We start from the raw sequence: 71,833 nt of genomic DNA, 5'->3' as shown, positions 1-71,833 counted from the left end.
TGGTCTGAGAACTGAGACCTCCCACATGAAGCTGTTACGCACTATGGCCAAAAAAATGGGGGGGCAAGGGGTGCTGGTCTGGTGGTGTCTTCCATAATAATAATAATTAGGTCTTTAATCATTAATCAGTTAGGTTGGTGTACAGCTTGCCCAGGGTGGGGGTAGGACTTATGTCAAATTGTCGACTGATCTTTAAAGATCTTTAGATAATAAGCATCATTAAAATAAAACCCTGAGGAATCTTGCCTAGAGAGCCATGGAAGGAAGCTGTGAGCCCAGAGTGCCTGCCACTCTGATGCTCAGTCTATGGTATTCACCTCAGATTGCTGGAGTGGATGCAATCGTGACTTTTTGTAGAGCCTTTTCCAGTTTTATTGAAAAAAAATCTTGCCTTTGAAAAAATAAAAAATAAAAAAATAAAACCCTGAGGTGTGAGAATCCTTAGCAGAGGAGCTTCAGCCTGTGATGGAGGCGGGCGGGGGGGAAAAGCTGCCCATCATGTGTAATCTAGGTTCCTAACTACCGTACCCTACTCTGGTTCTGATCCCTTACAACCCTCTGACTAATAGTCTCAGGTTCTGCTCACCCACCAATGCCCTTAGTACTCTCTCCAAGCCTTAACTCCTGATATTCCCTTTGCCAGGAATATTCTCCAGTTTCCCTTGTGCCCCACTGTTTCATGATCCATTTTTAAAAATGAGATGAATCTACCACATGGATTCTTTTTGTTTTCAGTAAGCTCTTGTGTGAGAAATAAGGATTAATAGTCCACCTCAAGTAATGGGAGTTTTTTTTTTTTTTTTTTAAGATAGCATGTGGAAATAAGGAGGATAGGTATACTACAGAAATCTAAGAACAGGAACTCTTCTGGGTGTAAGATGACTCCAAGAATCTCAGTGGCAGGAGTTGATGGATTTTCACTGTACTTTTCTGCCATTTATGTGACTCAGCTACTATGACTTTGCTTACTGGGGGAATTCCCACTTCTCCTGACTTCCTCAGCATCCATTCTGTATGTCTTCTTGACCTCACTGCTTTTGCATACTCATAGTTTTTTTCCTGATAACTTAGCCCTACTCTAAACTAGAACTTTCTTCTGGCACCACAACTTCCTCCCTACATCTTTTTAGCTTCATTTTCGGCCTCTAATCGCCTGATTCTCTCCTTATTTCCCATTTCAGATTCTAGAGAGCAAACTGCTGCTACATTACTTTTTTTAGACAGAACTTTCTCCACTAAACTGCATTATTAGTATCTGGTCAGCTTATGGATCTGGCTGTCTTTGGGGAATTGGATGCCCACATATAATCCAGTCAACTGTTGACCAACAAAGCTGCCCAAGTTCTCTCAGCACAGGTTGTGAAGGCACGCCAATAACCATGATTGCTAAGTCCAGGACTCTTACTTATATCGTCTCATTTTAATCCTTTTTTTTTTTTTTCTTTTTGGGGCCACACTTATGGCTTATGAAAGTTCCCAGGCTAGGGGCTGAATTGGACCTGCAGCTGTCAGCCTATGCCACAGCCATGGCAATGCCAGATCCACACTACATCTGCAGCCTACACCACAGCTTGTGTGTAATGTCAGATCCTTAACGCACTGAGCAAGGCCAGAGATCAAACCCACACCCTCATGGATACTAGTCAGGTTCTTAACCCACTGAGCTACAACAGAAATTCCTCATTTTAATCCTTATAATAGTCCTGACAGTAGATACCATCTTATTTTCTTTTCCTTTTTTCTTTTTTTGTCTTTTGTCTTTTTAGGGATGCACCCATGGCATATGAAGGTTCCCAGTCTAGGGGTCAAATCGGAACTGTAGCTCCTGGCCTACGCCACAGCAAGGTGGGATCTGAGCCATGTTTGAGACCTAAACCACAGCTCACAGCAACGCTGGATCCTTAACCCACTGACCAAGGCTAGGGATCGAACCCGCATCCTCATAGATACTAATCAGGTTTGTTAACCACTGATTAATCACATGCAGAAGCCTCAATGAAGCATGTTAAGTGAATTCTTTTGTAATAAAATTACAAAGCAGAGAGAAGTCAGCGGTAGGACAGTGTTACTGCTGCCCTTATTCCTCCACAACTGCATAAAGGACAGGTGTTTGTAGAAGAACTCACCCATGGTTGATGAGTCCGTGTGTGTGTGTGTGTGTGTGTGTGTGTGTGTGTGAGAGAGAGAGAGAGAGAGAGACTGTCCTGTGGGTTCAAACTAGAGATGTTAGTTAGAATAAAGCCTGATGGATAAAGTCTAAGACACATCCATCTTGTACCATAATCCACTTTAAAACAAATAGTAAAAATAGACTTATCATCTTAACCTAATTTAAAAATCCAGCACAATAAAAGAAACCAAACAAAAACAAAAACAAAAGATAACCCATGGAATGGGAGAAAACTGTTGCAAATGAAGCAACCTACAAAGGCGTAATTTCCAAAATATACAAACAACTCATATAACTCAACAGCAAAAAAAACCAACCCAGGCGTTCCCGTCGTGGTGCAGTGGTTAACTGCCAGAGGCCAGCTCCGGTGACCAGGGAGTATACATCCTGATAGGAGATGGACAGCGTCGGCCGGCGAAAGAATGGAGACAGCCTCTTTGTCCCTTCTTTCAGGGCGCTGGACTGCTCAAATTTTATTGGCATAAGTGGTTAATTATATAGACAGTTTTTCACTACAGATTACATCACAGTGTTAAAAGTACATTGGTTAATTATTAGACTTTGTTTTTTGATCACACGTTACAGTAGCAATACGTCATGTTTTAAAATCTTTAACTTAAGTAAATTTAGTGAGTACAATTCAAGGACAAACAGGCACAGCACATCATGTGGGAAAGAGGAGACCCAGCACAAACCATCTCATGGCCAGCTAATTCCCACAAGCTGAAGAAGTCACAAACACAAAAAATCCTGTCTTTAGACTAGTGTCTATCTTCAAAGTGTCCTTGGCAGGGAGACAGTGTGAGAAAATACAAATCAACTTAGCTAGCTACTGCTAAAAGTTTCTAAAATCAAGCACAAAACTCACAGCTGGGTTTCTTTTGATCAAGAATAATATATGTCTAACTTCTATAGACCTCATTAAAATCCTAACTCTAAAGTTTACTGTATAACTAGTTAGTAGATAAACACTATGTTTTTAATTAAGTTGGATTTAAATAGGGGAAAGTTCTTTAGAATGAAATTCTTACTATATTATTATTGTAATTTTGTTAAATCACAAATCACCACAAGAAAATAAGAATGGGAAATAAGAATAATAAGCAAATAATCAGGAAAGACTGAGGAAACCTGAATAACAAATAAAACAACAGGAAAGACTAGGTCACCCGAGAAACAATCCATGTTCTCCAGTGCAAACTGGAAATTGTTTTCCCAGGAAAGCCCCAATTCTTCTCCATAAACATTAAAATGAGAGCCGTGTAACCTGAGGCCTGCCCTCGGCTTGTACCGTACAGGCAGGCTTTCATCCTGACCAGAGGCCCAACTTCGGCATGTACCGTTCAGGTGAGCTCCCTTCCCTGGTTAGGAACCTGCCTTCAGGTTTTTCTGCCATCAGACAGGGTCCTTTTTTTGAGTCCTTGTATCCTCTCGGCTCCCCGCAGTTAACGAATCAGAATAGGAACCATGAGGTTGCGGGTTCCATCCCTGCCCTTGCTCAGTGGGTTAAGGATCCAGCACTGCCGAGAGCTGTGGTGTAGGTCACAGACCTGGCTCAGATCCCGCGTTGCTGTGGCTCTTGTGTAGGCTGGCGGCTACAAATCTGATTAGACCCCTAGTCTGGGAACCTCCATATGCCATGGGAGCGGCCCAAGAAAAGGCAAAAAGACAAAACAAACAAAAAAACCCAATTGAAAAATGGACAGAAGACTTAGATAGACATTACTCCAAAGATACATGGATGGCCAAGAAGCACATGAAAAAATGCTCAACATCACTAATTATTAGAGAAATGCAGTTCAAAACTAAAATGAGGTACCATCTAACACCAATCAGAATGACTATCATTGGAGTTACCGTCATAGCTCAGTGGTTAAGGAACCTGACTAGTAACCATGAAGTTGCAGGTTCGAGCCCTGGCCTTCCTCAGTGGGTTAAGGATCCGGCGTTGCTGTGAGCTGTGGCGTAGGTTGCAGACACGGCTCAGATACTGAGTTGCTGTGGCTGTGGTATAGGCCAGCAGCTGTAGCTCTGATTCAACCCCTAGCCTGGGAACCTCCATATGCCGCAGGTATAGCCCTATAAAGCAAAAAAAAAAAGAATGACTGTCATTAATAAGACTACAGATAACAAATGCTGGAGAGGGTATGGAGAAAAGGGAACCCTCCTACACTGTTGGTGGGAATGTAAATTGGTACAACCACTATGGAAAACAGTATGGAAGTTCCTCAGAGAACTAAATATAGAACTACCATATGATCCAGCAATGCCACTCCTGGGCATATATCTGGACAAAACTTCCATTGAAAAAGATACATGCACCCATATGTTCATTGGAGCATTATTCACAATAGCCAAGACATGGAAACGACCTAAATGTCCATCGACAAATGGATTAAGAAAATGTGGTACAAAAAGAATTTGTGTATATGTGTAACTGGGTCACTTGGCGGTACAGTAGCAACTGAGAGAACACTATAAACCAACTATAATGGAAAAAATTAAAATCATTAAAAAAAAAAGATGTGGTACATAGACACAATGGAATACTACTCAACCACAAAAAATGTCATTTGCAGCAACATGGATGGAACTAGAGATTCTCATACTAAGTGAAGTAAGAAAGAGAAAGGCAAATACCATAATGACATACGAAATCTAAAATATGGCATAGATGTACCTATCTACAAACAGAAACAGTCTCACAGACAAGGAGAGTAGACTTGTGGTTGCCAAAGGGAAGGGGGGAAGGAATGGGATGGACTGGTAGTTTGGGGTTAGTAGATGCAAACTATTACATTTAGAATGGATAAGCAATGAGGTCCTACTGTATAGCACAGGGAACTATATCTAATCACCTGTGATATAACATGATGGAAGATAATATGAGAAATAGTGTATACATATGTATGACTGGGTCACTTTGCTGTACAGCAGAAATTGACAGAACATTGTAAATCAACTATAATAAAAATAATTTTTAAGAAATTAAAAAATGAAAATCCAGATTTACAAAACAAGTCAATGAGGGGAATTCCCTCATGGTCTAATGGTTAGGATTCAGCTCTTTCACCACCGTGGCCCAGGTTCGATACCTTGTCTGAAACAGATCAAGCCCCTGCATGCCATGGCCAAAAATAAAAATCTCTTAAAACAAGTCAACAGAAATATAGTCATTTTTTTTTTTCCTGTTGCAACTTGTTTCCACCTTATTTGGACCCTGGGCTATGGGATTGGTATGGGATTTCTAGGCTTAGGGCTCTTCAGATTCTTCTCTGTCCCAGAGTAAAGCAGTCAAGGAAGATTCTGCACATGTTTGGTACAGGTGCATATGGTGGGATCAACTGAGGATGGTAAATTACTAATGCATCTCTCTCTGATTAATGAGGAGATGTGAAAAGGTGAGAGTTGGATGAAATAATATAATAAAAATTTTGGAGTTCCCATTGTGGCTCAGCGGTTAACGAATCCAACTAGGAACCATGAGGTTGTGGGTTTGATCCTTGGCCTCGCTCAGTGGGTTAAGGATCCAGCATTGCAGGTCGCAGACTCGGCTCAGATCTGGCGTTGCTGTGGCTCTGGCGTAGGCCAGCGGCTACAGCTCCAATTAGACCCCTAGCCTGAGAACCTCCATGTGCTGCAGGAGTGGCCCTAGAAAAGGCAAAAAGACAAAAGAAAAAGAAAAATCTTCAGAGTAACACCTGGCTATATTAGTTTACTATAGCTGCCTTAATAAATTACCACAAATTTAGTAGCTTAAAACCACATGAATTTGGGAGTGACATCACCCAGATGGCAGAGTAGAAGACTCCTACCTCCAATCCCCTACAAAGGTCCCCTACAAGTAAAAACAGTTCTGGAGAGCTCTGGAGTCCACTTAAGAAACTACAGCAACAAAACAAAAAACTTGGGACTAACTACACAGAAAGGGAAAGAAGACAGCTTCATTTTTGCCTCCATCAACCCATCCCTTAAGGCAGCATTGCTCAGCGCCGAAACAACTCACCAGGAAAGGAAGAGAGAGGTGAGTAACCAGCTTCCCCAGCCTTTTGGGGCACCATACTGAGGAGCTACTTCAGTTTCACCCTACCCAGAGACTGGTAAAGCTGAGATGTAAAAGATGGCTAGGAACAAGGAAGAAGAGTAGGGGCTACCAGTAGTCATGCAATCAGAGCAACCACAATTCCCTGTAGCCTACACTGCAGGTGACCCTAGCAGCTCTCAACACCAAAGAAACTTACAGCCTGCATAGCTTCTTTGGATCCCCTGCAGATTTCACTGACTTTTGTCCACAAGTAGTTGGATTTTCTAATGCCAGCTGTCTGATTCTCTCCTCTTGCCTAATGGAGCCCAGGAATTGCACTAGCAGCCAGGCTAGACCTCTGCAGGTAACCCCACTGCTGTGCATATACTTGGGTATAGCCCCACCAGCTGTCCACTGCCTGATGCCTGTCACCAGACTCCACTACTCTCTCCATACGGAGACTATGCAGCCAGGAAAAGCTTGGGATCCTGCAGTTGCTTGTTGGGCCTGAATCATGCCCTGTCTTCTGCCAGTGGTCTGCAGCACAACATTAATCTGCAGCTAGCCCCTCCAGCTGTGTACCTGTATGCCCTTTGCTCAGTCCCAGGTGGGCTCCACTGTCATGTGTCCATGGTGAGACCCAGTAGCAATGGTAGTGCACAAAGAAAGCCAGGACCCCTGCAGGTACCAGTGTATACACAGTTAACCCCAGCCCTTGCTGCCTGCCCTGGTCCCCACTACTACATATATGTTTGCAACTACTCCTTGCCACTCCAGGCACCAGCAGCTGACCCCTCCAGCCACCACTGCTGATTGCCTTGGTCCCTAGCTGCTGCATCTGGAGACACTGATGAGGACCCTAACAGCCCTTGGAGTCTCTGAAGACTCTCAATAGTACTAGCCAAGGGCCATGCAGTTGTCAAAGATGTGGCCCCAATGGCCTGAACCAGTGAGTCACCATGACCCCCATATTTGGTGTTGCCAAAAGGAGTTCAACACAATAAGATCTGCCTTATAAGAAATGCTGAAAAGAGTTCTTCAAGCTGAAATGAAAAGATGCTAACTAGTAAGATGAAAGCATATGAAAATAAATCTCATACTGGTAAAGGCAAGCATACAGTCAGATTCAGAATACTACTATTGTATGATAGTGTGTTGACCACCTAACTCTAATATTGCTTAAAGTTGAAGGACAAAAATATTAAAAATAGGTATAAGTACAATGATTTGTTAATGGATACAACCATATAAAATATGTAAAATGTGCTATTAAAACACATAAACCATAAAATGGGATTGAAAGGTAGAGTTTTTGTACGTAATCAAAGTTATCAGCTTAAAATAGACTGTAATATCTCTAAAATGTTTCAAATAAGCCTCAGGGTAACTACAAAATAAAAATCTATAGTAGATATACACAAGATGAAGAGAAAGGAATCAAAATATACAACTATGAAAAATCATCAATTCACAAAGGAAGACAGCAAGAGAGGGAAAAAGGAACTGCAAAACAGCCAGAAAACAATGAACAGATGGCAATAGTAAGTCCTTTCTTATCAATAAGTACTTTAAATGTAAATGGATCAAATGTTCCAGTACATTAAGGCATAGAGTGGCTGAATGGATAAAAAAACAAGATCCACCTATATGCTGCCTATAAGAGACTCACCTTAGCTTCAAGGACACACATAGGCTCAAAGTAAAGGGATGGAAAAAGATACGTCATGCAAGTGTAAATGAGGAGAGCAGGGGTAAATGAGGAGAGCAGGGGTAGCTATATTTCTATCAGACAAAATAGAATTTAGGTCAAAAACGGTAATAAGTGAAAAAGAAGGTCATTATATAATGATAAAGAGGTCAATTCTTAAGAAGATAAGACAGTTTTAAGTATATACATGCCCAGTATTGGAGCACCTAAATATGTTAAGCAAATACTAACAAGTCTGGAGGGAAGAATAGATAATAGTAATAATTAATAATAGTAAAGACTTCAGCACCCCACTTTCAACAATAGATGGATCATCCAGAAAGAAAGTCAATACGAAGCATTGAACTTGAGCTATATTTTAGACCAAGTGAACCTAGCAGACATATATAGGACAATCCATCCAACAGCAAAAGAATACACATTTCATCTCAAGCGCACATGGAACATTCTCCAGGATAGAACACGTGTTGGGTCACAGAAAAAAATGTCAATGTTAGGTAACAGAAAAAAAAAAAAAAGACATTCTCCAGGATAGAATACATGTTAGGTCACACACACACACACACACACACACACACACACAATTTAAAAAGACTAAAATTGTACCAAGTATCTTTTCCAACCACAATGGTATGAAACTAGAAATCAATAGCATTAGGAAGGAGTTCCCATCATGGGTCAGTGTTAATGAATCCAACTAGGAACCATGAGGTTGCAGGTTTGATCCTTGGCCTTGCTCAGTGGGTTAAGGATCCAGTGTTGCTGTGAGCTGTGCCATTGCTGTGGGTGTGGCGTAGGCTGATGGCTACAGCTCTGACTAGACCCCTAGCCTGGGAACCTCCATATGCTACTGGTGTGACCCTAGAAAAGCCAAAAAAAAAAAAAAAAAAACTGGAAAATTCACAAATAGGTGGAAATTAAGTAACACAGTCTTGAACAACCAATGGGTCAAAGATAAAATCAAAAGTGAAGTCAAAAAATAAATTGAAACAGGAGTTCCCATCGTGGCACAGTGGTTAACGAATCCGACTAGGAACCATGAGGTTGCGGGTTCGATCCCTGCCCTTGCTCAGTGGGTTAATGATCTGGTGTTGCCGTGAGCTGTGGTGTAGGTTGCAGATGAGGCTCGGATCCTGAGTTGCTGTGGCTCTGGCTTAGGCTTGGCAGCTACAGCTCTGATTTGACCCCTAGCCTGGGAACCTCCATATCCCATGGGAGCAGCCCAAGAAATAGCAAAAAGATAAATAAATAAATAAATTGAAACAAATGAAAATGGAAACACAACATGCTGAAACTTATGAGAGACAGCAAAAGCAGCGCTGAGAGGAAAGTTTACAAAAATAAATGTCCACATTAAGAAAAAAGATCAAAAAACAAAAGAAAAAGGAAAGATCTCAAATAATCTAAATTTATACCTCAAAGAATTATAAAAAGAAAAACAGGAGTTCCCTGGTGGTTCAGCAGGTTAAGAATCCAGCGTTGTCACTGTTGTGGCTCTGGGTACTCCTGTGGTGCAAGTTCGATCCCTGGTCTGGGAATTCCCCATGCCACGGGTGTGGACAAAAAAGAAAGAAAAACCAACTAAGCCCAAAGTTAGCAGAAGGAAGGAGATAACAGATCAGAGCAGAAGTAAGTGAAATAGAGAATAGAAAAACAATAGAAGAGATCAACAAAAATAAAAGTTTTTGTTTAATTTTTTTAAAGATAAAACTGACAAACCTTCAGCTAGATTTATCAAGACAAAAGACTTACATAAATAGAACTATAAAAGAAAAATGAGGGAGTTCCCGTCGTGGCGCAGTGGTTAACGAATCCGACTAGGAACCATGAGGTTGCGGGTTCGGTCCCTGCCCTTGCTCAGTGGGTTAACGATGCGGCGTTGCCGTGAGCTGTGGTGTAGTTTGCAGACGCGGCTTGGATCCCACATTGCTGTGGCTCTGGCGTAGGCTGGTGGCTACAGCTCCGATTCGACCCCTAGCCTGGGAACCTCCATATGCCGCGGGAGCGGCCCAAGAAATAGCAACAACAACAACAACAACAAAAGACAAAAAAAAAAAAAGAAAAATGAGACATTACAACTGACACCATAGATGCAAAGGATCATAAGAGACTACAGTGAATAATTATACACCACAGCAGAGGTCCCATGTATCTCAGCAGGTTAAGGATCTGGCTTTGTCATTGGTGTGCCTTGCTTCTGTGGTGTGGGTTTGATCCCTGGCCTGGGAACTTCCACACACTGTGGGCATGGCTAAAAAAACTAAACTAAAAATAAAAGAGGCTATTTAAAAAAATTATACACCAGGGAGTTCCCACTGTGGCTCAGTGGAAACAAACCCAACTAGTATCCATGTGGATGCAGTTTTAATCAGTGGGTCAGGGATCAGGCATTGCTGTGAGCTGTGGTGTAGGCAGGCAGCTGCAGTTCCTATCCTACCCCTAGCCTGGGAACTTCCATAAGCTACATGTGAGGCCATAAAAAGCCAAAGGAAAATAAAAAAGAAAGAAAAAATTATACACCAACAAATTGGACAACCTAGAAGAAATGGTTGTTCCTAGAAACATGCAACTAACCATATTTGAATTTTGGAGAAATAGAAAATCTGAAAAGCCCAATTAAGAAGAGATTGAATTAGGAGCCTAAAACCTCCCAACAAAGAAAAACCTGTGACCAGATGGCTTCACAGGTAAAATCTGCCAAACATTTAAAAAAGAATTAACACCGGAATTCCCATAATGGTGCAGTGGAAACGAATCCGACTAGGAACCATGAGGTTTCGGGTTCCATCCCTGGCATCGCTCAGTGGGTTAAGGATCCGGCATTGCCGTGAACTGTAGTGTAGGTCGCAGACATGGCTCAGATCCTGCACTGCTATGGCTGTGGTGTAGGCCGGCACCTATAGTTCCGATTTGACCCCTAGCCTGGGAATGGCCATATGCTACGAGTACGGCCCTTAAAAAAAAAAAAAAAAAAGAATTAACACCAATTCTTCTCAAACTCTTCTAAAAACTTGAAGAAGGAACACTCCCAAGCTCATTTTATGAGGCCTATATTACTCTGATGCCCAGGTCACAAAAAGACATTACAGGATATGAAAACTACAGACTGGGGAGTTCCTCTCATGGCTCAGTGGTAATGAACCTGACTGAGAATCATGAGGATTCTGGTTCGATCCCTGGCCTCCCTCAGTGGGTTAAGGATCCAGCTTTTGCCATTAGCTGTGGTGTAGGTTGCAGATACAGCTCAGATCTGGCACTGCTGTGGCTGTGGTGTAGGCTAGCAGCTGTAGCTCTGACTCAACCCCTAGCCTGGGAACTTCCATATGCCATGGGCACAGCCCTAAAAAGACCAAAAAAAAAAAAAAAAGGCTCATGGAAACAATATTTCTTGATTTCTTACGTGTTCAAATTGTCTCACATTTGACTCCTATATACCACATTAGCTGAGTATAAAATGTGTGGATGGCACTTATTTTTTGTGAGAACTTCCTAGGCATTGCTTTTAGCAATGAATGTTTTCATGGAAATGTCTCAGGTAAGCCTAAAACCCCCTACCCCTTACAAGTGAATTGATTATTTGCCTACATTGCCAAAAGGATTCTTTATCTATTTTTGAAATCAAGTAATTGCTTCTCTGTTGACCTTTCCATGTTAACTTTTCCTTGGATATAGTGAATCCTTGTAGATTCAAATAATCTTTTATTTTTGGAAAATGTTTTTGAATTACACATTGAAATGATTTTCTATTATTTGGTTTTCTTTATCAGGGAATCCATTATGCAACTAGTGGATCTCTTTTGCCTGCTTTTGTATCTGTCATTTAATCTCTAATCTTTTTAAATTTCTCATTTCCATTTCCATTTCAATCCTGTCCTCTATGTCCTTCACTGTGTTTTTGGCAGTGTCTTTTCTCCTTTGTGATGCTTCCCATTTTGTTTTCCTTTTTTTTTTTTTTGCCTTTTAGGGCCGCACACATGGCATATGGAAGTTCCCAGGCTAGGGGTCAAATAGGAGCTATAGCTGCTGGCCAACACCATGGTCACAGCAGTTCAGGATCAGCAACCTACACCACAGCTCACCTCAATGCTGGATTTCTGACCCGCTAAGTGAGGCCAGGGATTGAACCCACATCCCCAAGGATACTAGTCGGATTTGTTTCCACTGCGCCACAATGGGAACTCCCTTCCCTGAGCTTTTCATCTCTGCCTTATGCAATTTTCCCTTTTTAAAAATTTCATTGGGAATTGCAGCTTTGGCAATGCTGGTTCCTTTTAACCTACTGTGCTAGGCCGGGGATTGAACCCATGCCTCCACAGCAACCCAAGCTGGTGCAGTTAGAGTCTTAACCCACTGCACCACAGTGGGAACTCCTCTTTTCCATTGTGTTTTTATTACAGAATATTGACTATAGTTCCCTATGCTATACAATAGGACCTTGTTGTTTATCCATCCAATATGTAGTAGCCCTCCCCTCTCCCTACCTCCTCCCCCTTGACAACAAGTCTGTTCTCTATACCTGTGAGTCTTTTTTTGTTTTGTAGATATGTTGATTTGTGTCATATTTTAGATTCCACATATAAGTGATATTTGTCTTTCTCTTTCTGACTCCACTTAATATGATAAATCTATAGGTCCATCCACATGCTGCAAATGGCATTATTTTGTTATTTTTTATGACTGAGTAGTATTCCCTTGTGTATATGTACCACCTCTTTTTTTTTTAATTTTATTGGAGCATAGTTGACTTACAATGTTGTGCTCGTTTCAGGTGCATAGCAAATTATACACCCAGTTATACATAAATATACATTCTTTTTCTCACATTATCCTCCATCATGTTCCGTCACAAGTGATTAGATATAGCTCCCTGTGGTACACAGCAGGATACCATTGCTTATCCACTCCAAATGCAGTAGTTTTCATCTACTAACTTCAAATTCCCAGTTCATCCCACTCCCTCCCCTCCCCCTTGGTAACCAGAAGTTTGTTCTCCATGTCCATGAGTTGCTTTTTTTTTTTTTCTGTAGACAGGTTCATTTGTGCTGTATATTAGATTCCAGATAGAAGTGATATCATATGGTATTTGTCTTTCTTTTTCTGACTTACTTCACTTAGTATGAGAGTCTCTAGTTCCATCCATGTTGCTGCAAATGGCATTATTTTGTTCTTTTTTATGGCCATAGTATTCCATTGTGTGTATGTACCACATCGTCTTAATCCATTCATCTGTTGATGACATTTAGGTTGTTTCCATGTTTTGGCTATTATGAATAATGTTGAAATGAACACAGGGGGTGCATGTATCTTTTTCAATGAAAGTTTTGTCCAGATATATGCCCAGGAGTGGCATTGCTGGGTCATGTAGTAGTTCTATATTTAGTTTTCTGAGGTACCTCCATAATGTTTTCCATAGTGGTTGTACCAATTTACATTCCCGTCAACAATGTAGGAGGGTTCCCTTTTCTCCATACCCTCTCCAGCATTTGTTATCTGTAGTCTTATTAATGACAGTCATTCTTTTTTTTTTTTTTTTGCTTTTTAGGGCTGCACCTGCAAAAATAAACAATGAGACCTAATCAAACTTAAAAGCTTTTGCACAGCAAAGGAAACCATAAACAAAAACAAAAAGGCAACATACAGAATGGGAAAAATAGTTTCAAACAATGCAACTGACAAGGGCCTAATCTCTAAAATATACAAACAATTTATATAACTCAACAGCAAAAAAGCCAATAGCCCAGTTGAAAAATGGGCAAAAGACCTGAATAGACATTTCTCCAAAGAAGATATACAAATGACCAACAAGCACATGCAAAAATGCTCAACATCACTGATTATTAGAGAAATGCAAATCAAAACTGCTATGAGGTACCACCTAACATCAGTCAGAATGGCCATCATTAACAAGTCAACACAGCTCACAGCAATGCCAGATCCTTAACCAACTGAGTGAGGCCAGGGATCGAACCTGCATCCTCATGGATACTAGCCAGATTTGTTTTTGCTGAGCCACAATGGGAACTCCTCCCTGGATTTTTTTCTTCCCTTCCTCTTTTGTTCTTTTTTCTTAGGATTTGATGACTATCTTTAGTGTTATATTTGAATTGCCTTTTCTGTTTTATGAATGTGTCCACTGTTTTGTTTTGTTTTTTTCCAGCTGTGCCCATGCATGCAAAAGTTCCTGGGCTAGGATAGAACCTGCCCCACAGCAGTGACAATGCTGAATCTTTTACCTGCTGAGCCATCAGGGAAATCCTATTGTAGTATTTTGGTTTGTAGTTTGCATGAGGTTTTGATGTAATTTCCAATGTATTTGCAATATTCTACATTCATCCTCTCCTCAAGATTCCTGGTTTTGGTATCATATTTGTCTGTGGATGATTTCCTACTTTTATTTTATCTTTGCCTTTACTAATGAGCTTTCCTACTTGTAATTTTCTTGTTTCTGCTTGTGGCCTTTTCTTTTCAACCTAGAGAGTTCCTTTAGCATTTGTTGTAAAGCTGGTTTGGTGGTGCTGAATTCTTTTAGCTTGTGCTTGTCTGTAAAGCTTTTGATTTCTCTATCGAATCTGAATCAAAGCCTTGTAGTGTGTTCTTGGTTGTAGTTCCATTTCATCACTGTAAACATATCATGCCATGCCCTTCTGGCCTGCAGTTTCTGCTGAAAAATCAGCTGATAACCTTATGAGGGTTCCTTTGTGTGTTATTTGTTGCTTTTCTCTTGTTGCTTTTAATATTTTCCTTTGTATTTAATTTATCAGTTTGATTGATATGTGTCTCAGCATGTTCCTCTTTGGTTTTATACTGTGTTGATAAATATAAGGCCTAGGTCCATCCATGTTGCTGCAAATGGTGTTATTTCATTCTTTTTTATGGCTGAGTAGCATTCAATTGTGTATATATATATGTGTATATATATATACACACACACACCACATCTTTATCCATTCATCTGTCAATGGACATTTAGGTTGCTTCCAGGTCTTGGCTATTGTAAATAGTGCTGCTATGAACATTGGATTGTATCTTTTTGAATTATAGTTTTGTCTGGGTATATGCCCAGGAGTGGCATTGCTGGATCATATGGAAACTCTATGTTAAGTTTTTTGAGGAACCTCAATACTGTTTTCCATAGTGGCTGTACCATTTACATTCCCACAAATAGTGTAAGAGGGTTCCCTTTTCTCCACACCCATTCCATATGCTATTTTTTTGTAAAGACAAGTTCATTATTGAATTTTCCTCAAGTTTTATTTCTAGACAAGTTCCAAGTACAGTACAGAGAACTTTATTTCCTAAACCACTGAGTATAAATTGCCAACATGATGTCCCATCAAAGTAAGGATATTAATATTGATATGTAATACTAATCCTCAGACACCATTCACATTTCACTAATTGCCCCCAACAATGTTCTTTGTAGCAAAAGATCCAATTCAGAATCAGGTGTTGCACTTAGGTAATCATGTTTTTTTAGTTTCCTTCAGACTGAAACATTTCATCAGACTTTCTTTGACTTCCATAACATTCACATGTTTTAAAGATTACAGCCAGTTATTGTAGAATATTACTCAATTTGGGCTTATCTAATGCTTTCCCATGATTAGATTCAGCTTTTGCATTTTGGGGCATGATATCTCATTAGTTTTCCATTGAGAAAACTGTTTTTCTTCTGAGCTGTTTTCTTCTCATTGTATCCTAACAAGTGCATATGGTTACAGTTTTTCCCATTATTGATTGTATTAATTTTGATCACTTGAGTAAGGTGGAATATGCCAGTCTTCTCCATTATAAAATTACTCTTTTCCCTGTATACTTAATAAATATTTTGTGAGGAAGTTCTTTGGATTGTGTATTTTTTGTCCAACTTTCAAAGTATTAATTAACTTTTGTCAGTATGGAGTTATGGTTTCCTATATTACTCAATGAGCTATGAAATGTTCCTATTATTATTTACTTTTATGCTCAATTTGTCTTGATTTGGCCAGCAGAAGTTTCTTTAGGCTGGCTTTTGTAATCTTTAATACAGGTCTGTCATTCTTGAGATACTTCCTTACTTTCTGTCACAATCAGATGTTACAGATTCATCTTGTACTTTTCCTTCTTTGGCCCTAGATTAAGTCATTTCTTCAAGGAGCCCTAGTTCCGTTTACTGGGAATGGTATTTAGAAACCAAGATTTGGGAGTTGCCGTCGTGGCTCAGTGGTTAACGAATCTGACTAGGAACCATGACATTGTGTGTGCAATCCCTGGCCTCACTCATTGGGGTAAGGATCCAGCGCTGCCGTGACCTGTGGTGTAGGTTGCAGACGTGGCTTGGGTTCTGCGTTGCTGTGGCTCTGGCATAGGCCGGCGACCACAGCTCCCATTGGACCCCTAGCCTGGGAACCTCCATATGCTGCAGGTGCAGCCCTAGAATAGACAAAAAGACCAAAATAAATAAATAAATAAATAAAACCAAGATTTGGGTATTAGATGTTCTTTTTTGCTATTGGGTATCACTATTCCGAAGCTCTTTCAGTAGACAGAACTATGGACTATGTGTGTACAGAGACAAATAATTATATCTATATTTATTTCAGTCTATCTGTCTATATCGAAAATCATGAATTCTCACTGATCTCTTCATTTTTATCCAACATCACACAGGGTTCATTCTGTTTTTCTCTCTTTCCATATTTGTAACTTTCTTCTCCAACAATGAGAAACCTTGCTGCCATCATCTTTGATATATTACTTTATCAATTTTCCTGTATATATCAATCTCCTATTTGTGTGGCTGCCCCCAACTTTCCCAGGCTCCCACACCCTATGCTGGCCCCTCCCTATAGTCACCTTCTACATTATACCCTGTCTCCATCATCTCACACTGAGATGTGCTCCTCCTTACCTTTCTAGGGCTTTGACACTCCATGTTACCACCACTCCCCTGTGAGGATACCCATAGTATCCCATTCATGCTCCCACCCCTGAATTGATCCCGCCTCCTCATCCCTAGTGTGGATTGCCTCCACATTAGATGCCCTCTTTAGTTTTATGACAGCCTCTTCTATCACAAGTTTCATTTGTTCCTCAATAACATTTTTCTGGTGAACATTTTTTGCATTTTTTCATTCTCCCTTTTTTTTCCTGTATCACATTTACATAGTTCCTTTCTAATCCTTCATTGATAACTAATTTCTGAATGAAATAAATTTTTCCTGGCCAGATCTTTGTAGAGATGACATGAAGGTGGAGGACAAGAGTGAGTTCTAAGCTAACAGGAATTTCCCCTTTGACCCACATTGTCTATAAGAGCTCTTTTATTTTTTTATTTTTTATTTTATTTATTTATTTTTTATCTTTTCTAGGGCTGCACCCGAGGCATATGGAGGTTCCCAGGCTAGGGGTCTAATCGGAGCTGTAGCTGCCGGCCAACGCCAGGGCCACAACAACGTGGGATCCGAGCCGCGTCTTCGACCTACACCACAGCTCACAGCAATGCTGGATCCTTAACCCACTGAGTGAGGCCAGGGATCGAACCCACAACCTCATGGTTCCAAGTCAGATTCGTTAACTACTGAACCACTACGGGAACTCCTCTGAGCTCTTTTAGCTCCTACCTCTTCCAGCCACAAAGACAGGCTACTGCTGGGATGTTCATAACACAGCATACACCTTCTTCCCCATTCCCCTTGTCAACAGAATTTCTTATTCAACCCTGTCTATCTTCGTTGATTTTCAGAATCAAACCAATTCTGGAAGCTTCTACCACCAATCTATGTTCCCTGTTCGTGCTACAAAATGGACCTTGTACCTCAGAGTGAACTCCTCACCTTGGGGAAGTGCATTTTTCCAGCTTTTTCCCTAAGATATTCAGCCACAGGGATTTTCACTACATTTCTTCTTGTACTCCTGCATTTCCAACAATGTGAAACACTGAAAGATCTATATATAGCCCTGGTTTGGATCCCCTTGTTCACTGTGGCCCTTCTCTAGTGCTGACTCTTTTTTTTTCTTTTTTCTTTTTCTTTTTGGCTATGCCCACAGCGTGTGGAAAACCCATGCCACACCAGCAACCCCCAGGCTCTCCAGTGACAATGCCAGATCCTTAACCCACTGTGCTACAAGGGAACTCCACCACTGCTGACTTTTAATGATGGTCTCCTCCCCCTGGAGGACTTCATGTATGTGGTCTTTTTAAGCCGGAATATACATTCTCTCTTTTGCCTTACTGCTGTGATGACCCATATCTTTCAAGTACAGATCATATATTACTTTCTTGGGGCAACCTTTCCTTGCTCTCAAGCTAGGAAGAATTTTTTCCCTGTTATACACTTTTGTGGTATCTTTTTTTTTTTTTTTTTTGCTTCTGGATGCATTCACAGGACATGGAAGTTCCCAGTTCCCAGGACAGGGATTGAATCTGAGCTATAGTTGTGACCCATGCCACAGCTGAGACAACTTGAGATCCCCAACCCACCACGCTGGGCCGGGGATTGAACCCAAGCCATCCTAAAGACAATGCTGGATCCTTAACCCACTGCACTGCAGTAGGAATTATGATACATCATTACTTTTGTGATTATCTATTTAATGGCTTCTTCTCCCTGAAGTGGGATTGTGTTTATCTTGTTCATTTTCTCCCAAACACCTTGTACCTGTTGTGTCATATATGTTTATTATGTATTTGCTGAATGAGTAGATTAACCATCCCAACTGAATATGGCTCCTACTCCCATTTTTACACTAAAGCTTTTTTCCATGATCACAGATGACTTCCTTGTTGCTAAATCCCACTAAATGCTTTTTGGTTTCCACCTTGACTTTTTATCAGCATTCAACAGTTGGCCACTTCCTTCTTAAAACACTGCGTTTTCCTATTACGGCTTCACTTATTCTGAGGATCTTTTGCAGATTCCTTTTTCTTTTACCTCATCCCTTAAAGTTGGATGCTCAGAGCTTAGACCTATGCCATCTCTTTTTTCATCCTGTACCATCTCCCTAGGTTATCTCATTTCTCTTATTGCTATAAATATAGTCTATATACCAGTGATTTCCAAATTTAGTCTAGGTTTTTTAAGCGTAGACTTTCCCAGACCCTTATATCAAACATGCCCTTATATCACTTGGTCATTTCACCTGGATGTCTCATAGGCATTTCATACTTGGCCTATCCAAAATTACCTGACTGATCTTTCCACCAAATCTGCTCCTTCTCCCTCAATGCTGCCGTATCAGATAATAAAATCTCATCTATCCATCATTCATCAACTAATCATGTCAGAATCTGGGAGTCTACATTTCTACCACTTTCTCTTCAATTCCTATGAGCCAATCCCTTACTTACCAAGTCCCATGGAACCTACCTCAAACATAAATCTTGGATATATCCTCTTCAGTTTGTCTTTACTGCTACCATTTGTCTAAGTCCAAGTTAGCATCCTCAGCTGACATGTGACAGTAAATTTAACTGTTTATCTCCTTGCTTCTATTCTTCTGTGCCAGCAGCACTTCCACCACTACCACCAAGCACCTCTCCTGGATAGCTCTAGAATAAAATTCCTGCTCTCTTAGTTCCTTTTCCTAACCCTTCTTAATTCTTTCTTGAGATTTTCTAATAGCAGGTATATTACTAGTTCCTTAGAGAATCCCATTGACTATTTTTTTTTTTTTTTAGGACTGTACCCACAGCATGTGGAGGTTGCCAGGTAGGGATTGAATCAGAGCTGTACCCCACTGAGCCAGGCCAAGGATTGAATCTGCATCCTCATGGATAATAGTCAGATTCGTTTCTGCTGAGTCACAATGGGAACTCCTCCGTTGCTTGTTTTGCTAGTTTAACTCTCTCTATTTCCAATGCAGGACCTTTGTTTTTTGTTTTTGGGAGGTCTGTTTGTTTGTTTGTTTTGGCTGTACCCATAGCATGTATAAGTTCCCAGGCCAGGGACTGAACCTGCACCACAGCATCCACCCAACCCAAGCCATTGCAGTGATGCCACTGAAGTGATGCATCACAAAGGAACTCCTCTTTTTGTTTTTTGGGTATTTTTTGCCTTTTAGGGCCACACCCATGGCACATGGAGGTTACCAGGCTAGGGGTCAAATTGGAGCTGCAGCTCCAGGCCTACACCACAGTCCCCAGCAATGCAGGATCTGAGCCATCTCTGTGACCTACACCACAGCTCAAGGCAATGCCAGATCCTTAACCCACTGAGCAAGGCCAGGGATTGAACCCATGTCCTCATGGTTACTAGTCAGGTTCATTACTGCTCAGCCACAATGGGAACACCTTCTTTTTGTTTTTGTTTTTGTTGTTTCTTTCTTTTGTTGTAAATAACCAGATTTGAGTAATTGAAGAGTTGATGACCAAATGGAGAAATCTGGAAATCAGAATTTTATAACTGTTCTGACCTTTGGCACACTAAGGCCCCACGGCACACTGATTTTTCTTGTTAGTACACTATGTAAAATTCCAAACCTGAAGTAACCCAGTGATAAGACGTTCCCTGGGCTAAAATCTCTGTTTTTCTAGATACATGACCCCAGATTATATGCACCTGCATCTTGTGATTTAATATTTAAATTCCAAATAAGTTTTCACAGAAGAATTTTATCAACAACTTGTTGAAGTTGTATGTGGTAGAGAGACTGCTTAAAAGTGCTGTGCTATTTGGAAAATTAGGCAGAGGCCCAGAGAAGCTGTGCTAAGCAGACCAGCAGCAAAGGCAAGGCCACATTTTAGTCCTTTTTCAGTAAAATGCCTAAAAAGTCTGTTCCTCACCATGGTGGATGTTGGTCTCTGTTACGAAATTATGTAGAAATGTCACAAGTTGTTTAAACACTGTAATAACAACTTGCTTTTTTATTTTTAAAATATCAGTTTCTTAAGAATCCTTATCAACTCACCCTGTTAACTTTTCTATAAAGGGCCATAGTCATAGAATACATATGTATCTTTTTTTGCTTTCTTTTGTTTTTTTTGTTTTGTTTTGTTTTTTGGTTTTTTGTTTTTGTTTTTGTGGTTTTTGTTTTGTTTTGTTTTGTTTTTTGTTTTTTGTTTTTTTGCTTTGCTTTTAAGGGCCACAGGTACAGCATATGGTAATTCCAAGGTTGGTGTTGAATTGGAGCTGCAACTGCCGGCCTATGCCACAGCCATAAAAATGCGGGATCCAAGCTGCGTCTATGACCCTCACCACAGCTCACAGCAACACCAGATCCTTAAACCACTGAGCGATGCCAGGGATCGAACCTGTGTCCTCATAGGTAATAGGTTTATTACTGCTGAGCCACAACAGGAACTCCCATAGAATACACACACACACACACACACACACACACACAGTCTTTTTAGGGCCCAGCATATGGAGGTTCCCAAGCTAGGGGTTGATTTGGAGCTGTAGCTGCCAGCCTACACGTCTGCAACCTACACCACAGCTCACGGCAATGCCAGATCCTTAACCCACGGAGCAAGGCCAGGGATCAAACCTGTGTCCTCATGGATGCTAGTCAGATTCATTTCCACTGAGCCATGATGGAAACTCCAGGATATATTTTTAAATTTGTTTCCTAGCCTTCTAAATCTCTCATTCCCAGCCAACAACCTTCAAGATAGTTTCAAAGTTCTACTGCTCAGGAGAAAACAAATATTTTTTGCACTCCCAGTGTGGCAGTTTTGTCATTATTTCAGTGACTTTTGCTTTGGTTCTGGTGTTCTGTTTTCTTGATTTAAACCTCAAGAAGTGTCTACTTCAAGTAGCCCTTGAGCCAGTCATGGGGCTGTCTCCATCTTCAGCTTTACTCATTGAAAAGAAATGCTGGGAAACTGTGAGGAAACCCCATAAGGCAAAGAGGGGAAGCTGAGTTTTAAATTTAGGTGCATGAGTAAAGGCAGGCAACCCCTAGTTAGTCACCTCTCCAAAGCCTGCTCAGAAGCTGAGCGCAAGAGCAGCCTGGGGAACTAGCCAAGCACAGCCAGATCTTGTGGGAGGTATCTCAAAGCAAAGAACACTACTGACTCTGTGAGTCCACTGCAAAATCCATCCCATTGTTTTGTTATACCTTGTAATACCACCCCCTCCTTCTCCTTTTGTCATTATTGGCATTCCAGAGCTTGATTCATGTCATCATCAATTTTTTTTTCTTTTTTTTTGAATTTAAGAAATGAGGCCTTAGCCTCAGTGGGCTTCCAATGGTTTTGTGGAAGAGATAATCACTAGTGAAAGTACAGGCTGTGTCCCTTATGTGGGGCATACAATAAGTACCACACTGAGATATCTTCAGGGGGAGAGATGCTGGGAAAAGTCTCCTGGCAGAGGTAAGAGGATCTGGTGGAGTGTCTGGGGAAGGGGTAGAGGCTGTAGATAATGAAATCCCTACACTGTCTTCAAAGTCCTTAAAGAAGGGAGGGGCCTTTATAGACATGCTTTTCTAGAGGGCAGTTCTCTCCCCTTTAGAGTAAAACTTCAAAACTTTGCTGTTTCTTGAAGGGGAGAGAGTCTTGAAGGAAGAATTTGGACAGAAATCCTGATTCTAATATTAGAAGCAGAGCTGGTTAAGAGAAAGAGGCTCACATATTTCATTTCACAGCTTCTTTGCACTGATGCATCGGGCCCATGGAATGATGCACAAATTCATTCATTCACTTCTTCTGGTGCTAGGCACCTTGCTGGATGCTGGGGACACCAGGCTGGATGCTGGGGACGCTCTATCAGTGCAACACCTCTTCCCCACTTGTAGATGTGCCCTACCTGCAGCCTAAGCATTCTTAATGCTAATAATACAGACCCTCAGGCCTCAGCTTAGACTAGATTTACTATATCAAAATTTCAGTGCTTGTCTTGAGAAACTGCCCCATATTGCCTACCCCCCCCCCCCCTTCTGCAGCTGAAGTTTGAGAACACTCGTCTGTGGAGCTGTTACCTCCGCAGGTTACTTTCAGGGCAGATTTGTCTGCTTGGAGGTGAGGCAAACAGTGTGCTGCCAACGGAGCTAGATTAAGTCGGTCTTTGCTGCCCCTCCCTTCCCCTCCCTACCCCCTCCCCACCCCCTCCCCACCCCCTCCCCACCCCACAGGCTTGTCCTGGGAGGGAGCAGAGCAGCCCCGCCCCTCCACGCTAGCCCCGCCTCGGCTGTCGGGGACTAGGAAGCCCCGCCCCTGGCTGGCCGCGAGCTCTTAGTCAAATCCCGGCCTCTGGCCCCTCACCCCTAACCCGAGACCGGGCTGCCAACCGATTCACCTCGCGACCTGCGGACCGCAACCTCGACCTGAGAAAGAAAGAGCGACATGGCGGCGGCCAAGCCCGAGAACCTCTCCCTGGTGGTGCACGGACCTGGAGACCTGCGCCTGGTAAAACTGGAATGGGAGTGGAGAATCTAGCCTGCCCTTGTCTTATTCGCCTGCAAGCCAAAACGCGGTCTCAGGTCATCAGTTCCAGCGTGTTGCGGGCCCCATTCTGCACGCCCTGGACGACCAGATCCGAGCTGGTTACCATGTTGGGGGGAGGGGGAGGGTTGGCGGTGGCCGAGGGTTCCACGGTGCTAAGAGCAGGGTTTTTGTCGCGTGCTTCCTGGAAACTAGCCACGTGGCCAGAGCCCGGACAGTTGCAAAATGATTGAAGCCTCCTCTCTCTTTTGCCAGCTGCAGATTCATAGTACAAGCCTCTTGTCATTGCTCTTTGCAGGAGAGGCTGCCTGACTTAGGACATGCTGTGAATTTCTCCACTGGGTAGACAGTGCAGGAAAGAAAGGGAAGCCAGAGAGACACTTAAAAGCTGTGGAACTTGTATTTAATCTCTCTTGCTTGGGGCTGATAAAGCCTCCTTTGTAGGATTATCGTGATCAGCAGAGTACCCAGCACTTAATAGATACTCAGAAGTGCCAGCTCCTGGGAGTTTTTTTGTGTTAATGATCCAGACAGTGTCACTGCAGCGGCCGGTCTGGTTCAATCCCTGGCCCAGGGATTTAAACAAGTCCTGAGTATGGCCAGAAAAAAAAAAAAAAAGAAGGAGAAGAAGAAGTGCCAGCTCCTTCCTCTTTTCCTGCTAGCAAAGGCGTCCATCTCCAGGACTCTTGGTGTTCCCTATACCTGTGCCATCTCCACCACTCTACTACTTTATTCCTTACTTCCCTGAGTCCATGTCTAGTTCACCTTGCAGCCATTTTCCTTCCTGATCCTGCTCCCTTCTCCCTTTAAGAGCATTATGTATGTGTCTGCTCCACCCTGGACTCTACCTCTGCTCCCTGGCTCCTGAGGCCAAAGTTTGGGAGCTGAAGAATCAGCTCTGTGGTTGTGCCAGGGCTCTTTTGACAAAGTCCATCTCAGATGGGCCTGGGTAGTATGTGGGATGGGTGCCAGCCATATCTGCTATTCCCTAGCACTTCCTCCCCCTTCTAGATTGGAGAGACTCAGAAAATTAACCAGATTAACAGTTCTTAACTACTTGAGAATCTGTAGTCTCTCTCCCCATAGATGCAAACAGATTGAGTTAGGCAGTAATTTCAGAATTTATGAACTTCCTTTAAGCCCCTTCTCCAAAGACTCTTTAGAGGTCTGTGAATCCCAGGCGAAGAACTGCCCAGAGCCATTTCCTCAGTTGGAAAAAGTGCCATCCCCAAGGTGACAACTTAATTAACAGAGCCCAGAAAAGAACCCAGAGGTTCAGATTCCTGTTCATTGAAGTGCTCTTTCTACTCCCTTGGAGCCTCCACCCAAAGTCCTAAATTCAAGTGACACTGTTAGTGCTTCTTGCTACAAACTCTACATGGTATTAAGAAGGAAAAGGGGTACGGCTATATTCAGCTTACAGAGTGACTTCAAACTCAGTCCTGCATTCCACAAACATTTCCTAGATGCAAGGCTGGGTGCCTGCCATGTGCCAAGCACTGGGTTGGGGACCCAGAGAAGACACAGCCCCTACCCCCAGTCTGCTCTAGGAAGTCAGACAGATGAAGTAAACCATAAGACTGTGTGAGGACTTTGATAGATGCCACAGAGTAAAAGCCTCACAGGAGGAGCCTTTGGCCCAGGTAAGAGGCCCAAGAGGAGATGAATGCCTCTGAGCTGGAGGGAAACTAGGGGTCTTTCAGGAACATGGACGAGCAAGTGCAAAGAAAAGTGAAGTACAAGATTGCAGGTCCTGGTTACTGGCCCTGTAAATAGTGTATTAGTAGTGAATAGTGTTTTATTAGTGATTTTGTGACCACAGTAGGCTGTGGTCACTTGGGCCAACCAGGAACATGGTCTTCTGATAAAAAATTGTTGTTGTCTCAAGAACTCATGTGAAGGGAGTTGTCTGGAGAAAAGCCCATATCTTAAATCTGAAGCAGGATTCTGAAGGGTTCTGAAGCAGCAAATGAGGGCTCAGTTCTGCCCAGTGCTGCCATACTGTTTCAGACACCAACCAGTATCCAGAGCAGTGGTTCTGTGGGAAAATGTGACCTGGGCCACTTGAAACTTGTCCCCTACCTGCCAGGAAGGAAACCTGACAACCAGCCTTCCTTCTACCTGCCTTTGGAGAAGGCAGGATTCCCTTTTCTTCAAGCTATGGCTGCAGGGAAGAAAAAATTAAACTCCTTCACGGCTAGGTAGCTAGTGATCATCAGCAAGGGAGGAGCCTTGGCAAATCCAGTGCTCCTTGGCCTGAGGACTTGAGCCTGAACAGTGGTTTGGGCTCTGGGGCGTTTGTAAGTTGGGTGGTAAATAAGAGAGTGGGAGTGTGTGTACAAATATATATACTGAAGGACTGATGGTTTCCTTATATCATTCCTTACAAAGAAGACTTAAGGACTTCACTCTTACACCCCTCCCCACTCCCACCTTTTTTCTTCTTTTTTTTTTTCTTTTTTTAGAGCCGCATCCTTGGCATATGGAGGTTCCCAGGCTAGGGGTCTAATTGGAGCTACAGCTGCCGGCCTGTGCCACAGCCACAGCAAACACCAGATCCGAGCCGTGTCTGTGATCTACACCTCAGCTCATAGCAATGCCAGATCCTTAACCCACTTGAGTGAGGTCAAGGATCAAACCCATAACCTCATAGTTCGCAGTCGAATTCCCTCCGTGGCACAGCGGAAACTCCTCCCCACTCCCATCATTTTAAGTAGACAACGTGTAGACTTTACAGGAGCAGTGGGAGTGGTGACATCCTATCAGCAAAACAGTGTCAGCTTGTTGAGATCCTCTTCAAATGGAAACAGTAATGACGTCACAAGCCAGGTTGGGGCCAGAGTGGGATTTAGCCCCACTCTACTGCTTCTACAACTTGCCAATTTCCACTTCATTTTCCTTTCTGTATAATAGAAGATGATAGTAGTACTCACATCTGAGTTGTGTGAGGATTAGATGGTATGTTAGAGGAAGAAATTCTCCTCTGCTCTTTTAGGTTCTTCTGGCTGGTCTAAGATTTAAATTGACATGAGACAGATTAACAGGAGAAAATCAAACAAAACATTATTTTGTTTGTTTCTTTTCTTTCTTTTTTTTTTTTTTAAGCTGTACTTGGGGCATGTGGAAATCCCCTGGCCAGAGATCAGACACAGCACAGTAGTGACAACACTGAGTCTTTAACCACTAGGCCACCATGGAACTCCAAACAAAATTTTAATAACATGTGTTCATGGAAGAGACCCAGGAAAACTGGGAAACTTGACAATATGGTCAAAGCCCTCACTTTAAATTGCCGTCTTCAGCTAAAGAGAAAAGAGGATGTTGAGGATGGAGAGAGTCAGTTAATGGAAGTTGCCAGGAAAAGCACAGAAGACAAGAGTAAGGTTGATATACACATTTAAGTCATTACCTTCTAAGGTGATGAGTGTCTAAAGATTTGGTCATACTCTTCTTGGTACATTGAGGGAGACACCTTCATAAATGGATATTGTCCTTACAAATGTGTTACTTTAAAAAAAAAAGGATTTTCACATTTCCTGCTGTGGCAGAACAGGATCAGGATTGTCTCTGCAGCACCAGGATGCAAGTTCGGATCTGTCTCTGGCCTGGGAACTCCATATTGCTGCGGGGTGACCAAAAAAAAAGTTATAAAAAAGGTTTTCAGGAATTCCCTTTGTGACTCAGCAGGTTAAAAACCCTACCAGTATCCATGAGAATGTGGGTTTGGGAGTTACCTTCCTGGCTCAGTGGTAACGAACCTGACTAGTATCCATGAGGACTCAGGTTCAATCCCTGGCCTCCCTCAGTGGGTTAAGGATTCAGGGTTGCCGTGAGCTGTGATGTAGGTTGAAGCTGTGGCTTGGATTTGGTGTTGTTGTGGCTGTGGTGTAAGCTGGCAACTACAGCTCTCATTCTACCCCTTGTCTGGGAACCTCCATATGCCATGGGTTCGGCCCTAAAAAGACAAAAAAAAAAAGAGTGCGGGTTTGATCCTTGCTTGGCTGGCTCAGTGGGTTAAGGATTCTGTGTTGCCACAAGGTACTTCATACACATGAGGAACTTCTATATGCCAGAGGTGAAGACCCCCCCCCCCCCCACAGGCAACCGCTGCAAAAAGTGTTTTCAGAGTTTTTCCCAAGTCTTCTGTTTCTAAGAAAATAACCAGCTATGTGACGGGGTGGCGGGGGTGGGGGGCAGCTTTGGTTTTTTTTAATGCTCTAGGTTTCACTTGAATGGTAAGGGAAATGAAGGGAATGAATATGTTAAGTGCCTGCCCCATTGTAGGCATGTGCTCAGTGCTTTAATACTGGGCTTTACAAACTGAGATTAAGGACCAATTTTGTTTTTATTTCCAATCGGCCACAGACCTATATATTTGTATCCCTGTATTTAGATGTTAGAGCAATGTCAAAATGTGATAAACACTTATAAATGCCCCTTTCACAGATAGAATTTCTGTCATATTGTATTGTCTGTCAGCAACAGTCCATCAGCCATACTGAGTACACTTATTCTTCTTTTTTCTTTTTTTGGCTGCACCTGCGGCATATGGAGGTTCCCAGGCCAGGGACTGAACCTGTGCCACTGACAAAGTCAGATTCCTAACCTACTGCACCACAAGGGAACTCCTATCTGTCATTCTTTTTTTTTTTTCTTTTTTTTCTTTTTGCGTTTTAGGGCCGCACCCGCAGCATGTAGAGGTTCCCAGGCTAGGGGTTGAATCAGAGCTGTAGCTGCTGGCCTACACCACAGCACAGCAACACCAGATCCGAGCTGTGTCTGCAACCTACACCACAGCTCACGGCAATGCTGGATCCTTAACTCACTGAGCGAGGCCAGGGATCGAACCGGAAAACTCATGGTTCCTAGTTGGATTCGTTTCTGCTGTGCCATGAGGGGAACTCCCTCTCTCTTATTCTTGATATCCAGCTCAACCAAACTCGAGTTGTGAGTATCTGGACAGAGAGAACAGGAACAGCACAGCCTTTACATGGAGATGAACACCATGGAGGGTGTATAGTCAGATTTTTGTTTTATGATTAGCTGTATGAGGAAAGCACAAGTTAAAGGGAAAATAATCATTTCGGAATGTTGGGTTAGTGCTGTTTAATTATAGAGGGCAGAGGAAATAGTGCGTCAGAATCAAGTTTAAACATGAATTGGAGTACCATGAAGATATTTCTTGAGTTTTTACTCTGTGAGGAAATGTATTAGACCTGATGTCAAAAGAATTGCTTTGAATCTGTAATAACGTTTTTTAGAAGTAAAATAATTCTATATCTGTAATACAAAGCATCCCCTCCTTGCACATACACTTTGCTGTTAAGATTTTGGGTGAGGAGGAGGGTATTATAGAAAGAGGGGGTGTGAACACACAGCAGCCAAAATGGTCCTAAGTATCAGGTCTCTCTCCCTAATTAGTTTTGCTACCAGCAGAAAGAGCTGCCTGCTTCTATAGCATCAAATTAAAAGGCCATGAAAGGCTTTAAGAAGCAGCTAAGGAGTTCCTGTTGTGGCCAGTGGTTAATGAACCTGACTAGTATCCATAAGGTTTGATCCTTGCCCTCGCTCAGTGGGTTAAGGATCTGGTGTTGCCCTGAGCTGTGGTGTAGGTCACAGATGTGGCTCAGATCCCACATTGCTGGGGCTGTGGCTGTAGGCTGGCAGCTGTAGCTCTGATTTGACCCCTACTGTGAGTGAGGAAATGCAAGTTATTTAACCCTTTAATACCTAATCTAGACTTATCAGTCAGAGGCAGTTGAGGCTGAAAATAGAATCTAAAACTCCTTCAGAAAAAAAGGAAAGCCAGGTAGTAGCAAATAGCCCAAAAAAAATCTCCTTTCCCTTTTAGTTATGTTTCAACCAATAAAAACCCAAACCAGATAAACAATAGACAATAAAATCCAGCGAAATCTGCTATCCCTGCCAACTGCCTTGGTAGGGCAGTGCCTTTGTTTGCAAAAGGCCAAGAAGTACAAAGCTAACATTTTCCCCTAAAAGCAGGAGAAGCAGTAAATAATACATAAATAGGATTTTAACATTTTATGTAATAATCCTAGTATTACTAAGAGATCTGGTAAAAGTAACACACTTCTGGTGGGGGGTAACTAGAATTATGGTAGATGTGGGGAAATTTTCTTTTAAAACTTCATGACAGACAAATTCAGGAGGAGAAATACATACTCATATTAGCATCCACATGCTATGGCTGTTAAAGCTGGCAGTTTTTCCCAAACCAAATTTACATGAAAAACATTAATTATTGGCGAAAATATGGTCAGATTTTGTGAAGTGATATTCAATTCAATAATTTTTTAGAAATCTTCGGTTATACAAGTGAGCACTTAATCAATGATAATAATAGCCCAGAGCATCCAATTAAGCTCAGAGTCTTCATATTTTTGCTTTAAATAAAGAACCATCTAGTAGTTCATGTATAATTATTTATGTTCATACATTTTAAATTAGGAATTTTTTTTTTGTCTTTTGTTGTTGTTGTTATTGTTGTTGTTGTTGTTGTTTCTATTTCTTGGGCCTCTCCCACGGCATATGGAGGTTCCCAGGCTAGGGGTTGAATCGGAGCTGTAGCCACCGGCCTAAGCCACAGCCACAGCAACGCGGGATCCGAGCCGCGTCTGCGACCTACACCACAGCTCACGGCAACGCCGGATCGTTAACCCACTGAGCAAGGGCAGGAACCGAACCCGCAACCTCATGGTTCCTAGTCGGATTCGTTAACTACTGCGCCACGACGGGAACTCCGGGAGGAATTTTTTTAAATTTATTTATCACAGCTGATAATTAAATAATCTTTTAACCATCCTCTATGGATTCAACTGTTAAGGTGTGAAGGAAACTCAAAGGAGAGGAAAAGGTGGTGAGGATAGGGAAGGCTTTTGCGGGAGGTGACTATATCTCTCCATGTTCATGATTCATATCCCTGACCCATCCGTGGGCACCAGTCCCTGGAGTACATTTGCCTGTTGGACAGCCCCACCTGGATATCCCCACACATGGCAATCCCAACACGCCCAAATCTAAATTCCCAAAGGAATTAGGAAGTCATTCCATTAGGAAGTCATTCCAGATGTCTGCCTTCCTCTAACTTCCTGCCTCCTGCAGGATTGTGAAGAAGGCGGGGGTGGGGGTGGGGGTGGGGGTTGGGGGCTGTTGGCCATTGGAGAAATGGCCCCTCTGAGGTGAGCAAGTAAGTGCCAGGTGGTTTGGGAACTGCAGGAGACTTGAAAGGAGGCAGGTAGCCTGCTTTGTGAGGGGTTTAGGATTTGCTGGGTCACTGGCCACTTTAGGTGAATTTGCATTTTAAAAAGATTGCTATCAGCAGAAAGCTGGATGGAGCTCTCTGGAGCCCAGCTCAGTTAACTTTGAGAGAGTTCTGACCCTTCTACTTTGACCCTGAGTTTGTTAGGACCAATGCGGCTAGAACAAAGCCTGTTGGGATAAAATGACCAGAAGAGAAACTTTTGGACTTTATTCCCACCCTCAAAACACCTTTCAAGCCCTCAGAGGAGGGGGAATATTGAGAAGGGAGGGAAGCAAAAGTAAGAGATTGTCTGATCTACTCTCCTTAAGGGTTCAGGGCAGTCAGCAATAGGTTGACAGAGACCTGGCAGGCCGAGCATGTGGTGAAGGTGGGTTGCGAGGACCTGGGGTAAGGCTAGCTGCTTTCTCCCAGCCCTGCCTGTCGTCCCTCACTCTAAGGCAGGTGACATGGCTTTTACACTCAATGATAAAATTAAGCCTAAAAACACTCCTAGAATCCTACTTCACTTTCTTCTAAATTCCAGCTTTTTAAGGAACAGTCAAGTTCTCTTAATATTGATATGAAAATAAAAGAAATATAACTTTTCCACAAAAGTTTTTATTTTTAATTTTTTTTTTTTCCATTTTTGGCCTCCCTGAGGCATATGGAGTTCCTAGGCCAGGGGTCAGATTGCAGCCACAGTCGAGACCCAAGCCATAGCTGTGGCAACGCTAGATCCTTAACCCACTGTGCTGGGCCCAGGATTGAACCTGTTGTCTCCATGCTCCCAAGACACTGCCAATCCTATTGTACCACAGAAGGAACACTCAAAACAATTTTTAAAAAACTATTCTTTTCAAAAGAAGGACAAGGTTGTCCAGAGCTGGTTCAACCCTATTGTGAGCTAATTATACAGAAAGAACTTTGATGTTATGTCTTTTCTACTAAGAGCTAATTTATTTACTGTAATTTGGGCACTCTCTCTCTCCTTTTTTTTTTTTTTTTTTTAAATAATTATCTTCATTGTATAGAGGAGGAAATTGAAGACACAAAGAGGTATGTAACTGCCCCAAGGTCACACAGCTCCTGGAGGGAGGCCTGGGTTTCAACACAGATGATTACAGAGTCTGTCACCACTGCACCAGTCAGGTTGGCTAGAGGGGAGAAAGCGCATCTTCTCATTTCTCCTCATATTGAGGCCATTGCTGCAATCCAGGCAAGACATACTAAGGGTGTGAACTCAGATGTGTCGGTGGAAGTAGAGGAAAGGAGGCCAGTAGGATATATTCTGGAAATACATACTTAAGCTAATTTGAGAAAATATATTTAGGAAAGACAGGATAACATTTAGGAATGCAAGAGGCACCTGAGATGACTCTGTTCCAATAGAGCTCTTCCTGAAGTATTTCCATGATTTCTTTGGAATGGTGGTGGTGTGGAGAGACCTGAGGGGGCTAGAAGGGACAGTATGTAAGTATTTCTGACTAGAAGTGAAAAATGCTGCAAAACTTACATAACTACAGTAAAGAACAGTTACTCAACTACTCTTTATCCCCTTATTACTATCACAGATAAGAAATCCTGTTCAGGAAGCCTTGAATATGCCTTATTACAAAACCTTTGGGAATGAAGAAAGGAGCCAGAGGATAAAAGTGAAAGTTCAAGATCTCAGAGGAACTAAGAAATTTTGATACATGAGAAATAGGATAAATGAAAGTATCACCGCCGAAATCTGAGCCAGAAATGGAGATTAAGTAAACAGGATTGTAGCCAATATCATACCAAGGAACCACAAATGAAAAGCAAGGTTTTTTTCAGTAATCATGCTGTAATAACTTTCTAAAACATTGTGAGCCCTGAAGCTGCGCTTAGGATAACATTTACAAACTTAAGGACTGATCTTAACTGGTCTTGTGCTTAGGTGGCATGTCTCCTGCAGAGAAGGGAGACGGGAGCCAAGCTGAGCTGTAAGGGTGATTAGAACCAGCAAGAAAGAGAACAGAAAAAGCTTTCAGAGAGAACTGTTTAAGTTCTCCCTAACATGTATTCTGCTACCAAGGCAAAACCAGACTATCAGCACAGCTTCCTCTAGTGTCTTTGAGAGACACTGCAGCCTTGCCCACATGGTTAAGACCAAAGTTGGTCAGCTCTGTTAACTCCAGCAAACATTTACAGCAGTAATTTCTAGTGACTCAGGGGTAGCTTGGTATCCCCAACTGTTACTTTGAATTTGAATCTTACCACCTTTCCACCCCAAATGGGCTATTTAATCCTGGCCTGGCTGGAGCCAAGGATATGAAGAGTGTACTGGAACTCTCTCTCAGTGCCTGGGAAGTTGCCTATAAGTACCTTTAGGGAGCAGGTTGGGGGTAGGTTGGAAGAGTGCTGTTCCATGTTTGGAATAAAAGGCCTTATTTAGTCTTTAAAAGTTTCCATTTAACCTGCAATTTAAAATTTCACTCATGATAACAGAAGCATAACTTTACACAGCCGTCCCTAATACCGTATAATGTCAGATGTGGGGCCAGCAACTTTTAGAAATGTTTTGGTGACAGCCAGCTATCCTGAGTTGCCCATTTCTAGATAGATTCTCTCCCTCCCTTCTCTTTTTCCTTTCTTCCTCTCTGCTTTCCAAATGTAGCCAGTTTAAATTATTGAGAGATGAAAAACTACCTTGTCTCTTTTCCCCACATCATGCTGCTTTGGGTGCAGCTCCATCATCTACTACCTAGATTTAAACTGCTAAATCTCGCCTTTCCTCCACCTCATCATATAGAAAATGGGATAATAAAGTCACTTCATAGTCGTGCAGATGAACTGAAGTGACGCAGGTATGGCACTTAACACAGGACCTGACACAAAGAAGCTGGTCAGTGTTAGCTAATCAGCATTAGCATTATCACTTTGACTTTTGTTTCACTGGCAACAGGGAGTTCAAATTAGTGTTGAGTTGCTACAACAGAAAGGGCTGATAATCTCAAATGAGCGAGATCCTCAGACTTTGGGTGGAAATATTGTTATGGCGGGTGCTTATTTAACAATTTCCCGGGAGTTCCCGTCATGGCTCAGTGGTTAACGAATCCGACTAGGAACCATGAGGTTGAGGGTTCGATCCCTGCCCTTGTTCAGTGGGTTAAGGGTCCGGCATTGCCGTGAGCTGTGGTGTAAGTTGCAGAGGCAGCTCGGATCCTGCGTTGCTGTGGCTCTGGCGTAGGCCAGCAGCTACAGCTCCAATTAGACCCCTGGCCTGGGAACCTCCATATGCTGCAGGAGCGGCCCTAGAAAAAGCAAAAAGACAAAAATAAAACAAAACAAAAACAAGTACAATCCCTCTGGGTTTTGGGCAGGGTACCTGGTGCCAAAGAGATTGAAAGCATGGTTTTGGTTTTTGGCCAAAATATTATCTTGTTAGCAAAATCACTCTCTTTTGTTTGTTTTTTGTTTTTTAATGGCCGCACCTGTGGCACATGGGAGTTCCCAGGCTAGGGGTCAGTTTGAAATTGCAGCTGCCAGCCTACACCACAGCCATAGCAATGCTGGATCCCTAACCCACTGATCAAGGCCAGGGATCAAACCTGCATCCTCAAGCTACATTGGGTCCTTAACCTGCTGAGCCACAGTGGGAGCACCTGCCCTAGGATTGTTTATTGCTACCCTTAAAAGCATGTGGAGGAGGCTTTTTTCCCCCCATTTTTAAAAGTTTTATTGAAGTATAGTTGATTTACAATGTTGTGGTAGTTTCTGCTGTACAGCAAAGTGATTCAGTTATGTATATACACATATCCATTCTTTTTCAGATTCTTTTCCCACACGGATTATCACAAAATAATGAGTAGACTTCCCTGTGCTATACAGCAAGTCTGCATTAACCATCCATTCCATATACTAATAGTGTACATATGCCAGTCCCAAACTAAGGGAGGCTTTCTGAAGGAGGCAAAGTTTGAGCAGTGCTTCCCCCCGGAGTGCTCTGAATTGGGCCCAGCTCCAACATTCTCATCATCTAATTGACTTCTCCTTACATCACCCCTGAAGGAGAAAAGGCAAATTCCACCTAGAGGGTGTGATGGGATGCAGTGACTCAGGCTTGGGAGTCAGACATACCTGGGATTAGCCCTGGTTTAAAATCCACTCTGGGTCCATATGAACTTGACCAAGTTATTTAATTTCCCATCTTCAGGTTTCTAATCTGCAAATAGTGGGCTGTGGTACCATCATATATGTAAAGCCCAGTAAACAATATAACACACAATAGGTGAGGTGAACAATTTACATCCTTTCTCCCTCGTCTTGGCTGCCTTCAAAGAATTAATAAAATGAACACTTGGATTTGGCCATTCACTATCCTTACACCTTGTCACCAAGAATTTTCTAGCCAGTTGGCAAACGTGGGGGGAAAAAAAAAAAAGCAAAAAAGCTAAATCACCATCATAAATAACTATGTATACCACCAGGTTGCTTTTTAACCCAATGAGAGTGGCCAGAATTCAGGCCCTTTGTATTCCCAGGAGGCTTCTAAAACTCCACACTGGAAGTTTTGGAAGAGAATTGGTCTGTGCACTAATGTGAGTGATCAGAAAACACACACTTTCTCTATCTCTTCCCCATCTAGAGACAAAAGCCCTTTCTATGCAGCTGTCAGAAAAACTCTTACCCTTTTAAAAAAGACTGAAAATGTTTATTATGCACACTAACTTTTTCTGTTTTGTTTCCTTTAGGAGAACTATCCTATCCCTGAACCAGGCCCAAATGGTAGGTCTTTGGGATACTTAATTTTATAATTTCCTATTGTTTACCCTGGAGAGAAATGCATTGCTCCCTTAGTCCTCTTTTCCTATGGTTTATTACTTTAAAACCTCCATTTAAAACTATGCTTTTAGGTTCCCGTTGTGGCCTAGTGGATTAAGAACCTGACATAGTCTTCATGAGGATGTGGGTTCTATCCCTGGCCTCGCTCATTGGGTTAAGGATCCTGCGTTGCTTTGAGCTGTGGTATAGGTTGCAGGTGTGGTTCAGATTTGATGGTTGTGGCTGTGTAGTAGACCTCAGCTGCAGCTCTGATTCAACCCCTAGCCCAGGAACTTCCATATGCCACAGGTGTGGCCGTAAAAGTAAATAAACAAACAAACAACGTTTTTGTTAGGTTTTCAACCTAGTCCATTGTCCATAGCATGACTGGATAGATTCAGTCTGACTGCTACATGAAATAAAACAAACAGTGATAGAACCAGAAAAGTTATCATATCAAACTGCTGACTTGTCCCAAAGAGTTTTTGACATAAAATCCTTTCTAAAAAAATATTTATTATTTTTTGCTTTTAATTCCCAGGTCAGAGATCAGATCTGAGCTATAGTCCTTAACCCTCTGTGCCGGGCAGGGGATCAAACCTGCATCCCAGCACTGTAGAGATGCCGCTGATCCTGTTGCACCACAGCGGGAACTCCAGCATAAAATTTTTCAATTTATGGACCAAAGGCAGGATTATTCCTCTTTTGAATTAATGACAGAGTTAGGTTACTGCCATTTGGGTGGCCAAATCATGTCCTAACCCAAACTCTGAAAAGGAGTGAGTCCACAAATCTTAATCTTTGAATTATAAAAGGGAAGATCTAGGAAGACCAGGACCTTCTGTCCAGTGGGGATGGGAGGGGCTGCATAGAGGCTTACCCTACTGCCCTGATTAACCAGGAGCAGACGGTAAGTGAACATAATGGGGCAAGGTTCCCGCCACCTTTGCTCTACTCCTTCTGGCCGAACCTGCTGAGCCCAGCTGACATGCATGTTTCCTGGGATGGTGTCTGTACTTGGGGAAGTCATGCTGCCCTGTTGGCTATAGCAGATCCCAGTTGACAGTTTTCCAATTGCTTCCATCCCTGGAGTCCCAAAGCAAGAAATGAGACAAAGTGTCCATAGATAGCTTGTCTCACATCCAGCCGCTCGGGTCTGTTTGTGTCCTTGGTGAGTTGGGTGTCATTCCCCACAGTGCCCCACCTTACCCCAGAACTGCAGCTCCTGTGTGAACATTAGATTGAAGGCACTTTTCTTGGAGCTTCCAGAGCTTTGCTACTCAAAGATCATTTGGGTTACTGATTTTTAGTGATAAGAATACACACAATAGCTGTTTCTATGGGTGTTTAGCAAGTAATGTATATTTAAGACACAAGTGTTTCTACTGAGATATTGTGTTCAGAGAAGTGAAAGAGGCACCTTATTGTGTTCTGAAAAGTTGCTATGGATTCCAGAGGTGGCAAAAGGGCTGTTTTGGACCCAAAGGATCCTGTACTGTTTCTCTGATGCAGCACTTTGTTCTCACTTTCTTATCCCTTGCTGCCCTTGAAATGGAAGGGGAAATGATGGTAAATTTCAGCTGGAGTTCAAGCATCTCTTGTTTTTGGCCACAGCATGTAGAAGTTCCCAGGGCCAGGAATCACACCTGTGCCACAGCAGCAACCAGGCTGCTGCAGTAAAGTTCCCCTGTGCCACAGGAGAACTCCATTGAGCAACTCAAATTTAATCTCCTATTATAAATTGGTAACTTGGAAGAGGAAACTCTGAGATAATTTTCCTAATTCAGTTGACTTTTCCCTGCCTTTGATCTTAGTGTTCACGAAAACCTAGGATGAAGGAAGTTCTTGAGAGCCACACTTATATTGCCCATGGTGTATTGCCCATGGTTTGTGGCAAGGGCAGTGTGTCTCTTTGTCTTTCTAAGGCAGAGCTTTTTCTCAGGGAGATATTTGTAATGTAAGCTCCATCAGACTAGGCCAGTAATTCTTTGGGACTCATTTCAGCAAAGGGACTCAGTAGCATCATTATTTTCAACTTGGAAGACTGACAACAACATCACCAAATCTCACCATATTCAAACCTGTGAAGGAGAAATGTCAGTTGAAGTCTTTGGATGGTTTGAATTAAAGTTCACTTTTGAACAAGCAACAGGCATGAAGAACTCAGCCTGATAGCTCACAAAGTATTGCCAAGCCTAGATTGTGCTTGACTCCCTCTCATGAATAGATAAGAATCAGGCATAGCATATTAATTGTCTGGAAATGGTTATTGCCTAGAAAGCAGGGTTTTTTTTTTTCCCCTCTTAGGTAATTGACACACTTCTTCCTACTAATAATATCTTTTATTAGTGTATTAGAGTTCTCCAGAGAAACAGAACAGAGAGAGAGAGAAAGAGAAGTTATTATTTATATTTATTTTTATATAGACTTGTTATATATGTATATAGAGACAGGGTCAGAGGAGCTTCCTAGACAGAATTTATAAGGATAACTAGCAGGCTGAAAATTCAACCAAGGAATTGAGGACAATTCCATATCCTTTGGGAAACCTCAGACTTCTTTAGGCCTTCATCTGATTGGATGAAGCTGGTCCACATTATGAAGGGTAGTGTGCTTTACTCAAAGCCTACTGGTTTAAATGTCTGTTTTATTGAGGTATAATTGACATATAGCATTATATTAGCCTTATGTGTGCAACATAATGATTCAGTATCTGTATATATGGTGAAGTGATCACCACAATGTCTAGTTAACATTTGTCAGCACATATAGGTTTTTTGTTTTTTGTGGGGTTTTTTTGGTCTTTTTGCCATTTCTTGGGCCATTTCTGCGGCATATGGAGGTTCCCAGGCTAGGGGTCGAATCAGAGTTGTAGCTGGCAGCCTACGCCAGAGCCACAGCAACGCAGGATCCGAGCCAAGTCTGCAGCCTACACCACAGCTCACAGCAATGCCGGATCGTTAACCCACTGAGCAAGGGCAGGGATCGAACCCTCAACCTCATGGTTCCTAGTCAGATTCGTTAACCACTGCACCACGACCGGAACTCCAGCACAAATAGTTTTTTATCTTGTGATGAGAACTTTTAAGATCTATCTTCGGGAGTTCCTGCTGTGGTGCAGTGGGTTAAGAATATGACTGCAGTGGTTTGGATTGCCGTAGAGGTTAGAGTTCAATCCCTGGCCTGGTACAGTGGGTTAAAGGATCCAGTGTTGGAGTTCCCTTCGTGGCTCAGGTTAACAAACCCGACTAGGATCCATGAGGATGTGGGTTCAATCCCTGGCCTCGCTCAGTGGGTTAAGAATCTGGACAGAATTTATAAGGATAACTAGCAGGCTGAAAATTCAACCAAGGAATTGAGCTTCGGTGTAGGTTGCAGACGCAGCCCGGCTCAGATCCTGCGTTGCTGTGGCTGAGGCTGTGGCCGTGGCCAGCAGCTGTAGCTCCAGTTCGACCCCCTAGCCTGGGAACCTCCATATGCCACAGGTGCAGCCCTAAAAAAAGAAAAAAAGAAAAAAAAAAAAAAGGATCCAGTGTTGCTGCAGCTGCAGTGTAGGTTGCAGCGGCAGCTCAGATTCACTCCCTGGCCTGGGAACTTCCTTATGCCAATGGTGCATCCATTACAAAAGGAAGGAAGGGGAGTTCCCATCGTGGCGCAGTGGTTAACGAATCCAACTAGGAACCATGAGGTTGCGGGTTCGGTCCCTGCCCTTGCTCAGTGGGTTAACAATCCGGCGTTGCCGTGAGCTGTGGTGTAGGTCGCAGATGCAGCTCGGATCCCGCGTTGCTGTGACTCTGGCGTAGGCTGGCAGCTACAGCTCCGATTGGACCCCTAGCCTGGGAACCTCCATATGCCGAGGGAGCAGCCCAACAAATGGCAAAAGACAAAAAAAAAAAAAAAGAAAAAGAAAGAAAAGGAAGGAAGGAATCTATTCTCTTAGCAAATATGCATCACAATAATTTTAACTATAATCACCATGCTGTATGTTACCTCCCTATGAATTATTTTATTTTATTTTAATTTTATTTTGGTCTTTAAGGGCCGCACCCGAGGCATATGGAGGTTCCCAGGCCAGGGGTTGAATCAGAGCTGTAGCTGCGACCTACACCATAGCTCACGGCAACACCAGATCCTTAACCCACTGAGCAAGGCCAAGGATCAAACCTGTGTCCTCATGGATGCTGATCTGATTAATTTCCACCGAGCCAAGATGGGAACACCAACTTATTTATTTTACAACTGAAAGTTTGTTTCCTTTGACCTGCACTTCACTCATTTTACCCACCCTCCACTCCCTGCCTCTAACAACCACCAATCTCTTTTCTGTATCCATGGCAGGTTTTTGTTTGGTTTGGTTTTGGTTTTTAGATTCCGCATATACGTGAGATCATATAGTATTTTTCTTTCTCCAACTTATTTCACTTAGCATAATGCCTTCAAGGTCCATCCATGTTGTTGCAAGTGGCAAGATCTCCTTTTTATGGCTGAATAATATTCCATTGTATGTTTGTATGCCACATTTTCTTTGTCCATTCCTCCATCAATGGATCCTTAGATTGTTTCCATGTCTTGCCTTTTGTAAATGATGCTGCAGAGAACATGGATGTGCTTAAATGTTAATCACATCTGAACAATACCTTCACAGCAACATCTAGCATTTGACCAAACAGCTAGGCACCATAGCCAAGCCAAGCTGATGCATAGAATTAGCTAGCCCTCACATGCAGTTATTTTTCTCTGTAGAAACTTTCTTGCCTTGCAAGTCTTAATCAGCGTTACTTTTTAGCTTGTTTTCCTCTGTGATCTTAATTTTGTACCTGGCTTTTGAAACCAAGCCCTCTCCTTTGCACAGAAGAACAACATCACGGTGACTCAGAGGGATAGAGGGCTTTCCCCCCTCACCTGTTTTCTCCTTCTCCTTTCTCTTATCAGAGGTGTTGCTGAAGATGCATTCAGTTGGAATCTGCGGCTCAGATGTCCACTACTGGCAGCATGGTCGAATTGGAAATTTTGTTGTGAAAAAGCCAATGGTGCTGGGGCATGAAGCTTCAGGAACAGTTGTAAAAGTAGGATCATTGGTGAAGCACCTAAAACCAGGTCAGCAAAACCCTTCAACTAATGGATTTGTTTATTCGTTTTACACAAATATTTGTGCCTTATTTCCTGGGGCCAGGCCTTCTGTTAAACTGGGGATAGAGCAGTGAACAAGTCGGTCTCAGTCCCTGCACACATGGATCTTACCTTTCACAGGGAAAGGCAGCTGATAGAGGCGGATAGTTACTTATTTAAAACTGTGTTGAGGGCAGCAGAGAAGAATACAGGGTGCAATCAGTGTGTTTTACCCCCAGACCCCTGGCTCGTTTGAGGAAGGGACAATTAATTCAACACCTGAAGGCAAATAAGAAATAAGCCATGTAATGTGGAGGGGAAAACATTCCAGCCACAGGAACCACGGAATGCTTCTACGTGCTAAGAACCAGGGCCTTCCATGCAGCATTGATATTACTGGATGGCTGGGAAACTAACAATAGCTTTTCCAGATTTGCTTAATTCCGGGAGGAATTCTCAGCTGTGGCAGATTGTGATGTTCCCCAACTCAGTGAATTAATCCAGGCTGTCTTGGAATAACCAGCTGTTGGCTTTAAACTTCCTTTCCTGATGAGGCCATTGCACAGCCTGAAGATGACAGATTATTTTGGGGAAGGGGAGGGAGTTCTCAGGAGGTGCCATCCTATGTTAGTTATAAGGCTCTCTGAGCCTGGCTGCATGGGGAGGGGTCCACCAGCTCTGAAGAAGCCAGACATATGTCTTACTTAGGTCTTTTATTTATCATCAGCAAGGTCTAGAAAGGCTCTGAAGTTTTGCAGGTTATCCCAAAGTGGAAGGTTCATAGTTTCCAGTCACCACTGATTGGTTCTTACCTATGGGACAAAGTCTCTAAATATGTCATATTTAAATTAGAACAAGTGCCTAATTATCTTCTACAATGGGTCCAGCCTTGTGCCTGGTGCTTTGAGGGATGTAGAAAATTGAGAAGATATGGTCCCTGAATGCTTCAGTCTAGTTGAGGAGACTGGATATCAGAATATACATAAATACCTATATCCATAAACAACATTGTTTTAAGTTGCTAATCTCTTAAGTTCAAATGCATTTTAATAATTCTGTATTTTCACTCCACCAACCCAATGTTTAATGTTTTTGACATCATATTTGACATATTTTTGTTTGTGTGTCCTTCAACTTCTTATTTTGGATATAAATGATTTTACTAATTTTGTGTTTTAACTATATATTTTTGCCTTTACCAATGACAGTTTTACTTTCGTTATTTTATTTTATTTTTTCTTTTTACAGCCGCACCTGTGACATGTAAGTTCCCAGGCTAGGGGTTGGTTGAACGGGAGCTGCAGCTGCTGGCCTTCATCACAGCTACGGCAACACTGGATCCAAGCCGCATCTGTGACCTATGCTGCGGCTTGCAACAGTGCCGGATCCTTAACCCACTGAAAGATGCCAGGGATAGAACCCATATCCTCACAGAGACTACGTCAGGTTCTTAACCCACTGAGCCACAATGGGAACCTTTCATAATTTTTATATTTCTAGTTGTAGTTTTATTTTCCACTTAATGAAGTCCCTTTAACATTTCTTGTAAAGCCATTTTAGTAGTGCTGAACTCTTTTTAGCTTTTGCTTGTTCCAAAAACTCTTGATCACTCCCTCAATTCTAAATGATAGTCTTGTCTGGTATTATTATTCTTGGCTGTAGATTTTTCCCTTTCATTACTTTCAGTACTTGTGATCTACAGAGTTTCTGCTGATAAGTCAGCTGATACATTTATGAGAGTTTCCTTGTACATCCCTAGTTCCTTTTCCCTTGTGCTTTTAAGATTCTCTCTTCATCTTTAATTTTTGCTCTTTTTATTAAGTGTGCCTTACTGTAGAGCTCTTTGGGTTGATCTTGTGAGTCTTTGCTTTCTGGACCTGCAAATCTTTTTCTTTTCCCAGGTTAGGAAAATTTTCAGCTGTTATTTATTCAAATAAGTTCTATGCCTTTTTTTCTCTTTTTTTTTTCCCTGGGACCTTTATGATATGAATGTTAGTAGGTTTGATGTTCCAGAGATCACTTAAAATATCCTTAAAGAACTCTTTGAGTTCCCTTGTGGTGCAGTGTGTTAAGGATCCAGTGTTGTCACCGCAGTGGCTTGGGTCACCTCTGTGGTAAGGTTTTGATCCCTAGCCTGGGAACTTCTGCATGCTGCAGGTGCAGCCAAAAAAAAAATAATAATCTTCTTTCTTCACTACTCTGTCTCCCAGCTCACTGATCCATTCCTCTGTATCATCTAATTTTTTGATTCCTACTAGTGTATTTTTTATTTCGGTTATTGTATTCCAGCTCTGTTTGGTTCCTTTTTTTAATTTTCTATCTCTTTGTTAAACTTCTGTGTTCATCCATTCTTCTCCTGAGTTCATTGAGCAAGGTTATGATCATTTCCTTGAATTCTTCATTGGGTAGATTGCTTATCTCTATTTCAATTAGGTTCTTCCGGGGTTTTATCTTGTTCCTTTGTTTAGAACATCTCTACTGCCTCATCTTGCCTAATGCTCTGCTTTTATTTCTATGTATTAGGTAGGTCATTTCCCAATTAGGTAGTTTCATTTCCCAACCTCAGAAATAGCTTTATATAGGAGATGTCTTGTGGAGGCCAGCAGCACACTCCCTCTCGTCACCAGAGCCATATACTCTAGGAGTGCTACCTATGTGGGCTGCATGGGGTCTTCTGTTGTGGCATTCTGGCTATTGTGGATTGATGGTTCTTGTTCCTAGCCCAGTTGGTGGCCATGTCCCACTTCATGCTAAGGCTGCCAGCCATTAGTGGGTGAGGCTCAGTCCTGGCATGGCTGGCTGTGCGGTTCGTGGGGTCCCAGGACTGGTTCCAACTGACTTATAGGCATGTAAGCCCTTTGCACTAATAGGCAAGAGGGAGAACTCCAAAACTGCCCTTGTCAGCACCAGTTTTCTCATGGTAGAACAAGCTCCCCAAATTGTTGCCAACACCATCTGTATTCCCAGGAGTCCCAGTTACCTCCTGCCTCTCTGGGAGGCTCCCTAAGATTAGCAAGTGGTTCTGACCCAGCCTCCTTTCAGATTACTGCCACTGTGCAGAGTGTGTGAGATTTCGTGAGTGCCCTTTAAGAGTGGAGTCTCTGTTTCCTACAGCCTCCTCTGGCTATCTTGTACAAAAGTCCCATTGGCCTTCATCTTCCCAGTGTAGGACCCATGGGCTGAGGAGCCCAAGGTGGGGCTCAGAACTTGAGTTCTCCTGGGGAGAACTTCTGCTTCTGTGATTATTTTCCTGTTTGTGTGTGGCCTACCCAGAGGTGTTGGTCTTAAATACACTGCATCTCTGTCCCTCCTACCCATCTTGTTGTTCCTTCTTTATGTCTTTAGTTGTGGAAAATCTTTTCTGCTAGTTCTGATAGATAGTTGATCTATAATTAGTTGTAATTTTGGTGTGCCTGTGGGAGGAGCTGAGCTCAGGGTCTTCCTACAGTGCCGTTTTGGTCACACCCTTCTGCCCCCTGCCAATAATATTTATCTTATTGTTTGAATTTCCTCTGCAATAATACCAGCTCAGATAATTATAATAATGATAAATACAATAAAAATTGTTATTAGTGCTACTGTATATTACTACTACTACAATCACCATTGCTACCAGTAGTTTTAATGTGCGCTTACTACATACCAGGACTCTACACTATCCTGTGGGTACTTTTAATACAAAAGACATAAAAATAGCTTAACCTGTCTCTTCTTGGTGAAAGGCAGAACTCTCACAGGTTCTTCTCAGGGTCCTAGCACACTCCTCAGGCACAGGTGTGTCCTAACTCTGTTAGTACACCCTCTGGGAGTCGGGATTGGGGTAGGACATTGACTGGGAAGGAACTTGGAGGAATGAAATTTCTGAGGTAGTGTTAATGTTCTGTGTCTTACATAGGAGTTTACATTACACAGATAAATTATCACATTCATCTAAGGGCCCACTTCATATTTGCGCATTTCATCAATATCTAAATTTTGGAGTTCCCATTTGTGGTGCAGTGGAAATGAATCTGACTAGGAAATATGAGGTAGCAGGTTCAATCCCTGGCCACTCTCAGTGGGTTAAGGACCCAGCATTGCCGTAAGCTGTGGTGTAGGTTACACATGCAGCTCAGATCCTGCACTGCTGTGGCTTAGGCTGGCAGCTGTAGCTCTGATTCGACCCCTAGCCTGAGAACCTCCATATGCTCTAAGTACAGCCCTAAAAAGCCAAAAAAAAAAAAAAATCTAAATTTTACCTTTAAAAGGAAGCATAAACAAGCATTGAACTCTAGTTAATGTTATACAAGCTGAAGTATGATGATATAACCTGGAGTGAGGTGTACTCATGTCTGCAACCTACTTTAAAATGCATCAGAAAAGAAGAAGACTGATGGATGGAAAAGAGATGGATAGATGGGATAGTGATACTGTGAATATATCTAAATGTTAATTAAAGAAACTAAGTGGAGAACTTCTGGGTGTTTGCTGAACAATTATTTCAACTTTGCTGTATATTTGAACTTTTTTTACTAAGAAGATAGAAGAGCCATTCTAAGGCTGGGTTTCCAAGTGGGCATGGTAAGACATAGAGAAGTACGATAGAGCTGGCCTGAACATTCACAAGCCTGAATGTTACCGTGTACCAGAGTCTGAGGCCTCTGTGGGTCATTTGCCTTAGTGGTTCTGCTAACCAGGAATCAATTATTGTCTAGGAGACTGAACATAAGACATGCCGTCATTATGGCTCTTGTGTTTGTGAAGGCCTTTTAGCATATTATCAGAACAGATGAAGAAAAAGAAATGTCTGCAAATTCCACCCACTAGCTACTTCTTTTGCAGCAGTTTGAGATGGGACTGGTTCTGTTTCCCAAGTTAAGAGGTGGCTGTGGAGCTGGAGGGGCAGGTTGGCTTGTTCCCTGAGTTGATAAAAGGCCAGGCAGGCCAAACCAGTCAGCAAAGTGGACTGGTCATTTTCTTCCAGAGTATCTGTGCTACATTTGGTATTTTCTTTAGAAGGCACCGATGGGTTGGGCTTGCCTGGGGCACCTTGGGTCCCCAGTGAGGAGGGTGGCTCATTCGGCCAGTTTCCCTTGGTAGTATATGTCCAGGAGCATTCGTTCCTTCACAGCATCTCTGCCCCTGCCTATGTTTTTTTCTCCAGGTGACCGTGTTGCCATTGAGCCTGGTGCTCCCCGAGAAGCTGATGAATTCTGCAAGATTGGCCGATATAATCTGTCACCAACCATCTTCTTCTGTGCCACACCCCCTGATGATGGGAACCTCTGCCGGTTCTACAAACACAATTCTAACTTCTGCTACAAGTTAGTGCCCATGGCCCAGCCTGCCACCTGGGACCTCTTACCCAACGTTTGTTTAGTGTTCTTTTTTCTAGTTTCCTATGATGGTTTCATTTCAGCTCATAATTCCAGACCTGAGGCATCCCCTCAGAAGGCCTGCCTTTCTTGGAGGCATTGAGGAAAGTTAATCTGACAAGGGTTAAGACTAACTTGCTGTGCTTTCAGTCCAACTTTCCCTCACATAGAGCAATAATAGAAAATTGGTGCTGAAATCCCTCACCCCTTTCCAGCCATCCTAGAGGTAATTTATTGTGGTTGTCCTCCATTGTTGGTTTCTACTGCAGCTATGAAAAAGAGCTCTTATAACAGTAGGAACCTTGACAACAACAAACAATGACAGCAACAACTGTTTACTTAGGTGGCATGGCATGAAGCCAGGGCATGAGCTTTGGGACCCTGGATCCTTTCCCTCCTAGGGAGTGACTATGAGGAAATGATTTAACCTTCCTCTGCTTAATTAATCACCTGGAGGTTAAATAAGGCAATGCATGTAAAGTCACAATTATTATTACGTTCCTGGCCTTGCACTAATAAGTGCTTTGTATGCCTTATCTTTTTTAACTTTCATAAGAGTAATGGTGAGGTGGGTATCAGTATTGCCGTATTATGCAACAGTTAGCAGAGGCAGGAGAAGGCTAATTGGCTTGGACACAGAACAGAGCCAGGAGTCAATCTGGTATGGCTGTAATTCTTAAGCTCCTGCCCTGTGCTAACTACGCTACCTCAACTCTCAAAGTGGTTTTGGGAAGTTGTGTCTCGCAGAAGCAGAGTGCTATCCTGTCTACATCCCTAGCCCGAGGAGCTCTGGGGTGCTGGCATACTACTTCCCTTCTGAACCGGACAGGTACATTTTCCTCCCACCCTAACCTGGCTCCAGCAGTGTCTCTTTTGACCAGGGTAGGGCTTGTCTGATGGAGGTCAGGTGCCAGTCACAGGGACAGTCTGACAGATCTGAGTTTTCTAGTGCCTACCGGAAGCCTTGAGAGGAGTCATAGGCCAGGGCCCTCATGACAAGTTCAAGTCAACATACTACAGAAAGCAAGTTACATGGACAGAGTCAACCTTTGAGAAAGTGATTCCTGAACCAACCTACCTTTTCTGGGCCCTTTCCAAGTCAAGGTGCCAAACAAGTTCTTTGTGGAAGGCAGAAAAGCATAATGATAAGGCTCAAGACTAACCACTGATCTCTGCCTTTTACCAACCACGTGACTTGAATGAGTTCCTTAAAGTTTGTAACCTCAATCTCCTGGACTTTAAAATGGAGATAATTGCATCAATATGATGAAATGCATGGAATTATTGATGAAATTCCATGGGGAAAGCATATCAAGTACTCAGCATGAGGCTTGGCACATAACTGGAGCTCAATAAACAGTGCCATAATATATTGTAGCTGTGGCCTTGTGTCTGGGGGATGGTATAGGATTAGGCCTAAATGGAAGCTTTGCACTGAGGATGGGGAGGTGGTAGTGGTTTGCAGGGAATGATGGGGGAGAAGATGTTCTGCTTGGCAGTGGCAATGGGAGCACTGCAGAGGGCCTCTAGGGCACATGCAACCCCCACCCCTCCTCTCCTTCCAGGGTACTTTATGTCTGTGTCCCCAGCCCAGCCCCAGACCCACACCCTCCTCTCTAGTTTCCCTTTGATGATTTGTACACTACCACAGCTTCTTTATTTTCCTACCCACCTTATTTTCTATCTTCCTTTTTCCCTTTTGGCTTCTTGCTCATACTTTAACCCTTTAGCCTCTTCCCTGAATCCCATTGTGAAAACCACCAAATTGCCTTGTCATTTTCTGGTATTTACAAAATCATGAACAATTAGGGCTGGGGAAAAAAAAATGTATCACTTTTTCCTCAACCTCCTCTGAACAAGCCTGGGGAAAGAGGACCCAGAACTCTCCCCAGTGGCAAAAGGGCTGGGCCCCGGGAGTCTGGCTATGATAGCTGCATGTATGATAAGGCGGCATCTGCCTAATCAGTGGGATGATCACCCACATTAACACTCCTCTCTTGTCACCATCCCCAATCCCATTTCTCCTTGGTGTTCTTATTCCAGAGGGAAGTCAAAGTGCATGTGAGAGGAGGAGACAGTTCTTGACCATAAGCCACCCTCAATTTATTTAACACCGATTCAAGCTATGGGGAAGGCCCATGTGTGAAGAGGCAGGACTGTCAGAGAGAATGTGTGTGGTTGTGGGTCCTTGAGAGAGCTGGGCAGTCTTCACTATTTCACCTCAAACTTTTTTCCCTTATGTAGAATTGATGGAATAGGTTGGGTGGGTAGGAGGGGAGATAACAGCAGTCGGAGAAGCAGAGTAGATTGGGGTGGGGAAAATGATGTGAGAGAAGCAGAGAGGAGGGGAGAAAGAAGGAGTGGCGAGCATCAGACTGGCCGAATGCAGGCCTTGTTATTTATTCTGTGGAGGATTATGAAGAGAAGAATCATGGGAGTGAGCATATGGTTTGGCTGCCACCTTTCTTTTTAGAACTTGAGGGGTTTTGTGTTCATGTACACGTAGGTTTTATGGGTGCTGAATAAATAGTAGACAATGAGGAACTCGTAGAAATTAGAGACTAACTACAGAGCTGCCTGTAGCAAGAGGCAGCTGATATGGGACCAGCAGAGGGTGTGGAATCAGGAGATTGGATTCAAGTCTTGCTTTTCTACTCACTAGCCTTGTAACCTTGGGCAAGTCTCTTAAGGTCTTCCAGCTTCAGTTCTGCTACTGTAGAATAAAGGTAAAAATAAAGCCTGTCCTTCCTGCCTAACAAGGTCATGGTGAGGATTAAATGAGAAAATGAAGGAGAGTGCTCTCTAATCTGTAAAGCCTTATACAAATGTTTGCTGTCATCATCAGTGGGATCATTAAGAGGGTCAAGATGCCAGTGGACAGGGAAGTGAAAACCAAGAACCCAGGTGGTGAAGGTGACATAGCATTTAATTTCCTGCATGGAGACAAGCCCTTTCCCTATCTTAACCAGTCCAGGGACAGCCAGGCGGCTACTGCCATCAGCTGTGGTTCTTCTAGAGTATGTAATAAGGGAAACAATATACAGGGTGATGTCAGCTTCTAAGCACTACTTTGCAAAGCTGCTGATAGCCTAGATTGTTTGCTAAAATGAAACCAGAAAGGCTGTAAGTTTGAGAAGCAGATGAAATGCTGGAATGTGCTTAAGTTAAACTTTGTGAAATGAACTTTTCATTTGTTAATGACAGCCGTACCACACCTGATCTTGGATAAAATTTTTAAAGGAGGGCACTATGATATGAGGGATCAAACCCTTTGAGCCCTCAGTACTCACTGGTTTTGAACTTTTGGAGCAAGTTGTTTAATCCTCCAAGGCTTGGAGAGTTCCCATCGTGGTTAACGAATCCGACTAGGAACCATGAGGTTGCAGGTTCGATCCCTGGCCTTGCTCAGTGGGTTAGGGATCTGGCGTTGCCGTGAGCTGTGGTGTAGGTTGCAGATGCGGCTCAGATCCCGAGTTGCTGTGGCTGTGGCATAGGCCGGTGGCTACAGCTCTGATTCCACCCCTGGCCTGGTAACCTCCATATGCTACGGGAGTGGCCCAAGAAATGGCAAAAAGACCAAAAAAAAAAAAAAAATCCTCCAAGGCTTAGTTTTCTCATCTGTAAAATGAGAGTAATAGTGTCTACCACAGAACTATTCTGAAGATTTATATGAGTGAATATATGTAAATTGCTTAGCACATTACTCAGCACATAAATAAAAGCTCAGTAACTATTAGCTATTATTATTATTCTTAACCCAGAGGGACTAACTGAGTGTGTTGAATGACTCCTCAGGCTTCCTGACAATGTCACCTTTGAGGAAGGGGCCCTGATTGAGCCACTGTCTGTGGGAATCCATGCCTGCCGGCGAGCTGGAGTCACTTTGGGAAACAAGGTCTTTGTGTGTGGAGCTGGTAAGAAACAGATGACACCATATTATGAGTTCATTAAAGGGGAATGTGAGGATCCCTCTGCCTGTCTCATTCCCCCTCCAAGGGCTGTGATTGGTAATATTATTTCCTAAGCAATGTAACACTTTTATTCACTTAATGCAATTTAGGATTGTTTTTCAGCCCTTGACAAGAAACTAGGGAAATGTTTTTGGTAGTAAAGGGAAGGTCAACTTTTGAAACTTTCAGATTATCCTAGAGAACTGGTCTCCTGATCCTTCTAGAATGAAGTGGCCCCTGCTCATGGCCAGCAGAAGGAGTGGGATCCAGGCCACCATGAGGCAGCACTCTGCCCACATTGGCTTGCAGCTAGCTTCCAGCCACCTGAACAAATTAGCAGCTCATTGAAACATTCTAGGCTTCTAATTGCTTCTGGTAACTCTGACAGCATGCTCCACTCCTTGTGGGTGCAATCCAGCATACCTATATACTTTTTTATTGAGTAAAACAATAACATTATATTATTACACATTAATAATAATGTATAACATTATATTAGTTTCAGATAATACAGCATAATGATTTGATATTTGTATATATTATGAAATGATCACCACAACAAATCTAATTAACCACACATAGTTATAATTATTTTTTTGGCCACACTTTCAGCATGTGGAAGTTCCCAAGCCAGGGATCAAACGTATGCCACAGAAGTGACTAGAGCTGCTGCAGTGACAGCACCAGATCCTTAACCCACTGTGCCATGAGAGAACTCCCTAAATTTTTTTTTCTTGTGATGAGAACTTTTTTTTAAATTTTTTATTACTCCAATGAATTTATCACATCTGTAGTTGTGTAATGATCATAACAATCTGATTTCACAGGATTTCCATCCCACAGCCCAGGCCCGTCCCTCCACTCCCCAAACTGTCTCCTCCGGAGACCACAAGTTTTTCAATGTCTGTGAGTCAGCATCTGTTCTGCAAAGAAGTTCAGTCTGTCCTTTTTTCAGATTCTACATGTCAGTGACAGTATTGGATGTTGGTGTCTCATTGTATGGCTGACTTCACTTAGCATGATAGTTTCTATGTCCATCCATGTTGCCAAAAATGCTGGTATTTCGTTCTTTTTAATGGCTGAGTAATATTCCATTGTGTATATGGACCACCTCTTCTTGATCCACTCCTCTGTCAGTGGACATTTAGGTTGTTTCCATGTCTTGGCTATTGTAAATAGTGCTGCAATGAACATTGGAGTACATGTGTCTTTGAGAGTCATGGTTTTCTCTGGGTAGATGCCCAGGAGTGGGATTTCTGGATCAAATGGTAGTTCTATGTTTAGTTTTCTGAGGCATCTCCATACTGCTTTCCACAGTGGTTGCACCAATTTACAATCCCACCAACAGTGTACTAAGGTTCCTTTTTCTCCACACCCTCTCCAGCACTTATTGTTTGTAGACTTTTTGATGATGGCCATTCTGGCTGGTGTAAGGTGGTACCTCCTAGTGGTTTTGATTTGCATTTCTCTAATAATGAGTGATGCTGAACATCTTTTCATGTATTTCTTGGTCATCTGTATGTCTTCTTTGGAGAACTGTCTGTTTAGATCTTCTGCCCATTTTTTGATAGGCTTGTTTTTTTGGTATGGAGCTTCAGAAGGTGTTTATAAATTTTGGAGATTAATCCCTTGTCAGTTGATTCATTTGCAAATATTTTCTCCCATTCTGTGGGTTGTCTTTTTGTGCTGTTTAGGGTTTCCTTTGCTGTGCAGAAACTTTGAAGTTTGAGTAGGTCCCATTTGTTTATTTTTGTTTTTGTTGTCAATACTCTGATAGGTGGATCTGAGAAGATGTTGCTGTCGTTTATGTCAGAGAGTGTTTGGCCTATGTTTTCCTCTAGGAGTTTGATAGTGTCTGGTCTTATATCTAGGTCTTTAATCCATTTGAAGTTTATTTTTGTGTATGGTGTTAGGGAGTGTTCTCATTTCATTCTTTTCCATGTGGCTGTCCAGTTTTCCCAGCACCACTTACTGAACAAGCTATCCTTTCTCCATTGTATAGTCTTGCTTCCTTTGTCATAGAGTAGTTGGCTGTAGGTGTGTGGGTTTAATTCTGGGCTTCCTATCCTGTTCCTCTGATCTATATGTCTGTCTTTGTGCCAGTACCATGCAGTTTTGACGACTGTTGCTCTGTAGTATAGTCTGAAGTCCGGGAGCCTGATTCCACCAGCTCCATTTTTCTTTTTCAGGATGTCTTTGGCTATTCTGGGTCTTTTGCGCTTCCAATAAAAATTTAAAATATTTTGTTCGAGTTCTGTGGAAAATGTCCTTGGTAATTTGATAGGGATTGCATTGAATCTGTAGATTGCCTTGGGTAGTATAGTCATTTTGATAATATTAACTCTTCCAATCCACAAGTATGGTATATCTTTCCATCTATTTGTGTCGTCTTTGATTTCTTTTGTCAGCATCTTATAGTTTTCAGAGTACAGGTCTTTTGTTTCTTTAGGTAGGTTTACTCCTAGGTATTTTATTCTTTTGGATGCGATGGTAAACGGGATTGCTTCCCTAATTTCCTTTTCTGCTCTTTCATTGTTAGTATATAGAAATGCCTTCGATTTCTGTGTATTGATTTTGTATCCTGCGACTTTGCCAAATTCGTGGATGAGCTCTAACAGTTTTCTGGTAGAGTGTTTAGGATTCTCTAGGTATAGTATCATGTCATCTGCAAATAGGGATAGTTTTACTTCTTCCTTTCCAATTTGGATTCCTTTTATTTCTTTTACTTCCCTGATTGCTGTGGCTAGGACTTCCATAACTATGTTGAAGAGTAGTGGCGAGAGCGGACATCCTTGTCTTGTTCCTGATCTCAGTGGGAATTCTTTCAGCTTTTCACCATTGAGAATGATGTTCACTGTGGGTTTGTCATATATGGCCTTTGTTGTATTGAGGTAGGTTCCTTTTATGCCCACGTTCTGAAGGTTTTTTTTTTTTTTTTTTTTAACAGAAATGGGTGTTGGATATTTTCAGAGGCTTTTTCTGCGTCTATTGAGAGGATCATATTGGTTTTTATTCTTCAGTTTGTTAATGTGGTGTATCACACTGATGGATTTGCATCCCTGGGATAAATCCCACTTGATCATGAGGTACAACCCTTGTAATGTATTGTTGGATGTGGTTTGCTAGTATTTTGTTGAGGATTTTTGCATCGATGTTCATCAGTGAAATTGGCCTGTAGTTTTCTTTTTTTGTGGAATCTTTGTCTGGTTTTGGTACCAGGGTGATGGTAGCCTCATAGAATGAGTTTGGGAGTATCCCTTCTGCAATTTTTTGAAATAGTTTCAGAAGGAGAGGTGCTAGCTCTTCTCTAAATGTTTGATAGAATTTCGCTTGTGAAGCTGTCTGGTCCTGGACTTTTGTTTGTTGGAAGTTTTTTAATCACAATTTCAATTTCAGTTCTTGTGATTGGTCCATTCATCTTTTCTATTTCATCTTGGTTTAGTCTAGGAAGATTGTACTTTTCTAAGAATTTGTCCATTTCTTCTAGGTTTTCCATTTTATTGGCATATAGTTGCATGTAGTAGTCTCTTATGATTCTTTGTGTTTCTGTGATGTCCATTGTAACTTCTCCTTTTTAATTTCTAATTTTATTGATTTGAGTCCTCTCTCCTTTTTTCTTGATAAGTCTGGGTAGGGGTTTATCAATTTTGTTGATCTTTCCAAAGAACCAGCTTTTTGTTTCCTTGATCTTTTCTATGGTTTTCTTTGTTTCTATTTCATTGATTTCTGCTCTGATCTTATGATTTCTTTCCTTCTGCTAACTTTAGGTCTTGTCTGTTCTTCTCTCTCGAGCTGCTTTAGATGTAAAGTTAGCTTGTTTATTTGAGCTTTTTCTTGTTTCCTGAGGTGGCCTTGTATTGCTCTAAACTTTCCTCTTAGAACAGCTTTTGCTGCATCCCATAGGTTTTGGAGTGTCATATCTTCGTTGTCATTTGCTGCCAGGTATTTTTTAATTTCCTCTTTGATTTCTTCAGTGATCCATTGGTTGTTTAGTAGCATGTTGTTTAGTCTCCATGTGTTTGTGTTTTTTGCAGTTTTTTTCTTGTTGACTTCCAGTCATATAGCGTTGTGGTTGGAAAAGATGCTTGATATGATTTCAATTTTCTTAAAGTTACTGAGGTTGGATTTGTAGCCCAGGATGTGATCAGTCTTAGAGAATGTTCCATGTGCACTTGAGAAGAATGTGTATTCTGTTGCTTTTGGATGAAATGTCCTATAAATATCTACTAAGTCCATCTGGTTTAATGCTTCATTCAGGGCCTGTGTTTCCTTATTGATTTTCTGTCTGTTTGATCTGTCCATTGCTGTAAGTGGGGTGTTAAAGTCCCCCACTATGATTGTGTTATTGTCGATTTCTCCTTTTAAGGTTGTTAGCAGTTGCCTTATATATTGCGGTGAACCTGTGTTGGGTGCATAGATATTTAAAATTGTTATATCATCTTCGTGGATTGATCCTTTGATCATTATGTAATGTCCTTCTTTGTCCCTTAAAATATTCTTCATTTCAAAGTTATTTTGTCTGATATGAGTATTGCTACTCCAGCTTTCTTTTGATCCCCATTTGCATGAAATATTTTCTTCCATCCTCTCACTTTCAATTTGTATGTGTCCCTAGAAGTGAAGTGGGTCTCTTGAAGACAGCATATATATGGGTATTGTTTTTGTATCCATTTGGCAAGTCTATGTCGTTTGGTTGGGGCAGTTAGTCCATTAACATTTAAGGTAATTATTGATATGTATGTTCTTCTTGCCATTTTATTAATTACTTTGGATTTGTTTTTGCTGCTCTTTTTTCTTTCCTTCTTCTTTTGTTCTTTTCTGCCTATAGAAGATCCTTTAGTATTTGTTGTAAGTCTGGTTTAGTGTTGCTGAATTCTCTCAGTTTTTGCTTATCTGTGAAGGTTTTGATTTCTCCTTCAAATCTGAATGAGAGCCTTGCTGGGTAGAGTAATCTTGGTTGGAGGTTTTTTCCTTTCATCACGTTAAGTATATCATGCCACTCCCTTCTGGCCTGCAGAGTTTCTGCTGAAAACCTTATCAGGGTTCCCTTGTATGTTGCTTGTTTCTTTTCCCTAGCTGCTTTCAAGATTTTCTCTTTGTCTTTAATTTTGGTTAGTTTGATTAGTATGTGTCTTGGGGTGTTACTCCTTGGGTTTATTTTATATGGTACTCGTTGTGCTTCCTGGATTTGAGTGAGTGATTCTTTCCCCATGTTAGGGAAGTTTTCGGCTATTATCTCTTGAAATATTTTTTTCTGTCTCCTTCTCTCTCTCTTCTCCTTCTGGCACCCCTATAATATGGATGTTGGTGCATTTCACGTTGTCCCAGAGTTCTCTGAGACTCTCTTCATTTCTTTTCAATCTTTTTTCTCTTCTCTGTTCTGCATCCGTAATTTCCACTAATCTGTCCTCCACCTCGCTTATTTGTTCTGCCTCCTGTATTCTGCTGTTAGCTGCTTCTCGTGAATTTTTTATTTCAGTTACTGTATTTTGCATCTCTTCTTGTTGAAGTTTTATATCTTGTATCTCTTTGGTCAGTGTTTCCTATAAGTTATCCATCTTTGCCTCCAGTTTATTTCCAATGTCTTGCATCATCTTCAGCATCAACAATCTAAAGTCTTTTTCCTGGAGGCTCTTGATGTGTCTTTCTCTTTTTCTTCTGGAGCAGGATATCTTTTTTAAGGTTTCTTGTCCATTTGGGTGAAGAATAGTCAGTCTTTAGTTGTGAATTTTGTTGTTTTTAGGAGAGAAGTTGAGCTCCAGTCCTTCTATTCCACCATCTTAGTCCTATCTCTCATCATGGATGTTCTTGAGTTGGGGTTTGTTCCACTTAGTGTCTGCCCCTCCTATCACTCCCTCTTCCCTCCCTTTAATGGTGCATCACCTACTTTCCCATCTCCCCAAGTGCACTTTCACTACTTGGCAAGCCCCACATGGTTAGGAATTGAGTCTGAGTTTTTCAACAGTAATCACTTAGCTGATTTTCTGGGGTTTTTCCTTCCTCCCTCATCTGAGTTATTATTGTTCTCTGTCTTTTCATTTTTGTAGGTTTTTGGTGTGGTGACCTTTTTATAGATAATGGAGTTGTAGCCTCTCTTACTCCTGATGTCTGTCCCCCTTATGGCTGATGTCAGTATGGGGGCTTGCTGTAGGCTTCCTGATGGGAGGGGCTGATGCCTGCCCACTGGTAGGTGGAGCGGATTCTAATCCCTCTGGTGGGTGGGGCTTAGTCTCTGGATGGGATTAGAGGCAGTTCTGTGCCTGAGGGGTCTTTAGGTAGCCTGTTTATTGAGGGGTGGGGCTGTGATCCCACCTGGGTTGTTGTTTGCCCTGGGGCTTCTCAGCAGCTGACTGATGGGTGGGACCAGATTTTCCCAAAATGGCCACCTCCAGAGACAGGCACTGTTGCTGAATATTCTGGAGAGCTTTGCTTTCAATGTCCTTCCCTCACAACAAGCCACATTCACTCCTGTTTTCCCAGGATGTCCTCCAAGAACTGCAGTCAGGTTTGACCCAGATTCCCTTGGAGACTTTGCTTTGCCCTGGGACCCAGTGCACGTGAAAGTCTGTGTGCGCCTTTTAAGAATGGGGTCTCTGTTTCCCCCAGTCCTGTGGAGCTCTTGTGCACAAGCCCCACTGGCCTTCAATGCCAGGTGCTCCAGGGGCTCTTTCTCCCAGTGCCAGATCCCCACACGTGAGAGTTTGATGTGTGGCTCAGAACTCTCACTCCTGTAGGTGAGTCTCTGTGAACCAGTTAGTTTCCAGTCTGTGGAGCTTCCCACCCAGGAGGTATGGGGTTGTTTATATCACGAAATCGCCCCTCCTACCTCTTGATGTGTCCTCCTCTTTTTCTTCTGGAGTAGGGAATTTTTTTTTAAGGTTTCTGGTCCTTTTGGGTGAAGAGTGCTCAGTCTTTAGTTGTGAATTTTGTTGTTTTTAGGAGAGAAGTTGAGCTCCAGTCCTTCTATTCCGCCATCTTAATCCAGTCTCTTTTTTTTCCCTTTTGCTTAGTCTGCTGTCACTGGCTCACAGGGGACCGCAGGCAGAGACCTTAAACCCGACCCTTCAGACCAGCATCCCCGTAGGAAAGCGCTGCACCAACACCTCAGCTTGGCGGGCTGTGCCCCTCCAATCATTCTAATAGCTTCTTCCACAACCTAGAATTCTGTACCCTGTGACATTTTCCTTCAAAAGTGAAGAAAAAAATAAAGACTTCCCCCAGCATCAGGACTCTCTGAGGTTTAGGTTCTTCATGCCTCCATGCAGAAGGAATTCAATGAGAGACAAAGTGATAGGCAAGAAATAGATTTATTAGGCTAGGGCACTTGTGAGAGGTGAAAGCAGGCAGGCATGGAAGCTATGTGATGAGAACTTTTAAGGTCTATTCTCTGAGCAACTTTCATATTTGCAATACAGTATTACTAACTGTATTCACTGTGCTATACATTAGATAACCAGAACTTATTTCCTTTCTAACTGGAAGTTTGTACCTTTTGACCCCCTTCAGCCATTTCACCCTCTCCCCACCACATCTGGGAGTCCGTTTTTTTCTTCATATCTTTGAGCTCAGTGGTTTTGTGGCTGAATAATATTCCATTGTGGATATACATGTCTGTGTGTGTGTGTGTATAGGATTTTTTTTTCTCCACATCCTCACCAATGCTTGTTATTTGTTATCTTTTAGATAACAGCCATTCAAACAGGCCTGCAGTGATATCTCACTGGTATTGATTTGCATTTCTCTGATTAGTGATGTCAAGCATCTTTTCATGCTTCAGTTGGCCATCTGTATGTATTCTTTGGGAAAATGTCTAGTCATAGCCTCTGCTCATTTTCAACCAGATTGGGGTGTTTTTTTTTTTTTTGGCTATTGAGTTGTGCACATTCTTTATATTTAATACATTTTAGATATTAACCCCATATTGAATTGATGATTTGCAAATATTTTCCCCCTACTCAACACTGCCTTTTTCATTTTTTTGGTTTCCTTTGCTATACAGAAGCTTTTTAGTTTGATAAAGCCACCACTTGATTCTTTTTCCTTTTTTTTTTTTCTGCTTTTTAGGGCTGTACCCACAGCATATGGAAGTTCCCAGGCTAGGGATCAAATCAGAGCTATAGCTGCCAGCCTACACCACAGCCATAGCAACATGGGATCCAAACTGCATCTTCGACCTATATCACAGCTCATGGCAACGCCAGATCTCAAACCACTGGCAAGGCCAGGGATTGAATCCACATCCTCATGGATAGTAGTCAGATTCGTTTCCACTGTGCCACAAGGGGAACTCCCTGTTTTTGCTTTTATTGTCTTTGCTTTTGGTGTCAAATCCAAAACTTCATCAAGACTGGTGTCAAGGAGCTTATTGCCTGTGCTTTCTTCTAGGAGTTATTTTTGTCTTCTTAGGGCTGCACCCGCATCATTATGTAGGTTCCCAGGCTAGGGAATTGGAGCTATAGTCACTGGCCTATACCAGAACCACAGCAACACCAGATCTGAGCCACATCTTCAACCTACACCACAGATCTCGCAACACTGGATGTTTACCCTGCTGAGTGAGGCCAGGGATCGAACCTGCATCCTCATGGATGCTAGTCAGATTCATTTCGGCTGAGCCACGATGGGAACTCCAGATGACATAGTTTTTAACTACTATGTAGTATCCCACTTGTAGTTTATTTAACTAACCACCCCTTAGTTGGTCATTTCAGGTGTTTCCCAGTCTTTTGCTTTCTGGGCAAACTCACTAAATTATTCCCAAGGGGAGTGCCCAAAAAGTAAGTCCTCAAAGATATTCTGTAGAGCCTTATTTGTGGTCTAATTTTTGTGTTAAAACCATCTAGTATACTGATAGTGTGGGGAAGCAGTTGGTCTTCAGGCTGATTCTTATGTACCTGAACATCCTAGAGCTGCCTGAGCAGCTGGGTCAACTTAAGACACCCTCTAGGGTGATCCTCAGAGGGTACCTAAAAGGGTGTATTTCACACTGGGGAGGCTTGATGAATTCTAAGGAGGTAGGGGTCAGAGAGAACAGGAGCCCAGCCCTAGAAGCAGCTTCATGTAGAGAACAATCCCACATGCATTCAACAAACAGTTGCTAAGATCTCACTATACATCAGGCACTGGGATAGATGCTAGAGGTACACAAAAGATGCAATTCCTGTCCATGGCCTGACAAGGGGGGGAGAGCTGGTGTTTGATATTTCACAAATGTCTTCTATTTCCTTATTTAGGGCCAATTGGATTGGTCAGTTTGCTTGTGGCCAAGGCAATGGGAGCAGCTCAAGTTGTGGTGTCTGGTAAGGTTTTCTTCCTTTTAAATCTCTTTGAGGTGAAAGCAGCTGGGCCTACAGTTTGTGGTAAAGGCATGAGACCTGTTCCCTTCCTGGGGAATGGGTTTGTAAAGAGGCTCCTGCTCTTTTCTTCTGGCTTCCAGGATTGAAAAGCCTACCCTTGGGATGTCCAAGTCAGGAATCAGGGGGAGACTACTTTTTGTTCCTGCTTGGAGAGAGTGGCTGCTGCAGAGAAGAGGAGCTGGCTTTTTTTTTTTTTTTTTTTTTTTGCATTTTAGGGGCACATGTGCAGCATACAGAAGTTCCCAGACCAGGGTCGAATTGGAGCTGCAGCTCTAGGCCTATGCCACAGCCACAGCAACATAGGATTCGAGGCGTGATTGCAACCTACACCATAGCCATGGCAACACTGGATCCTTAACCCATGGAGCAAGGCCAGGGATCAAACCCATGTCCTCATGTATACTGGTCAGGGTTGTTACTGCTGAGCCACAACAGGAACTCCCAGACCTGGCTTTTTATGTGTGGACCTCAGATGCCCATATTGCCCACTTAGTCCTAGGAAGAAGCTCAGCCCTTGGTTTGTTTGACAAAGCTCAGAGGGAATGTTGTGTATTGTTTGTGTGTGTGTGTGTGTATGTGTGTGTGTGTGTAGTTATTAGGATGTGTGATGTGTTTATAAAAGGATGTTTGTGTATGAGGTATGTGGTATGAGTGAGAGATATGAGTATGTATGTGTGAGGAGAGGTTATCTGACAACACGTGGGTATATGTGGAGCAGAATGGTATGTATGGAAACATGGGGTGTGGGAGGGTGTGTGTATGTGTGTGGAGAAGGCATCTGTGTGTGTGTGTGTGTGTAACGTATCTGAGAGAGTGTGTGTATGTGAGGAGGATTATCTGAGAGTGTGGGTGAGTGTAGAGTTGTGTGCTTATGAGGTGTTTTGGATGTTTGAGGGGAGTGGGGATGCAGAAGGGTGTCATTGTGTGTTTTGTTTGTGGTGAGAGAGTGTATGTGTAGCTCTGTAGAGCTGTGTGGTGTGTATGGGGGGGGTATGGGGATGTAGAAGGATATGGATGTTTGATAAGTTATCTGAGAGATTGTGTAAGGGGTGTGTGTGTGTGTGTATGTAAAACTGTGTGGTATATGTTGGAGTGTGTTAGGTTGTAGACAGTATGTATGTTGGGCTCAGCAATACCACCACTACACCAGAGCTTCCTTGCCATCAGAACCTGTACCTCCAGTTTTTTCTCCCTAATCCACCATCTTATTTCTTGGTTTGAAAAAAACTTTTGTTCAACTTTAGATCTGTCTGCGGCTCGGTTGTCTAAAGCCAAGGAAGTTGGGGCAGATTTCATCCTCCAGATCTCCAACGAGAGCCCTCAGGAAATCGCCAATCAAGTGGAAGGCCTGCTGGGGTGCAAGCCAGAAGTCACCATCGAGTGCACAGGGGTGGAGGCCTCCATCCAGGCTGGCATCTATGTGAGTGGGATGAGGGTAGCTGAAGCTGTTGGGCAGCTTTGTGGAATCAGCAATGCATAGTGAACCAAGTACAAGTAAGGAGCCCTAGGATCAAGCTTCTCCACTTATTTGCTATGTGATCCCATCTACCCAACACATAATTAGGTAATCCCCTGATATCTCTGTCTTCTTATCTCTCTCATGGAGATAGTGACACTTCCCTAACATCCTCATTGGATCATTGTGAGGTTCAAACTAGGTAACATGTATACATGGGCCTTGAGAGATGTTAAGTGATCCACACCTAGGATGGGATTGCTATCATGATCATACCTGTGATCATGAAAGTAGTGCTCCTTGTTTAAAAAAAAAAAAAAATCAACAGGAGGAACAGGGAACTATGTCTTAGTTGAGTGTGGGAAATCCCTATCTTGTTTTATTGAGGAAAACTGCAGTCTTTGAGTCATTGATACAAAGTGACAGCCATTAATGCAGTTAGTCACAAAGGTGAGGTCATTTTTCAGGGTCACAGTTGTCTACTACTGTCCTTTCCCAGAACAAGGACCAGATATGCTGCCAATACCTGATCTACCCATCAGTAACCCACCAGAAATTTATGAGATGTCAGAGGATGGGGGAAGGGCAAGGAGGAGTAGCATTGACAGATCAAAATTTGAGGAAAAGAAGGAAGAAGAATAACTTCTAGGTTCCATGCTCTACTGTGGGCCAGGTACTCTGCTGGGTGCTTTATAGACCTGATGCCTAGTCTGCATAATAGCCCTGAAAAAGTTCTCATTTTCCATGTTTTACGATGAGAGAGGTCCAGTGATTTGTCTGAGTGTACTGCACCAATGCCTGGGCTTTCCCTACTCTATCCCATCCGGCTGATCTGGAGAGGAAGGGATAGAGGGAACAAGGAGCCGGTGCTAGGGTGGGAGGGGCTTGGTTGGGGAGAGCAGCAGCAGCTGGCACCACTGGGCACCTCTGCCCTGTCACCCAGACTGCTTTCCCACAGCAGCTTTCCTTCCTGATGAGTCACACTGAGTCACAAACATGGGCACTTTCCACCATGCAAGACATTCTGGGCAAAACTGCTCCTGTGAGCTGTGTGGCGTAGCCAACACTCACACTTGGCACCCAAGCAGATCTATTATGTCCTCCTCCTACCAAGATGCCTATGGCACCAGGGAGCTGAGGAAGCAGTGAGAGAAGGGAGGAGCAGGTGCCACTTTTGTTCTGACATGATTCCAGCTAGAATCAGCCAGTTCTCTGCTCTACTGTCAGAGACAGTCAGTGGTTACCATGTGAAAAGGGGAAAAGAGAAACTAAAACTCAGAGGGCAGTGGGTCTATGTGTGGTTGGTGGAGCTATGTCAACTTCTGTCAGGTCTTGGGTTTCTGCCATGTGCCTGGCTTTGTCCAGACACCTTGAGGACTTGACCAGTAAGATGTGTCTACTGTCTTCAAGTTATTGGCAGGTCACTGACACCTCCCCCGCCCCCACTCAATAGAGAGACAGTAAAAGATGTGGCTTCACAACACAAGGCCTTCTTCCCTCTTATACCCTGACTAGAGGGCAACTGTTGATGGTGGGGGCCCCATTGCCAGGCTACTTGCGGTGGCTGTAGAAGCAAATGGGACACAAAGGCCTTGTGAAGCCTGAAGCTGGTACCTATCCTGAGTGGGGAGTGGAGCCATCATGCATGACAGGTGCTGTAGAATGCTGCAGGTCACTCTGCCAACGGGTAGGTTAGGTGGAGGCACCTTATGGACATACCTGAGAGTCACTTTTCTGCCATGCTGTATCTAGATAATGTTCATGAGGAGACACAGCAAATGCTTAAGATAGAATTGATGTCATCTCCTTGGTGTAGAAGTCACACCTACAAACAGTGGTCCAAGCAGTCTTTTACCTGTGATCAGTAAGCCACTGGTCTCCTGGCAGCTTGGGATGACCAAGTTGGTGGTGTTCCTCTTCTTCCATACCAAGTGGAGAGGAAATGCTGAATGGACAACAGTATTCCTGGAAAATTTCTCAGTGTATTCTGTGACTTAATCACAATTCTGACCAACCTGCTCCCCTGCTATGCCAATGAGGACAGCAACATTTTTCAGTTCTGAGATACCCATCCCTTTACTGACAATGTTTATGTGTCACAGGTGGTTTGTAAGTGTGCTTCAATATAAAGAGAAAACATGCCAAACGTTGAGCCCAGCCTAATACCAACCACCATGACTCAGCCTTAACATCCCTGCTGGGGGAGCATCATCCTATTCTCACACATGAGGAACCCATGGCTGAGACAGCATGCTCTAGGGTGCCCCAGCTCAAAAGTACAAATGCTGGGAGTCACCTCCACACTACAGGCCTCTCTCCAGAGTGCATCCTTCCCCTTGGAGATAGAGGCTGTGATGTGAGCTGTTTTACAGCTCCATGGTTTAGCACTTATCAATGGTCCCAATAAGTGCTTGCTGCTGTGATTAACTATAATGAAAATGTAGCACTAATGAATTGTCTGCTTTTCTTTTTCTCACAACATCAAGCACAGTGATTCCCCAAAATTTCTGGAGCAGGCAGGGCACTTATAGAGATTGCCAGGAGAAATGTTGCTCTCTGGCCCACTCCAAAGAGAAAATTGATGAATCCCATTATTAATGATACAACTGGGGTGAATGTTTCTGGAACAAAAATATTTCTAAATGCCTGCCTATACATATAAGACAGTTTTTTAACCATAGAATTCCAATAGCCCTCCCCATTGGTATAGTACTTAGTAATTTTCTCACCAGAAAGTGTGGTTCCTTAGAGGTTTAACACCTGGTCTTGGGTGGTAAGCACTCTGGAGAAGGAAGTGGCTGGTACTAATATCCTTACTGGATTAGTAAAACTTTGGAAGATGGTCAGAGGCTGCTGAAGGGTCAGCCTTGGTTGTAGGGGAGATTCTCATTGCTCTCTGGAAAACCTTGGCTGTTTCCTGGGATGTTGTGGACAGCAGATAAATGTTCCCATCAAAGAAGATAATGTTAACTCTGCTGCTCTGTTGAGTTCGGTCAACACGTTAAAGAGTTCAGCAACACAGAAAGAATTTTTGGATGCTTACCTATTTATATGGCAGCAGTGTTACTGTGAGTGGGGTCTGCATTTTCTCATCTTCTGGGTTTTCTTATTCTTACCTTCTCCTCAGGCCACTCATTCTGGTGGGACCCTGGTACTTGTGGGGCTGGGCTCTGAGATGACCAGTGTGCCCCTAGTGCACGCAGCCACCAGGGAAGTGGATATCAAGGGCGTGTTTCGATACTGCAATACGTAAGTATGTTGTGGGTGAGACAGGGTGGCAAGCAGCCAGCAAGTCCAGGGCAGGCACTGAATGGCCTCTAAGACCAAAAGTCTCCACTCGTTTATTCATGAGGGACACTCCCTGGCAACACTGACAGCCATGTGATATGATAAGGATCCAAAGAAGGAACATTCACTTGCAGTTAATAGGGAGGGATGTAGGGAAAGAGGGAGGAAGTAGGGTTTTGAAGCATGCTCTTCTTGAATGTCTGCCACTCATCACCCAGGCCTTTTCTTTTCCATTTCTTTAAGTGGCCAGACCTCCATTTTCCCCTTTAAAAGGAAGGAGAGAAATGAAGACAACCAGAACTCAAGCCTCTTGTTTCCCACTTTAGATTCTCAGGGCCCACCCTGGCAAGTGAAAGGTCTTAATAAATCCACCCTGTGATCTGTGCCTCCATCCTCTCCCCTGCTACAGAACTCTGTCCAGGACCACCTTTCCCACCAGTGGCCCTTTCTCCCTCCTTTGGGCTCTGTAAGCATTCCCTCAGCAGAGTATTGGTTTCTGCCAAGGCCAGCTGCTAAAAGGTGTGATTGGATCATCCTGGGTTGCCTCCCTTAGGCTTTTCTGCCTTTTCACAGTGGCCTCCTTATGCCTTAGGCCTTCAAGCCAAAGGAATTATAGGCTTCATGGCAGACAGCAGAGGGGTGAGAGGCATTTGGCAATGGACTCTAAACTCCTGAATTACAAATCATAAGATCATTTCCACTGCTGTTGGCCTGTAGATTTGACCTGCAGAGCCTCAGAACTACAAATAAATGTGGCCAGTAATCTTGTGTTGGGTAGTTTGGCGGCTCTGGCTCTTTCCTCCTGAAGGTTGAATATAATATTTGTGATTTTTTTTTTTTTTTTCAGGTGGCCGATGGCAATTTCAATGCTTGCATCCAAGTCCGTGAACGTTAAGCCCTTGGTCACCCATCGGTTTCCCCTGGAGAAAGCTCTGGAGGCCTTTGAAACATCCAAAAAGGGATTGGGGTTGAAAGTCATGATCAAGTGTGATCCCAATGACCAGAATCCATAATGTGAATTGTGTTCTGTCCTTGTCCCCACTTTCAGCATCTTGGGGCTGAATGGTTGGCTGAGCAGTGGTGGATTTTGACACAGAAGTTTCTTTTGAGTAGAAAGAGCAATTAAAATAATTATCAACAGAGAGCCTTCCACAGAGGAGTTGGTGTGCCTTAAAAACACAAGGAGGAATAATTGGGAGGAACTTGTAGCCAGAATGACCTGTTCTTGGTGGTCAAAGTTCAGCAAGTGGAACAGAGCTTAACAGGCAGGTGCCCAGAAATTCCCCTTCTTCCTGGAGTGACTGAATGTAAGGAAAGAAACCTGCCCATTGGTTCCTGGTTCCACTGTGACTGGCCAGGTGGGGAATAGGGGATAAATTATAAAGAGACCACCTACAACTTTATCAAGACTTACTGGCCCAGAACCTGATTTTCACAAAAATCTGCAGCTCAGAGTTGGAGATGAGGGGTTGTAAACAGTTTTACTTTAGAGCACAGTGCTTCTAGACATGGTTTGATGATAAAAGAATAAGGGACTCACCTTCATAGGTCTAGGATAATTTAAAAACCAAAGAAATAAAACCAAAATCCCATGTGGGATCAAGCCAGCTTGCATTCCTCAGAAATGCAGAAATAGTCAAGGAACTTCTCAGCACCGCTTGAAGAATGGCCTCTTTGACTCCTAAGAATTCTGTGTAACTGATTTTTGTGCCCTGCCCCCACCCTTATTCACATTCAGAGGCAGCCACTATAGGCTTCTCTGTCACTAAGCAACCAGAAGGTGCCTGCCTAAGGACAGCCACAAAGAGTCCTCATGGGAGACTTCAGTCACCCTTCTGACTAGCCCTGGAGGGTTTGGAAAGTGCACCTATCTTCCCCACTGCACAGGATTAGCATTCCCTTCTAGACACAAAGCTCACGGATGATTATGCCTGTTGGTTTAATTCTGGTCATTATGAGCAGAAAACCTTTCCCCTTCTCAGAGTCAGTTGAGGGTCTTGGTACTGTTCTATCTGTTTAACTGATAAGCTCTAACCTTGTCTCTTTTAATCATGGGGTTTTCTTCAATAAGATTTGGATCCAAGTCACATGCCATTTGTGACTGAGATTACTAGTCAAGAATGTAGCCATGACATAACTTGGGCTGCACTCTAATCCCTTACTTCAGCTGGGGGTGGAGGGTGAGTTTGAGAAGTTCTGGTTTTCTCCTGACCAGGGATGGCCATAACCAGTGTCTGGAATTCCTTATTGCTTTGTATAATACATTCTGCTTCTAGTATTTGATTGCTGCCACCAATTTGTGGTCCTGTTTAGGGAGGAAATGGCTTATATTACCCATTTCACAAAAGGAAGCGTCTGGGATTTTTGAGAGTGACGTATTTTCTGCATCAAATACATTTCTCTTGATGGTTGAAAATTTAATGATCTCATCCTCACAGCAAGCCAAACCCATGATTACTTTATAACTAAGAAAATAGATAAATCAAGTAATTTGCTCAAGGTCACACACTGCTTTTTTCTCCTGTTATCTCTGGAGGAGGGTGGGATCTTGAGACTTGAGTCCACAAGTAACACATATACACAGTCCGGAGCCACACTGCTTCCTTCTCTGAGCCTTGTTTAGATAGAGTCAAACTTGCTGACTCCCTTCTCTTAAAATTCTCTTTACAGCTCAGTGATGCCCAAAGTTCCTTGAATGTGGAATGAGAAAGGCTCTTCCCTTTCTAGATGAAAGTCTTTGAATAGAAATGCCTCTAAAGGAAGTGGACTCACTGGGTTAAGTTCACAAGTAGCCACTCTTCCTGATTGTAATTTGGTGGAGGGAGGAAGCCACTGAACCTGAAAGGGACTTAGGAGTTACAGTGAGGACTCCTGGAAAGGTAAGATTACCAAGGACAAAGACATGTGACACATTTCACAATGGTGATCGGACTGGATCTTCTAAGTCAATGTCTTGGAATGGAATCCATACTCTCTGGTCTGTTAAATGGACTTCATGATACCTCTATGTGGGCAGCTACAAAGAGTGAATGGACTGATCGAAACCAGCAGTTCAGGGAATTTTGCATTTCCAAATCCAGCCCCCACTGTGCCTAGCTCTCAACCTGTGATGTTTCACAGCTTCCCAAGCAGGAGTAGAGTTTGGGAGAGGAAGCAGTATGGGTGAGCTGCTAGTGAGTCCTCTAGGTAGCAAGAGGGCCCTGGTCAACCCAGTTAATGAGCTGGTGCCAGGGCTCTCTTGCCTATGTATCCATACTGAAATGTTTCCTCCACTGTTTGGAAGGGGCTGCAGGAAGCCCAGGAATTTTTTTCCCATCACCTCCACTAAGAGTTCAATATTGATTCAGTGAATCAGTCCCGGAAGCAAGAATATGAATTCCCCACAAACTCCCCAAACTTGGATGGCCTTCCTGACCTCTTTGTTCTTGGCACCAGTTAATACTGAGGACCCCACCCAGCTGGCACTCCCAGTTTGGGTGCAGAGTTGGGAAGAAGGACCCTACCGGCAGACTAGAGGGTGTAAGGGGGAAGTTGCCCTGTGGACCCCAAAAGAGCAAGGGGACACAGTTTCAGCCACTCCCTCTTGCCATCCACATTTTGCTATAGTGGATGCTGAAATGAAGTCACTTCTGGATTCACAGTCCTCATTATCAAGTCATCCCAGTCTCACTTTTGTGTAGCGCAGGCCTGCCTCTTCCTTCCTGGATCCTGTTTTGCTCCCTTTTGGGAGAGCAAAGGAAGCCCATGGGAACTTGGCTGGGCCAGAAGTTAGGAGGCAGATAAGATTTATTGGGTATTTTCCTTTTCCAAGAACTGTCCTCTGCACATGATCTCAGCCTGGGTTTAGGGTATGGAAGCCAAAAGACAGGGCCTATATCCCTGAGTGGCAGGTAGCTCTCTGTCTTCCTGTCCTCCTCCTTCACACTGAAGTCCTTGAGGGCTCATGGAGGGAGCAGGACGGAGCAGGGGCAGCAGTCAAGTGGTTTGACTGGGAGCTCATCACCTGAGGGATATGACTTTAAGACAGAAGCAGATGTTCCCTGACACAGCCACTGTCATATTGAAGCAGCACAGCAGCACTCCAACAGCCTCTATCTCACTCCTGGCTTTCCTCTCCTCTTAAAGACTTGGCCGAACCAGACATTGAGTTCCTTCAGTGGGCATCTGAAAGTAGTACAGGGCTGGTTGCATGATGTTCCTGTCAAGAGGATCTTACCTTATCTTAAAGTGGATCTTACCATCAGTGGGACCTTCTTAAAGGTGATGAATTGAAGCCTCTGTCCTCTGGGTCTTGCACCCATCAGTCCTATGAGAGATAGCATGTAGTAAAGGACTTGGTGCCAGGAGTCCTGTGTTGTACCTAATCCTGGGTCTGCAGCTAACTCTGTGTGATTTTCCAAGTCACTTTCTCGATTTGGGCCTTGGTTCCTCTGATATTAATGGAAGGGTTGGACTGAATGATCTAAAGTCTCTTCCAGCACTGATATTTTACAGAGTTCCCATCAACCAGGGGCCCTGTGGAATGAGGACCTTCAGGATAGGGGATGTCCTTCAGGATTGAGACCTGAGAGCTCTTAGGTTTCAGTTCCAGCTGTTATGTGTGTGAATGGGTGGCCAGAGGAAAGTGAGAGGAGCTGCCTGTGGGAACATCTGCCTTCTCAGCATTACCTTGTTCTGTTCCTTAGCCTCAGGTTTGCAGGTGTGGTCCCCAGGGGTTCTGCATGCTCAGAGCTGGGCCTGAGGAGGTCTGGCCCCATTACTGACTTCCCTATTGGCCTTTCTGTACTCCATGTAGGATTGGAGGCAGAGGCATAGCCACACTGGGGGTAGAGGAGCCCAGCATACCCATAGTGAGGGAGGAAGCCGTGGGAAGAAAGTGGGCCTGGGCCAAAGGCGGGACTGACTGTTCTGAATCTAGCACCACTGAGACACAGTGGCTCTCTTTGGGCCAGTGCCAGGCTTCAGGTGGGTGGTGCTTAAATCCTGTGTGTCCTGCCCTGGCCTCGCAGGCTCTTTATGCACTGAGCCACCAGCTATAGTTCCCCTTAGGCTTCCCAAGTCCTGGACACCTCTCCCAACAGCCCTGCCTCAGCTCTTCCTCCCTGCGGGAATCCCAAGAGCTTCCTCAGATCAACTGTTTGCAGTGCCCTGATCACTAAGAGGTGACAGTGACTATACTTGCCTTTATCACATAAGTCAGTACATTGTTAAAATGAAGACAAGTAAAAAATAAAATAAAAATAAATAAATAAATAAAACGAGCCATCATCTATTCTCCAAGTATGCTAATAAAGTGGAGTACTTCCCTCCAACCTTTCCCCATTTCTTTCTTTCTTTCTTCCTTCCTTCCTTCCTTCCTTCCTTCCTCTCTTCCTTTCTTCCTTTCTTTCTGCCATATCAGTGGTATATGGAAGTTCCCAGGCTAGGGTCCAATCCGAGCTGTAGCTGCCAGCCATAGCCACAGCAACACCAGATCAGAGCCTCGTCTGAGACCTACAACACAGCTCACAGCAATGCTTGATCCTTAGCGAGGCCAGTGATTGAACCTGGCCTCAGGGATACTGGTCGGTTTTGTTAGCACTGAGCCATGATGGGAACTCCCATGCGTTTCTATGCATATAAAACATATACATGTATTTATAACCAGAAATGTGGATATACTTTACCTACTTTTCCCCCCTATTTTCACCTATAACAAATAAGGACTTTAAAAGAAAAAAAAAAAAACCCATCACACACACAGTATTAAAATAAAAAAATTTTTTAAATAAAAAAAATCACAATTCTCATTAATGAAATTTTGTTTGTTTGTTTGTTTTATAATTTTTTCATTAATGAAATTTTAAGATCATCTGGCATTTAATCAATCCAAGCCCAACTTTCCCTAGTTATCTTTAAAAAAGAAAAATGACCTTTTCTACTTGGTTTGATTGAGTCAGGATCCAAATGAATTACTGCATGTGTTTGACATGTCTCTCTCTTTTTAATCTTTTTTTTATTCTTAATTTTAATTTTTTTAATTTTTGGTTTTTAGGGCCACATCTGCAGCATATGGAGGTACCCAGGCTAGAGGTTGAATCAGAGCTACAGCTACCAGCCTACCCCACAGCCACAGCATTGTATGATCTGAGCCGAGTATGTGACTTACACCTCAGCCGACTTACACCTCAGCTCAGGGCAAGGCCGGATCTTTAACCCACTGAGGTTGCAGGGATCGAACCTGCAACCTCATGGTTCCTAGTTGAACTCATTTCCACTGCGCCACAACGGGAACTCTTAACCTTTTTTAAAAAATTGAAATATAGAAGTTCTCTTGGTGGCTCAGCGGAAAATGAACCTAACTTGTATCCATGAGGATGCAGGTTTGGTCTCTGGCCTCACTCAGTTAAGGATCCGGCATTTCTCTGAGCTGTGGTGTGTTGCTGGGAGCTGTGGTGTAGGTCACAGATGTGGCTCGGATCCCGTTTTTTTGTTTTTTGTTTTTGTCTTTTTGCCATTTCTTGGGCCGCTCCCGTGGCATATGGAGTTTCCCAGGCTAGGGGTCTAATCGGAGCTGTAGCTGCCAGCCTATGCCAGAGCCACAGCAACTCGGGATCCGAGCCGCGCCTGCAACCTACACCACAGCTCAGGGCAATGCCGGATCATTAACCCACTGAGCAAGGGCAGGGATCGAACCCGCAACCTCATGGTTCCTCGTTGGATTCGTTAACCACTGCGCCACGACGGGAACTCCTCGGATCCCGTTTTGCTGTGGCCGTGGTGTAGGCCAGCAGCTACAGTTCTGATTCAACCCCTAGTCTGGGAACCTCCCTGTGCCGCAGGTGTGGCCCTAAAAAAAAGACAAAAATAAAATTAAATTGTAGTTAATTTACAATGTTGTGTTAGTTTCATGTGTACAGTAGAGTGATACAGTTATATATATATATATTATTTTCCACTATAGGTTATTATAGATATTGATTTTTACCTCAAGTTCTTTATCAGGTAGATTGCTAATCGCCACTTCACTTAGTTCTTCTTCTGGGGCTTTATCTCGTTCCTTCATTTGGAACACATTCCTCAGCTGCCTCATTTTGCCTAATTCACTGTCTTTAGTTTTATGTATTTGGTAGGTCAGTTATTTGTCCCAATCTTGGAGAAGTAGCCTTTTGTAGGAGATAATTCTCTGCATCCCAGCATCACATTCTCTTCTGGTCACCAGAGCTGTACACTCTAGGAGTGCTTCTTGTGTGGACTGTATGGCTCCTTTTGTTGTGGCAGGCTGACAACTGTAAATGGTCTGATAAACATTGCTGCCCTTTGGTCCGCTTGGCTGCCAGGCCCTGCTTTGTGTGGAGGCTGCCAGCTGGGTCATTAGTCCACTGGCTATGGAGCCCCAGGAGTGCCAGGGCTAGGGGTTGCGCTGGATCCTGATACAGAAGGCTATGGGGCTGTTGCTGTCCTGGGGTTCGTGTCTGCGCACTAGTGGATAAGGCTCGTCCTGGGGCCACTGCTGGGCAGAGCTTGGTTCCAGGGTCTCTGGCTGCAGGGCCCTGCAGTTCTCAGAGTTGGTACGAGCTCACTGGTGGGTGAGGCCTTGTCCCAATGGCTTCCTGAAGGGCCCCAGTGGTCTTGGGGCTAGTGCTAGTGCACTGGAGAGTGGGTCCAGGTCCAGGGCCCTTTGGTGGTTGGGGCTGGGTCCTAGCACTAATAAGCTGGAAGGAAGATTCCAAAATGATTCTTGCCAGCAGGTGTCCTCACGGTAGAATGAGCTCCCCAAAATGGCTGCCACCAACATCTATGTCCCCAGTTGCCTCCTGCCTCTGGGAGGCTCTGCCAAGATCAGCAGATCTGACCCAGGCTTCTTTCAAATTCCTGCTTTTGTGTACTGCTGTGACTCTGGTTATAGCCGTGACACAGGTTTGATCCCTGGCCTAGGAACTTCTGCATGCCTCGGGTGCTGCCAAAAAACAAAACAAAACAAATACTGCTTTTGCCCTGGGTCTTGGAGCAGGTGAAGTTTTGT

General features: G+C 43.1%; 1 protein-coding gene across 2 annotated transcripts; it reads left to right on the top strand.

The window, feature by feature from the left end:
* The first annotated feature begins 23,006 nt into the window (after nt 1-23,006).
* SORD (sorbitol dehydrogenase) lies at nt 23,007-64,980 on the top strand. 2 transcript variants are annotated; one of them, XM_047766471.1, is made up of 9 exons: nt 23,011-23,230; nt 35,246-35,279; nt 40,248-40,412; nt 45,568-45,727; nt 49,574-49,692; nt 58,962-59,027; nt 60,329-60,504; nt 63,668-63,789; nt 64,676-64,980. In XM_047766471.1, the coding sequence occupies exons 1-9, from the start codon at nt 23,168-23,170 to the stop codon at nt 64,839-64,841; spliced, it is 1,071 nt and encodes a 356-aa protein (XP_047622427.1). In that variant the 5' UTR covers nt 23,011-23,167; the 3' UTR covers nt 64,842-64,980. The 2 variants fall into 2 exon arrangements, with proteins under 2 accessions (XP_047622428.1, XP_047622427.1); XM_047766472.1 differs by lacking the exon at nt 35,246-35,279 and having other exon boundaries at nt 23,007-23,230.
* The last annotated feature ends 6,853 nt before the right edge of the window (nt 64,981-71,833 follow it).

This window comes from Phacochoerus africanus, chromosome 2 (genome assembly GCF_016906955.1).
Source record: "Phacochoerus africanus isolate WHEZ1 chromosome 2, ROS_Pafr_v1, whole genome shotgun sequence".
Lineage (NCBI taxonomy): Eukaryota > Metazoa > Chordata > Mammalia > Artiodactyla > Suidae > Phacochoerus > Phacochoerus africanus.
The sequence above is the reverse complement of the archived record's forward strand: the minus strand, read 5'-3'. Positions and strand labels throughout refer to the sequence as shown.

What these genes read in the sequence shown, in the direction of transcription:
- SORD (XM_047766471.1), top strand. Translation starts at nt 23,168, where the DNA reads ATGGCGGCGGCCAAGCCCGAGAACCTCTCCCTGGTGGTGCACGGACCT. An exon ending in GACCTGGAGACCTGCGCCTG is followed by an intron (nt 23,231 to 35,245) that starts GTAAAACTGGAA and finishes TGTTTCCTTTAG; the next exon opens with GAGAACTATCCTATCCCTGA. An exon ending in CCCTGAACCAGGCCCAAATG is followed by an intron (nt 35,280 to 40,247) that starts GTAGGTCTTTGG and finishes TTCTCTTATCAG; the next exon opens with AGGTGTTGCTGAAGATGCAT.